At 37.1% G+C, this 72,089-nt stretch overlaps 1 protein-coding gene and 1 long non-coding RNA gene across 3 annotated transcripts; both read left to right on the top strand.

Moving 5' to 3' along the window:
• Positions 1 to 19,763: 19,763 nt before the first annotated feature.
• On the top strand, positions 19,764 to 40,934 carry LOC110604667. Of its 2 annotated transcripts, XR_002486283.2 has the most exons (3): positions 20,895 to 21,194; positions 29,044 to 29,272; positions 40,717 to 40,934. It is a non-coding gene; the product is annotated as an uncharacterized LOC110604667 (long non-coding RNA). The 2 variants fall into 2 exon arrangements; XR_002486282.2 differs by lacking the exon at positions 29,044 to 29,272 and having other exon boundaries at positions 19,764 to 21,194.
• Positions 40,935 to 42,795: 1,861 nt separating this feature from the next.
• On the top strand, positions 42,796 to 45,650 carry LOC110605534 (coiled-coil domain-containing protein 97). The gene is made up of 3 exons (XM_021744155.2): positions 42,796 to 43,152; positions 43,349 to 43,869; positions 45,211 to 45,650. Exons 1-3 carry the CDS (start codon positions 42,933 to 42,935, stop codon positions 45,463 to 45,465), a joined length of 996 nt encoding a protein of 331 aa, XP_021599847.1. The 5' UTR covers positions 42,796 to 42,932; the 3' UTR covers positions 45,466 to 45,650.
• Positions 45,651 to 72,089: the final 26,439 nt, after the last annotated feature.

Genomic DNA, 72,089 nt, shown 5'->3' with positions numbered 1-72,089 from the left:
CATCTAGCAGTGGTATGTTGATTTTCACTTTTCTGAAAGTCTCAAGGATCTCCTTTTCCTCTTTTTCTTTTTGTGTTCTTTCAAATCTTTTGGGAAAAGGAGGTGGAATGTGAAAACTTACCTTCGGATCAGGCTTGTGCGCAGGAGGTGGTTCAGATTGTGATGGAGAGGCTTCAGGTTGCATTGGTTCTTGCGCAGGAGGTGTCTTTGGTGCAACTTCCTTCTCTTGCTCATGACTAGCATCTTGAAGTTCTTTGCCACTTCTCAAAGTAATAGCACTGACATTCTGTCTAGGGTTAGTTTCAGTTTGAGAAGGGAGTTTGCCTTGGGTTTGCAGTTGGCTTATAGAGGTGGCCATTTGTCCTAGGTCTTGTCGCACGCCTTGCATGGTGCTTATCAGTGTCTCCATCATCTTTTCAAGGCTCGGATTGGAGCTTGAAGGTGCTGGTTGGGCTTGATTTCTTTGGTAGTTCTCGGTGTTGTTGGCCCTTCCATAGCTAAAATTGGGGTGGTCTCTCCAACCAGGATTGTAAGTGTTTGAGTACGGATCATGTCTGGGCTGGTTATGGTACCCTCCAATGGCATTTGCTTGCTGGTGGTCTTCTTGGAGTGTAGGACATTGATCAGTTGGGTGTCCTACATATGAGCAGATCCCACATGGCCTAGGTGGCTGGGGTGTTTGCATCTGTTGTACAACATCTACGACAATATTTTTCATAACAGATGTTAGTTCAGAAATAGTGGGAAAACTTACCTTATTGGCCCTTTGTAGTTGCCTCTCTTCTCCATACTGCCAGATGAGGCTGCAAAAGTAGATATCAACTCTTTCATCTCCCTTGGTGACTTGTCTAGGATGGATCCTCCATAAGCTACATTTATGAGTTTCCTTTCTGATGGAATCAATCCTCCATAGAAGAACTGTATGAGGGCCTTGTCTGACATATCATGCTGTGGACAACCTGTACATAGTCTTTCAAACCTTTCCCAATAATCATATAAGTCCTCATTTTGTTTTTGTCTTATGCTAGTGATTTCTCTTATTATGCCAATTGATTTAGATGGTGGGAAGTACTTGTCCAAGAAGGTTTGGACCATATCATCCCAAGAAGTTATAGATCCAGGTGGCAAATAAAATAACCAATCCTTAGCATAGTCATCTAATGAAAAGGGAAAAGCTCTTAATTTAACATGATCTTCAGAGATCCCTTGAGGTCTCATGGATGAACAAACAATACTAAATTCTTTTAAGTGCTTGTGTGGATTTTCGTTCTCTCTACCTCTAAATTTAGGGAGAAGATGTATCAAACCTGTCTTGAGTTCAAAGGGAACTGTAAGAGGTGGATAGGTGATGCAAAGAGGTGCTTAATCACCTATAGGTGTTGCTAACTCTCTCATGGTTCTTTCCCTTGGTACTTGAGGTCTTATTGCTGGATTTTCTTGAACTACTTGATTCTAGACAGCTTGTCCATTGGGGGCAGCAGCTGGTGCTTGAGGTTCTGCCATTGGTGCAAAGTTCGGTTGCTGGAGTGAAGGACTTTCGGCGGCCGAATGTTGGGATGGTTCAGCGGCCGAAGGTTGGGCAGAATGTTCTTCAGGCGCAGAGGCTTGTTTTCCTAGCCTTCTGAGGGTGCGTTTAATTTCTGGATCAAAGGGCAGAGTGTCCCTATGCTCAGACCTGGTCATGAAAGAAAAATAAACAAACAAGTGAAATCAATTCCCCGGCAACGGCGCCAATTTTTGACAGTGCGGTTGTCGAAGCCGGTCAAAAATAACCTTCTTGGTTATCAACAATTTACAACTGCAGATAGTGGTGAAAGATCGAATCCATAGAGAATTGATTACCTATTTATTTTTCTCAATCAAGACCAAGAGAACCAATTGAAAACACAATTGAAAGCAAGTTATAGAAAGTAGAACAAAGATAAAGTGCAAGAAAGTAAAAAGGGGGGTTTTGAGATTGATTTGATTAACAACTATTGAAAGCAATTAAAACAGCAAGTAATTAAAATAAAACAATAAATCAGTATGAGAAGAGTCTAGTTGAAGATATGGATCCACTTTGGTTGTTTTGGTTGATCATTAAAACATGGTTATCTTGATTGATTCAATAGGTTGGTTATGGGGGTGGAAGACGCTTCTCACTACCATGTCTTTCCTTATGAACAAACTGATTAGGGAACGTCCTCTAACCAATTATTAATCAACAAATTTCAAAGGAACGTCCTTGGGCCAAAGGCATCAAAACAATTGCCAATTGCATGAAGAACTAGAAAGATCCAAACCCTAACTACTCAAACGCATGAGATGTTGCTAGATCATACAATTTCTTGGGTTTTTACACCAAGTGTTCTAAGATCAGAATATTTCCAGCAATTACGGACTAACAAATATCCTAATCAACAATTAATTAACTTTGCAATCAAGAATCAAGTGGCCAATTTGATCAAAACAACAAAGCAATCTTAGAATTAAGCATAATTGCATGAATATTGAATAAATCAAAAGCAAACACTTTATGTTCAGATCTCATAACCCTTTAAACAACCTTAGTTTCAATCAAACTTCAACTAGAGAGAAGGGTTTCAGCCACTCATGGCTGAACCAAAACAGAAAAATAGAAGTAAAGAAGAAAGAAGATGAAGAACTAAAGTGTGGAGAGGCTTGGAGAGCCTTGCCGAATTCTTGAAGGAGAGGTGGAGATAAAATCTGCCTTTCTTGTCTTCTTGAAGCCTTTAAATAGATCTTGAGAGGCTCCTTAGGGTTTGGTGGCAGTCCATGAGTCTTTTAGAGGCTGTCCAAAGTGCCCTTGGTCCCATATGTGCCTTCTTTGTGCATGGGTGAAGGCAAAAACGAGATGCATGTGATGGGGGGCAAGTGGGGGCTCTTTGGTCTTTTTAATTGCTGCCCAAGGTCTTCAAGATGTTGTCTTAAGAGTTAAGAGGTTGCTCATGCACTAATAAGGAAGGTGGAGCCTCCTTTTGAATTTTGAATGTGCATGATACTAAGTGGGAAACATGTGATCTTTGGATTTGGCTTCCTTAAATAGCTTGATCTTGAAATTCAATATTTGAATGTGAATCTTGAACATTTGGATCTCAAAATACTTCCCTTGTTTGGCTCCTCAAATATGGCAACTTGAGATATGGCTTCTTGAATGAGGAAAGAGAGTGTTGAGAGGGATTTTCGGCTGCCTAAAATGAGTTTCGGAGGCTGGACTTTCGGCTCTGGACGCAAGGTTCGGCGGCCGAAGGTGCCGTTGAAGGTGGTAGAGTTTCGTCTCTAGAGTCCTCTTTCGGCCGCCGAAGGTGACTGGTTTTTGGCTTCCGAAAGTGCTTCCGAAGGTTGCTGAATTTTGGCTTCCTTTGGCATTTTTAAGAGCATTTTCTCCAATTTGTTCCTTCACACCTAATATTTACAAAACATGATTAAAACCACAAAATTAGGTAGAATAGGTGCAAATAAACATCAATAAGATCATGAAAATATGGACTAAAATATGCTCTATCAGTTAGCCAGATGTGAGTGGAACTAAACCTAATCTTTTAATATGAGAAACTAAAGGTTTTCAGCATGTTTCATGCACCATGATTATGCAATAGATTGATTGCATTAGAATTCACGAATATGTTGCATTGCATTTTATATTGTTGGTGCTGGTGAGAGTGGATGATCCGATAGTCCCTGAGAAAGACCAGGACCCCATTCTACGGCCTGGCACGGTAGATAAGGAAGTCCAGGACCCCATTCTACGGTCTGGCACGGTATATGGTAAGTTATTATGATGTGTACAGGAAGACCAGGACCCCATTCTACGGCCTGGAACGAGTTTAGGATGTTGGAACTATTTGGGGACATAATCACCTGAGATGATGTGTATTGTTTGTGTTGTGATGCATTTCATGAGAGCATGTATTATACCATATTTTTATATCTGTTCTACTCACTGGGCTACAGTAGCTCACCCCACTCCCTTAACCCCAGTCTTACAGGATCAGAGTTCAGGGAAAGTCAGAAGAGTACAACAAGAGTAAAGAGTTTTGTAATAGCATAGTGTGGACATGTAATATGTGTAAGAGATGTATTGGTATTGTATAGAGTTTAGATGGTGCTTGACCTAGATGTGTTGTGAATCCTTTTTGTATATATGATCTGTTTATTGTATGTAAATGTTTTTATGAGAATGTAAACCAGGCTTACCAAGAGTATGAGTTTAACCCGTCTAGAGCAAGCTCTAGCAAAGGGGTTCTGTAGTACAGAGATAGTGCATGCACAGGTAGAGCCATGGTTCAGATCAGAGGTTTATACGTTTACAGAAAATGTATGATCATATATGGGATTTTACAGGTACACAGACAGTATAGCAGGCTTGCTACGGGTCCCGGCGACCTTAAGTCGACCTGGATCCTAGCACCGGTAGCGGTCCGGATTCCGGGTCGTTACATGAGCCCACGTCAGAGAACCTAAAACCACTATTCTCTTCTCTTATCTGTTTTACTTACCTTAACTCTACTAAGTTTTCAGATCTGACTTGAGCATCAGAGGGTTTCCATCGAGAACTTTCCTAATGGACCCCTAACCGTATTCTTCATCTTACAAGTCCCCTTCCTCAAAGTCAAGTATGGAGGAATCCAACGAATCGATCACATATGGATGATCAACCTAGCGAATTAGACCTCTGCCTAGGTGTCCTCATCTGCACTCGTCACTGGATCTCATACCTCATCAAGTGGAGCCGTCTGTGGGAAAGAAGGAGACTATATTGTTGCCAGAATTTCCAAACAAACCCATTGATATCCACATGGCAAACTGAGAAAAAAAAAAGCCAAACAACAAGGAAAATCGAAAGAGAGAGAGAGAGAGAGAGAGATAGACCTGAGAATCACTAACAGCATCTTAAAACTATATGATAAAAGTCGAAAAAAGGCAAACGCCGATGTGAGAAGGGAATGCAATACAAGGGCAATCTGCCAAGCATGGAAGAGAGGTGACATACACGAGTTAACCAAACTATACAGTTATCTCTTTAGTTCAAAACTTCAAACATTAATCCTTTTGAATATATGCTTGAGTATGATAGTATTTTAGAAACAGCTCAAAAAATTTTTCATCGGTGATTAATATTTGTATGAATTCCTTAAAAAAAGGATTATTTGCTCAAGCATGCTGCTATGAGAATTAAAAGCTGTAGAATGATTTATGCATGAGAAATATTATTTATTAGATTCTTTAGAATTATATGAGATTATATAGTTGGACAAAACTAATATTTTGCATTCAGTTTAAGTATGAAGCTAAATATCTTACTGTTCAAATTAACAACGATCATTCTTATTATATATACTCTGTACAAGCTTTTATTTTGCAAATAAATTTTAAAAATAAGGACAAGGCTAAAAAGCCAGGAAGCCCTAGCCATAAAATTAGAAGATCTCAATAAGGTGGGTGATCGGTCTCAGAAATGGACCGTCGGCACCACAAAACCGGTTGAGGAAATGAAGACCTCAATGAGATGTGTAACTGATCTCGAAAATAAGACCGTCGGCACCACAAAACTAGTTGAGGAGATGAAGACCTCAATGAGATAGGTGACCGGTCTCGAAAATAAGACCGTCGGCACCACAAAACTAGTTGAAGAGATGAAGAACTCAATAAGTGTAACGACCCGAAAGACGGACCGCTACCGGCGCTAGAATCCAGGTCGGCTTAAGGCCGCCGGGACCCGTAGCAAGCCTGACATACAACCTGTAAACCTGTTTAATCCCATACATGATCAACAACATACATAAAATTTTGAACTTTTCTTTTACCAAGCTCAACCTGTACATGCCCATAAACATACACATAAACATAAACCCCACACTGGAGCTCTCATCAAATGCTCCAATGGGGCATCTCATTATACACAAGCTTGGTGGAACATAACATCATAAAATATAGATCATGTTTACAAGAGGGATTTCTATACAAACTCGGTCAAGCACAACTTCTAAACCTCAAAATCAACATTTACATGACATAACTATATATATCATTTTACAAATTATCATGTCCACATTCTATCTATTACAAACACATGACTTCATTCATCTCGACTTCTCTGCCTAGCCCGTACCTGCAAACCTGGGGGATTAGGGAGAGGGGTGAGCTACTAGAGCCCAGTGAGCAGAATAATAAAAACATTATATTAACATTTCATGCTTTCATGGAATGCATCACATCACAAACATATCACATCAAGGATGAACTTGTCACCAGTAGCCCTCTACATATCCAATGGCGCCAGAACGTAGAATGGGTCATGGTCTTTCTCTTACATAGCATAACATAACATTCCAATGTGCAGAACGTAGAATGGGTCATGGTCTTTCTCTTACATAGTACCAGCGAACGTAGAATGGGTCCCACTGGTCTTTCATTCCATACCGTACATATCATATCGTCACATCATAGGTCGAGGGCTATGGATCATCCAACGTTCATCCACATCAACAACAAAATATGCAATGCAACATATTCGTGAATTCTAATGCAAACAACCTAGTATATCTCATGGCATTAATGATGCGTGAATCATGCTAAAATGTCCATTATTTGCTTTAAAAGGTAATGAGTTATTCCACTCACCTCTGGATAGGTCTGACCAGACACTGGAGCAGCTGACTCACTGCTGGGGTCCTCGGTTCCTCGGGTCCGAACCTACACAGGTGGACTCAAATGAGGGACCAAACATACATGAATATAACTCTAAACTACTCCCCAAAAGCCCCCTAGAACATCATGAAACAATCATAGAAAAACATGCAAAGGAGGGCTGGACAGGCCACTTTCGGCGGCAGGTTCGGCTGTCGAAAGTCCCTCCAGAGCCGAAAGTCAGGCAGGTTCGGCGGCCGAAACTCCCAGACAGAGACGAAACTCATGCATGTTCGGCGGAACTCTCGGCGGCCGAAACTGCCCTCCAGAGATAAAAGTCCTCTTTCGGGGGCAGGCTTCGGTAGCCGAAGGCTGCCTCCACAAGCGGGTTCGGCGGCCGAAAGTTCCTTCGGCGGCCGAACCTGAGTTTCTCCAAAGTGGCAGAAACTCAGCTCCAACATGCACAAACGCCTCCCAAACCTTTCAAACATGCATAAACCTATTCTACAACACTCCCAATCATACAAAATCAAGCATACAAGTTCATAGGGGTCTCAAACTAGCCTAAACCCCAACTTCAACACATCAAACATACCCACATTGCTCATGAACACACATAAAACCTATAAACTCAAAACAACCTAAACATGCATTTCTACTCCATAAACTTGCATAAAACTTGTTTAAAACACATCAAAAGCTAGAGATCGACCCTTACCTCTTGAAGATCAAAAGTAGATGCGATCTAACTTGGAGTTGGGAGACATTTAGCTCCTTGGGTCTCCAAGCTCAAAAACTTGTTTTATACTCGAAAATCTTCAAAACAAAGTGAAAACTAGTGAAAATCGTGAAAGATCTGAAGGAAGAAACTCAAGATTGGTGAGGGGCGGCGGAGAGCTCACCTTGGCCGAAAATGGGGAAAAAGCTCGCCCGTTTTCGGCTAAGGGACCCCTTTATAGGTGGCTGGCCAGGCCACATTCAGGAGGCGAACGTGCCTCCGCATGCATGCCATGTTCGGCGGCCGAACATAAGGTTCGACGGCCGAACCTGGACTTCCCCCACTTATGCTTTCGGGGGTCTAATAGCGCTCCCGAAGGCATGCATGTTCGGCGGCCGAACCTGAGTTTTCCTCCAAGGCTATTTTCAAGCAAAAACTCATTTCTTTCTTGATTAAAAACATAAAAATCATTAAAACATTTTATAAAATCATGGTTTTACCCTTCTAGAGGACTCCGACACCCGAGATTCCACCGGACGGTAGGAATTCCGATATCGGAGTCTAGCCGGGTATTACATTCTCCCCCCCTTAAGAACATTCGTCCCCGAATGTTCCACAACTAGTACTAGCAAGGCATAACACACATCATACACATAAAACACACATAAAACTAACCTCAGAAGAGATAAGGGTACTGCTGGAGCATGGACTCCCGTGTCTCTCAAGTGCATTCTTCCAAATTGTGGTGGTTCCACAAGACTTTCACCATCGGGATTTCTTTGTTTCTCAGCTTCCTGATCTGGGTGTCTATGATCCGTACTGGCTGCTCAACATAAGTGAGATCTTCTTGGATCTCCACATCAGGCTCACTAAGAACCTTGCCCGGATCTGACACAAACTTCCTCAACATAGAAATGTGGAAAACCGGATGGATTCTTTCCATTGAAGCAGGTAAATCCAGCTTGTACGACACATTCCCAATCTTTTGCAAGATTTCAAAGGGTCTGATGTATCGTGGGGCTAGTTTACCTTTCTTCCCAAAGCGAACCACTCCTTTCATAGGAGACACCTTGAGCAATACCAGATCCCCCTCCTGAAACTCTACTCGCCTTCTGCGGATGTCTGCATAACTCTTCTGTCTGCTTGCAGCAGTCTTGATTCTTTCTCTGATTATGGGTACCACCCTACTGGTGATCTCTACTAGCTCAGGCCCTGCCAAGGCCCTTTCTCCAACCTCTTCCCAGCAAATAGGTGATCTGCACTTCCTTCCATACAAAGCTTCATATGGAGCCATCCCGATGCTAGCATGATGGCTGTTATTGTAGGCAAACTCCACCAAAGGTAGATGTTGCCTCCAAGAACCGCCAAAGTCCAGCACACACATTCTGAGCATATCCTCTATTGTCTGGATGGTCCTTTCTGATTGTCCGTCCGTCTGTGGATGGAAAGCAGTGCTAAAATCCAACCTGGTACCCATGGCATTCTGCAGACTCCGCCAAAACCTGGAGGTGAACTGGGGTCCTCTATCGGACACTATTGAAACAGGAACCCCATGCAGCCTGACGATCTCCTCAACATACACCTGCGCCAACTTGTCCACAGAATAGCCACTTCTGACAGGGATGAAGTGAGCAGATTTGGTGAGTCTGTCCACAATCACCCATATGGAGTCCAATCTGTTGGACGTCGCCGGTAACCCCACTACGAAGTCCATAGCTATATTCTCCCATTTCCACTCTGGAATAGGTAGCGGGTTAAGCATTCCAGCCGGCTTCTGATGTTCCAGCTTCACCCTCTGACACACTTTGCAGGCTGACACAAACTGTGCCACTTCTCTCTTCATAGCTGGCTACCAATAAACCTTCTTCAGATCTTGATACATCTTGGTGGCTCCGGGGTGAACGCTGTATCTTGCATTATGAGCCTCTCTCATAATGTCTCCTTTTAGTCCTATGTCGTCTGGTACACACAATCGGCTCCCATAGCGGAGGATCCCCTTGTTGTCGAATCTGAACTCACTATCTTTGCCTGACTGAACAGCCCTGGCAATCTTCACTAATTCTGGGTCCTCATGCTGTTTCTGAGCCACCTGCTCTAGAAACACGGGTGCCACTCTCATCTGAGCAATCAATGCACCTGTACCAGACAACTCCAACTGTAGACCTTCATCAATGAGCTTGTAAAACTCCTTCACCACTGGTCTCCTCTCCGCCGTGATGTGGGATAGACTGCCCAGTGATTTTCGGCTTAGGGCGTCTGCCACAACATTCGCCTTACCGGGATGGTACTGAATCTTGCAATCATAATCACTCAGCAGCTCTACCCATCTTCTCTGTCTCAAGTTCAAATCTCTTTGACTCAAGATGTACTGCAGGCTCTTATGATTTGTAAAGATCTCACATTTAACCCCATAGAGGTAGTGCCTCCACATCTTGAGTGCAAAGATTGCTGCTGCCATCTCCAGGTCATGTGTGGGGTAATTCAACTCATGCTTCTTCAGCTGTCTAGGAGCATAAGCAATCACCCTTTCATTCTACATTAACACACAACCCAAACCCACTCGGGATGCATCACAGAAAACTGTGAAATCCTCATTGCTAGCTGGCAAAGCTAACACTGGTGCTGACGTTAACCTCTTCTTAAGCTCTTCAAAACTCTCTTCGCATTGGTCAGTCCACACAAACTTCTGATTCTTCTTGGTCAATCTAGTTAGAGGAGCCGCGATCTTAGAGAAGTCCTGTACGAACCTCCTGTAGTAATCTGCCAAACCCAAGAAACTCCTGATTTCTGTCACTGAAGTAGGTCTAGGCCAGTTAGCCACAGCTTCTACCTTCTTGGGGTCCACCTCTATTCCATTCTCTGACACTACATGCCCCAAGAATGAAATGCTCCTCAGCCAGAACTCACACTTAGAGAACTTGGAATACAAGCCATGTTCCCTCAAGGTCTGCAGAACCAACCTCAGATGATGGGCATGCTCCTCTGCGTTCCTGGAATACACTAAGATATTATCTATGAAGACAATAATAAAGTGATCCAGGTATTGGCTAAACACTCTGTTCATGAGATCCATGAATGCTGCAGGGGCGTTGGTTAACCCGAACGGCATTACAAGGAACTCAAAATGCCCATATCTGGTTCTGAAAGCTGTCTTTGGCACATCCTCTTCTCTAATCCTCAGCTGATGGTACCCGGACCTCAGATCTATTTTGGAAAAACAACCCGCTCCTGCAAGCTGGTCGAATAGATCATCGATCCTTGGCAGAGGGTACCTATTCTTGGTAGTGACTTTGTTCAACTGCCTGTAGTCGATACAAAGTCTAAGGGATCCATCCTTCTTTCTTACAAACAAAACTGGAGCACCCCAAGGTGAGGTACTCTGTCGGATGAGGCCCTTTTCTACCAGCTCTTGCAACTCTTCTTTCAATTCCTTCAACTCAGCTGGAGCCATCCTGTAGGGAGGAGTAGAGATCGGTCTAGTTCCAGGCATCAATTCGATTTCAAACTCTATCTCCCTAGCTGGTGGTAGTCCTGGAAGCTCCTCTGGAAAAACATCCTGAAATTCTCTAACAACTGGCACTGAGGCTGGCTCCCTGACCTGACTATCTAGCTCTCTCACATGAGCCAAATACCCCTGACATCCCTTCCTAAGCAACCTACGAGCCTGAAGAGCTGATATCAGACCTCTAGGTGTACCCCTCTTGTCTCCTCTGAAGACGACCTCTGACCCGTTCTGATCTCTGAACCTGACTACCTTGTCTCTGTAGTCCAAGGTAGCACCATGGGTAGATAGCGAATCCATCCCTAGAATGACGTCAAAATCTGTCAAATCTAGAACTACAAGGTCGGCAGAAAGGCATCTTCCCTCAATAAAAACTGGACTGTACTGGCAGACTGACTCTGCCACTGACGGGTCACACTTGGGTCCACTGAACCATAGGGGACACTCTAACCCAGAGACCATCAGACCAAACCTCTCAACGGCTCTCGGAGTAATAAAAGAATGAGATGCACCCGGGTCCATTAATGCATACACATCAGAACACCCAATGATGAGATTACCTGACACCACGGTGTTGGATGTGTTAGCCTCCTACTGTGTCATGGTGAAGATCCTGGCTGGAGCTGATGGACCTACACCTCGGGAACCAGAAGAAGAGGCTGCCCCTCTCCCTCTACCTCTGCCACTGCCCTGAGTTGTGGCTGGAGCCGCTGGCTGTGCCACACTACCAGAAGCTGTCTGCTGGGGCTGGCCCATAAAAGGTGCTCTAAGACACTCCCGAGCCATGTGTCCCTCATGTCCACATCTGAAACATGCATTAGTCCTAGCCCGACACACTCCCTTGTGTGGCTTCCCACACCTTAGGCATTCTGTACCACTGAGCCTGAGCTCGAGCCACCGCCTAAACCTAGACCGGATTTCAACTTACTCCAGAACTTGTTCTTCTTCGGCTTCTTGGTGGTGTTACTCCACTTCTTGCTACCTGAGCTCTGAGAAGAGGGACCTGGCCCTCCTCTGCCTGGGGTCTTAACTCCTGAAGACTGGGTCACTGACTGCTTCACTGACCCCTCAATTATAGCACTAGCCTCCATCCTTCGAGCCATATCCACCACTGTGTGGAAACTTTCCCTCTCAACTGACTGAATCAAAGAGGAGTACCTAGAATGCAGTTTCATAACATATCTCTTGGCTTTCTTCGAATCTGTATCTAGAGCTTGCCCTGAAAAAGGCAATAGCTCCAAGAATTTATCCGTGTACTCCTCTACGCTCATGTGTTCTGTCTGCCTCAGCTGCTCAAACTCAATCATCTTCAGTTCTCTGGAACTATCTGGAAAAGCCCATCCAGCAAACTCGTTTGCAAATTCCTCCCATGTCATGCCGTCTAGTCTTGGGTCCACATAACACTTGAACCATTCCCGTGCCTTTTTGCACTTTAAAGTGAACCCTACCATCTGAATGGCCCTGCTGTCGTCTGCCCCTAGCTCGTCAGTTATTGTCTTCACTACCCTCAGGTACTCAAAGGGATCATCCCCTGACTTGTATTTGGGAGCATCCAGCTTAAGGTAATCTGTCATCTTCACCTTACTCCCACCGGCTGAGCTAGGTCTAGAAGGTTGAGTAACTGGGGCTGTTAGTTCTGTAAGTGGTGGAGGTGGGGGTGCAGCATTCCCCGAGGTGGGGTTTGCCGGGGTAGGATAGAAGGGTGAGGGTGGATAAGCTGGGTACTGTAGGTAAGGTGGATAGAAAGGTGGATAGGGCATGTAGGTAGGGTAGGGGTTAAAGCTGGAGTAATCCGATGTGCCTCCCATCGGATACCCTAAACCCTATGGGAAGGGTGGATAATGGGGTGGATAACCATACCCCGAGGCCTGAGCACCTCCCTGTGACTCCCCTGTCCCTTCTTCCGACATGCTGACATCCAGATTCCCATCCCTCCTCTGGTCCTCTTCCATAACCTCCCTCACATCTAAAGAACTTCCTCCTCTATCTGTCCCCCTTCTGCTAGCATCAAAAGACCTTCTAGGGTCCCTTGACACTCTTTCTCTGCTTGATCTACATGACATTGCCCTAGGCAGTGCAGGAGGACGGGCGTCAGTGCCTTCATCCTGAGGTGGTACTCCAGTCAATCGTGCAGATCGACGAGTCCCTCTCATCCTGTTTTCTGAAAAACAGTACACAACACTAAAAACATCAGCATCATATGGTTCATGTGGAAACACATGAACCTGCATCACATACATCACAGCACATGCATAAAATCATGGCATTTCACATCATCATGCAAGAAAGGACTCAACATCCTATCCTAGTGGACATGATCTTCCTATTGTGCTTGACCTTCTAGAACATCTATGAGCCCGACACTCTAGGTCCAATCATATGAACCTAGGGCTCTGATACCATTCTGTAACGACCCGAAAGTCGGACCGCTACCGGCGCTAGAATCCAAGTCGGCTTAAGGCCGCCGGGACCCGTAGCAAGCCTGACATACAACCTGTAAACCTGTTTAATCCCATACATGATCAACAGCATACATAAAATTTTGAACTTTTCTTTTACCAAGCTCAACCTGTACATGCCCATAAACATATATATAAACATAAACTCCACACTGGAGTTCTCATCAAATGCTCCAATGGGGCATCTCATCATACACAAGCTTGGTGGAACATAACATCATAAAACATAGATCATGTTTACAAGAGGGATTTCTATACAAACTCGGTCAAGCACAACTTCTAAACCTCAAAATCAACATTTACATGACATAACTATATATATCATTTTACAAATTATCATGTCCACATTCTATCTATTACAAACACATGACTTCATTCATCTCGACTTCTCTGCCTAGCCCGTACCTGCAAACCTGGAGGATTAGGGAGAGGGGTGAGCTACTAGAGCCCAGTGAGCAGAATAATAAAAACATTATATTAACATTTCATGCTTTCATGGAATGCATCACATCATAAACATATCACATCAAGGATGAACTTGTCACTAGTAGCCCTCTACATATCCAATAGCGTCAGAACGTAGAATGGGTCCTGGTCTTTCTCTTACATAGCATAACATAACATTCCAATGTGCCAGAACGTAGAATGGGTCTTGGTCTTTCTCTTACATAGTGCCAGCGAACGTAGAATGGATCCCACTGGTCTTTCATTCCATACCGTACATATCATATCGTCACATCATAGGTCGAGGGCTATGGATCATCCAACGTTCATCCACATCAACAACAAAATATGCAATGCAACATATTCGTGAATTCTAATGCAAACAACCTAGTATATCTCATGGCATTAATGATGCGTGAATCATGCTAAAATGTCCATTATTTGCTTTAAAACGTAATGAGTTATTCCACTCACCTCTGGATAGGTCTGACCAGACACTGGAGCAGCTGACTCACTGTTGGGGTCCTCCGTTCCTCGGGTTCGAACCTACACAGGTGGACTTAAATGAGGGACCAAACATAAATGAATATAACTCTAAACTACTCCCCAAAAACCCCCTAGAACATCATGAAACAATCATAAAAAAACATGCAAAGGAGGGCTGGACAGGCCACTTTCGGCGGCAGGTTCGGCGGCCGAAAGTCCCTCCAGAGCTGAAAGTCAGGCAGGTTCGGCGGCACCTTCGGCGGCCGAAACTCCCAGACAGAGACGAAACTCATGCATGTTCGGCGGCACTTTCGGAGGCCGAAACTGCCCTCCAGAGATGAAATCCTCTTTCGGGGGCAGGCTTCGATAGCCGAAGGCTGCCTCCACAAGCGGGTTCGGCGGCCGAAAGTTCCTTCGGCGGCTGAACCTGAGTTTCTCCAAAGTGGCAGAAACTCAGCTCCAACATGTACAAACGCCTCTCAAACCTTTCAAACATGCATAAACCTATTCTACAACACTCCCAATCATACAAAATCAAGCATACAAGTTCATAGGGGTCTCAAACTAGCCTAAACCCCAACTTCAACACATCAAACATACCCACATTGCTCATGAACACACATAAAACCCATAAACTCAAAACAACCTAAACATGCATTTCTACTCCATAAACTTGCATAAAACTTGTTTAAAACACATCAAAAGCTAGAGATCAACGCTTACCTCTTGAAGATCAAAAGTAGAGGCGATCTAACTTGGAGTTGGGAGAGATTTAGCTCCTTGGGTCTCCAAGCTCAAAAACTTGTTTTATACTCGAAAATCTTCAAAACAAAGTGAAAACTAGTGAAAATCGTGAAAGATCTGAAGGAAGAAACTCAAGATCGGTGAGGGGCGGCGGAGAGCTCACCTTGGTCGAAAATGGGGGAAAAGCTCGCCCGTTTTCGGCTAAGGCACCCCTTTATAGGTGGCTGGCCAGGCCACATTCGGGAGCCAAACGTGCCTCCGCATGCATGCCATGTTCGGCGGCCAAACATAAGGTTCGGCGGCCGAACCTGGACTTCCCTCACTTATGCTTTCGGGGGCCTAATAGCGCTCCCGAAGGCATGCATGTTCGGCGGCCGAACCTGAGTTTTCCTCCAAGGCTATTTTCAAGCAAAAACTCATTTCTTTCTTGATTAAAAACATAAAACTCATTAAAACATTTTATAAAAACATGGTTTTACCCTTCTAAAGGTCTCCGACACCCGAGATTCCACCGGACGGTAGGAATTCCGATATCGAAGTCTAGCCGGGTATTACAATAAGGTAGGTGACTGGTCTCAGAAATAAGACTGCCAACACCACAAAAACGGTTGAGGAGATGAAGACCTCAATGAGATAGGTAACTAAAAAGCCAAGTTGAGAAAAAAGAAGTCCAAAAGTATATCAACGAGCCAAAGAGCTCGGACGATAAAGAGCAAAAACGCTCAAATAAGATTCAGTGCCAAGTATCTTAAGGTCCCCTCCGAAAGGAGCATAGACTGGAAACACAAAATGACAAGGTGAAGTATACCACGATCCTGTCTATTACTCTTTTTGTTTATATAAATCTTAAAACATAGTTATTTCGCTAGGCCATCATGGCTAAAATAAGTCACAAATGGCCTATCGACCTAACAAAATATTAAGATTTCATATAAATGACAGGATTGAGCATGTCCCATAAGAAATACAAGAAAAATTTCAAAATGCTCGTACTAAGGTCTGGGGAAAAAAGCCTGGAATCTCCTTAAGAGCAAAAAGCTCAGTTAAAAATTAGGACTAAAGGGTCTAGAGTAATACAAAAAACTAAAATGCTCAGGAAAAAAATCAAGGCTAAAGAGATCGGAAAGCGCATAAGGGCAAATAGCCCAAAATGAAGAATCAGAGCTTTGAGCCCCAAAATACTTAAGAATAGATAGCCTAGACGAGCAAAAATGCTCGGAAGACGCTTGAGGGCAAATGGCCCGAAAAGTGAATAAGAGAAAAAATAGCCCGAAAAGCATTTGAGAGCAAAAATATCAAGAAGTTATGAAGAGCCAAAGAGCTCGAGAGAAAGAATTAGTGCTAAAAAGCTTGGAGTATCATATAGAGAGCCAAAAGAGATCAGGCAAAAAATTAAGGCTAAAGAGCCCAAAAAGGTGCTAAAATGCTTGTAAAAACAGTTAGGGCTAAAGAATCTGGAATGATATAAAAAACTAAAGAGATCGGACAAATGTTCAGGGCTAGAGAGCCCAGCAAAGAGCAAACTGGTCACGAAACCAATTAGCTAAAACACTTATTAAAAGACCCAGGTCTTAAAGCCTAAAAGACGCCTTAAAGTAAAATGCTCAGAAGAAGACCCAAAAGGGAAGACCATTAAGGTCAGATCGGAAAGGCAAGGATAGAAGGGCATAGTACCCAAGTCAGACTTTCTAAAAGAAAAAACTACTAAGATCAGACTTTTCATAAAAAAACCACTAAGATTAGATCTCCCAAAGGGATGATTATCGAGATATAAAATTTGCTCTGTTGGTTTAGTCTATGTTAAGTTGACTAATTCCATTAATCGCACTTCCCTTCAAAATTTATAAGCATCATTCAAACGAACAGGTGGCATCGAATTAGCAGAACAGGTTCCCTTCTCCAACGAAGATCATAAATAACCATCAGAAAAGAAAAAGGGTAACTGATAACATATAAAAAATAGGAGCTCCAAAGATCGTGACACATGTACATGTGAATCGAAAGCATTTCCATTTGGTCGGACCATACAGTAAGAAGCCCGGACTATTAAGTACAAAGAATCAGACCAGCATCACTCTTGAGTTTACCAAAGTCCGGAACAGACAGACCGACCTCCTAAAAGACCGAAGAGGACGGACAGACCGACCTTCTCAAAAGCTCATACTACAACAAGGCTTTGAACGCCGACGTGGCCAACCTCAGTAACCGGAAGGAGCTAATTTCTATGTAGGTTGGATGAGCTCGGCATGACCTGATGAAGCCAGTGTAAAGATGCCGACCTCCTATAAGCTGGTCGCCTCCTTAGTACAACATAGGGATCATAAGCGCACATGTAGAGGGTACGAACCGGCCAGCTCTGCATTTATTATCCTATAGTCCATCATTAATGTACTGCCTGACACACCTATACAAAATCATCCCTACCCCATTAGAAGTAGATACGATAACAGGGGCATCAACTTTATTCAAAGATATTTATATACCGAACTAATCCTAAAAAAATGATCTCTCCTTCTCGAGGAAAGAACTTATCTTTTTCTCTCTCTAGCCGTCACATAGAGAGAACCTGAAACTAATATTCTCTTATCTTCTCTGTTTTACTTTCCTTAACTCCACTAAGTTTCCAAATCTGACTTAAGCATCAGAGGGTTTCCTTCGGAAACTTCCCCAGTGGACCTCTGATCGTGTTCTTCATCTTACAGGTCCACTTCCTCAAAGTCAAGCATGGAGGGATCCAATGGACCAATCACAGATGGATGATCAACCCAGCGAATCAGACCTCTGCCCAGGTGTCCTCATTCGAATGCCTCACTGAATCTCATACCTCATCAAATAGTAAATTGTAATAGGCTTTGGCCTTTTGGGCTTGTTTCAATGGTTTTTTCATAGTTATGTTATAACTATATTTGAGAAGATTGTATTATACCTTGTATGGTTTTTGGTGATTAAGTTCTATAATTATAAAACCATGAAAACCCACAAATTCTTTAACTACTAAATTGATGGTTTTGCATTATTATACAAAATTTGCTTCCTCTTTTGCCCTTATATATTTTATACATTTCTAATTTACCCTTTTAATTATAAATTAAACAAATAAAACATGAATGACATCTTCAAATAGCTGGCTACCCTGCAGTTTAAGTATAAAACCCATCTAACCATAAAATCATTTATAACAATTATTTATTTAACTATCAAACCAACCCCTCTCACCTCATAAATACTCTAATTAATTTACCTCAATCTCAAGCTTTCTTATGTCTTCTCCTCTATCACAAACTCTTACAAACTAAGTCACTTTGTTTTCTTTGATTCGTTCAAAAGAGTTGCACTCTACATATTCTTATTTTTAATTTTTTCGATTTCGACTATACTTAATATTATTTTTGTTTTATAGTTGTTGTGAGACTCTACAAGTTTTTAATTTTAATTGTTTTTCACCTATAATTTATTATGTATAAGTATTATTTTTATTTTATAGTTGTTATGAGACTCTAAAGGTTCTTTTTTTTTAATTTTTTTCACTTTTTATGCTTTCTCATGCATGAGTATTATTTTTGTTTTAGAGTTGCTATGGTCCAATTATTCCATGCATAAGTGTTATTTTTATTTTTAGTTATTGTTGTTTCGTTATTTCATGCATAAATATTATATTTGTTTCATAGTTATGGTGGGACTCTACAGGTTGATATTTTTAATTTTTTTCACTTAGTTATGCTTCATGCATAAGTATTATTTTTGTTTTATAGCTATTGTGATTCCATTATTTTGTGTATAAGTATTATTTTATAGTTGTTGTAGCCCTATTATTTCATGCATACTTACTATTTTTAAATTGTAGTTGTTGTGGTCCCATTATTTTATACATGTTCATTATTTTTTAAAAAAAAATTAATATTTTGTCTTTATAGAGTGAAAAAAATAATTAGTTAGTCACTTAATTTTAAAAAATATATTAAAAAATCTACCAGTTAATCCCTCCATTAATTTTATCATTAAATATTTTACTTTTTAGTTTTTATAGTTTTAAAAAACTTATTAGTTGTTCTCTCAGATTTTTAAAAAGTTTACTAATTAGTCTCTCTGTATTAGAGGCATTTAAAATTTTCTTTTTGCAATATTTAGCAGTTAAAACTAATGAAAAGTCTTATAATATCCCAACAATTTAGGTCATGAATAGTACAATTTTCGAGGAGTGTATAGTATCACCCGAAAGGCATCTGATACTTTTACTATCCATAAATAGTATTATTCAAATAATAATTAAATTAATTAATTTAAAATTAAAATAAGTCCATCCGAATGATGAAAAATTTAAATACAAAATCAATTTATGAACTTATTTGATACCATTAAAAAAGATTTGATACCATTAAAAAAGATTGGAATTAAAGAAAAATTTGTTGTAGCTTATTTGAGGCCAAATTTGAAAAAGACATATTTGATTAAATAAATAAATAATTGAAAAAAAATGTGTAATAGGAAAAAAAAAGGTCAATGTGTAATTATAAACTTTTTGTGAATAAAATGATAAAATAAAGATATTTTTAATAGAACCAGTAGACTCTTGACATTTGGCTTCTTCCTAACCTTTTAAAAAAAGGAGATAATTACTGTCATATCTCCATAATTTGACCTAATTAATTAAAATATTTTTACATTACATAAATTATATTAAAATATCTCTATAATTTAATTTTATTAATGATTATGACAACCGTTCAAATTAAAGTATTTTAGCCGTTAATCAGTAAGAAAAGTCTAAGTTACCCTTCTATCTCTTTCACTCTCTCTCTTCTATAGGACTAAACCCTTTTCTTTCTCCCCCTTCTTTCCCTCATTCAACACTCATATTCATTCTATGCTAAAATTGGAACTGACCATTCTAAAGATCGGTTAAGCCAAGTAACATCAATAGGTGAAAGTAACGAGGAATAGCCATCAAGTCCTATAAATCTGCAGAACTGCAATAACCCACTGGAATTTCAAAATCAAAACCTACCATAGAGAAAGCAGCCATTTCTAATATTACCTAACACCACTCTACAAATCTGCTGCAATTGATTTTAACCAACCCCATATTACAATTTCCCAAATCAAACTTGGCCCATAGATTTTGGTAATGTAAGTTCTCTGTTATGTTACTCTTCACTTAACATCTCTGACCATTCTAGCAGTAAAATCCACAAAACTATGAATGAGAATAGGTCCATTGGATGCAAATGGCATAATGAAGGATCACTTCCTCAAGGTTCAATATGCTTTAAGATGAATTTTTGGTGCTGCCACGACAAACTATGACTGCAACTATATAACCATGCCTTATATCACTTCCAATTCACTTGCCTCCCTTCTCGAATTTGCTATGAAAACTCTCTCCTCCATCATTGGACAAGCCTCCCATGCCTAGACCATCAAGATCTTTCAATCTCCAATGCTTCTTTTTTTTAGCAACCACCTCATCTACATGTATTCCAAACTCGGCCCACCTCACCTCCAACTCACCACAACTTGCTCTATCGTCAATTGGACTGCCCTCATCTCGTCCGGACTGCCCTCATGCGATTGCAGTTAAGTTTGGGCAAATTTATGGTGTCTTTGTTGGGTGCAGTGTGTTAAACAGGGCTTACACATCAAGCACATGAACTATTTGATGAGCTGCAGGAGAGAAACGTCTTTAAGGGTAGATTTGTTATTTAGAACAATTCTCTCGACATTAACTATATTAAGTTGTATTGACTAATGGAAAATGGTCAAAATATGACGAAAGTTCTTATTAATTGACGGAAGTAGAGTGCAGGTTATTAATTGACGGAAGTAGAGTGCAGGGACTTTTTAATATAATTGTAAAAGTACAAGAATATTTTGATTAATTAGGTCATAATTTAGGGGCACGAGGGTAATTCGCCCTTAAAAAAAAGGAAAAGGAAAAGGAAAAGAAAAAAAAAACAGAAACAAAGAGAAGAAGAAAATGCTTCGGAAGAACCCATTTTCTTTCGCTTTTCTTCTTTCCTTTGCCGAAGGAAAGAGGAGAAAACTTCTCCACCAATTTCCACCTTTCCTTACACCAAATTTCTCTTTTTCTCCTCTCAAATAAAACTTCACTTCACCCAACCCCTTTTCCTAGGTAAACATTCAAGAAAGCAGTAGAAATTGAAGAAAAATTTCAAGATTAAAGAGGGAATAGTGAAGTGTACAAATTTTAAAGGTATGTTGGAGATTTTAATTTATAAGTATTTATTATGATATTTACAAGAATTATTAAGGGAGAAATTAGATTTATTTGATTTATTTTCTTGTGATTCATGAAAATAAAAATGAGGAAAAATTGAAAAATTTAAAAGAAAAAGAAAGGGGAGCTTAGGAAGGAAAAAGAAGAGAAGAAAGTATAAAGATTTTGAAGAAAAAAAGTTATTGCTCAATTTTTCTTAAATCACCATTAATTTTTCAATTATGTTTAATTAGAATTTTTGTTATATTAGAGAAATTGAATAAAGTAAATAGTACTTGAATTATAGTAAATATTCAAAATTAGAATAAATAAAGAAAATGATAAAAATGAAAATTTTAGTATCAATATGTAATTTGGCAAAAAAAATTCAAGACAGAGACTAAAATAAAATTTTATCATTTCTATATGTCAAATTTGAATTTTTAGATAAGATTTACTTATGGAAATTATGGAAATTACTTTGACTTAAAACTTTGCATGTTAAAATAGTTGTTTGGACTAAAATGCAATTTAGTTTTAATCTCGTATGTAAATGAAGGATATTATTCTAATAATAAAGTCAACAAAGTATTTTTATATGGTATGTTCTTAGGTCATAAGGTGGTTCCACTCGAATGATGGTCCTATGAATCAAGGCCATAAGGTAAATATTTGCCAAGGCGGTTCCTGCCAGACCATTTAAGCGTTGGTCCTATGAAGCAAAGCCACAAGGCAAATACTCGCCAAGCCAAGTCACAAAGCGATTTCCACCAAACCACTTGGGCATTGGTCCCATGAGTCAAGGCCACAAGACAAGTATTTGCCAGGCCAGATCACAAGACAATTCCCGCTAGACCATTCGAGCATTGGTCCTATGAATCAAGGCCACAAGGTAAATACCCACCAAGCCGAGTCACAAGGCGACTCCTGCCAGACCGCTTGGGCATTGGTCCTATGAATCAAGGATACAAGGTAAATATTCGCCATGCTAGGTCACAAGGCGGTCTTTGCCAGACCACTTAGGCGTCGGTCCCATGAATTATGGCCATAAGTCAATTTTTGCCAAGCCAGGTCACAAGGCGATTCTTACCAAACTATTCGGGCATTGGTCCCATGGATCTAGGCCACAAGGAAAATTTTTGCCAGGCCAAGTTATCAAGGGGGAAAGGAAACGGAGAAAGGAAAGGCTCTAAGTTTAACATGTTCTTTAGAAATACCTTGAGGTCTTATGGTTGAGCATATGATATGAAATTCTTTTAAGTGCTTATGTGGGTCCTTATTTTCCAAACCTCTGAATTTGGGAAGGAGATGTATCAAACCTATTTTTAATTTGAAAGGTGCTATCTAAGGTGGATAGGTGATGCACAAGGGTACTTGATCACCTACAAGTGTGGCTAGCTCACAAAGTGTACTTTCTTATTGCATTGGAGCTCTTATTGCTGTATTTTCAGCTTCAATTTCTGCGTAGACAGCAGCTAGTTCAACATGTACTTGATTTTTTAGTGCAACAGCTTGCATTTCGGCTTCTGGTGCTCGTTCAACAGCAGGTACAATAACAGGTACAGCTGCAGGTACAGTAGTTTCCTCAGTGACCTGTTTTGGGAAATCCCGAGATTATTGCAACTCAAATTGCGCAGCGGAAAAATAAAAATCTCGGATATTCTTTTCCCAGAGTCCGAGTGCTTCGTTTAATTCACAAGAAGGATATGAGACTAACCTATTAATCTCGTTGAGAAGATACAATGTTGGACTGATGGTGCTGCTTTTTCAAACGAACACCCTCTATGGTATCCACATGAACGTCTTCTATCCTTCTAGAGTGCTAGCTCTCTCAAAGATAGATAGATTATGTGCTCCACAATCTGCAGATTTTTAGATTGAGTTTTCTCAAAAATATATATATCTTCCACAATTCGTAGAAGGGGTATTTATATGTTTCAGTCTTTTATTTTTCCTACAACTCTTTTTCCTAAAAGGAGTTGTGTTTTTCCCACAACTACTTTTCCTAAAATGAGTTGTGTTCATAACCCACTATCATAATCTCACAGATACTCAAATATCTTATGTGATAGAGTCCTTTATCTGTAACAGTTACAGATAGACTGCAGATCTTTTAAATATTATTATCTCATAATAATAAATAATTAATAATAATACTTTATTATTATTAATTAATAATAATAATAATAGCACTTTATTATTATTAATTAATATTAATTATAATAGCACTTTATTATTATTAATTATATTAATGATTAATAATAATAACATTTTATTATTATTAATTATATTAATGGGCTTTGGGCTTTTAGCCCATTAATATGTCATAGCACATCAACAACGTTCTTTTGTGTGTGACCCAATAGGCTCACATTAATTGGCAATAGGCCCAGTCCCACAAGGCCCATAAGTCATAAATGGCCTCTAGCAAGACATTATGACTACCCAACTAACATGAGGATCAATAGTCCAATAAAGCCTAATAAATAAAACATGAATTAATCCATTTGTCACACGACATCTAGTTTGAACATAAATCATGGTCAATGTCAAACTTATAATGTTCAAACTTATGATTTCTCGATCTCTAAGTAGACTGATAAATTCAAATGATATTGATCACACTATCAATTCATTTGAGCACGGCCATGCATTTCTCAGTCTCACTTATCGAGGGGCCCAGAAGATATCTCTCTCGGAGAGAGGGACAAATCCTATCTTGATTGTTCATTATCCTCTACATAATTTCTATTTTGCTCAATCATAACCTTTATGATTATCCGATAAAAGACAATGTTTGGTTATGTCAAAACATAATAGTCCTCATGTTGGAAACTATGACAATCTCAAGTCAAAAGATTAAGACATAACTACTTTGAGATTTACTTATGACAATAACCCATATAGTGATCTCAGTGCGGGTCCATCCAATACTTTGTTCTCTAACAAGTATCTATGATTATTGAATTATATCAACATATACATAATCATCTCATGATTATCAATCAATAATCATACTAGCTATATATTATTATTATCAACATAATAATAAGTAACCAGGGATGATAATCATTATTATGTAACATGCAAACAAATAATAATGATAAAAACTTCTTTTATTAATAACCAAAACAACATACAAAAAGGTCCAAGATAATGGCCTAGGGCATATACACTAACAATCTCCCACTTGCACTAGACCTAATCATACAAGTATCTAATACCCATAGACCTAGTGTGCTGATCATGCTTGACCTGTGAAAGAGGCTTGGTCAGTGGATCTGCAATGTTGTCATTTGTGTCTACTTTGCATATTTTGATATCTCCTCTATCAATGATCTCTCGAATAAGGTGATATCGCCTGAGTATGTGTTTAGATCTCTGATGTGATCTGGGCTCCTTTGCCTGTGCTATGACACCATTGTTATCACAATAAAGGTCCATAGGATTTGCAATGCTGGAAACCACTCCCAACTCTAAGATGAATTTCTTCAACCAGACTGCCTCCTTAGCTGCATCTAATGCTGCTATATACTCAGCTTCTGTTGTAGAATCTGCTACAGTGCTTTGCTTGGAACTTTTCCAGCTAACAGCTCCACCATTTAAAGTGAATATGAATCCTGACTGCGATCTGAAGTCATCTATGTCGGTTTGGAAACTAGCATCTGTGTAACCACTTACAACTAGCTCGTCTTCCAAACCTCCATAAACTAGGAATGCATCCTTAGTCCTTCTAAGGCATTTTAGGATATTCTTAACAGCTGTCCAGTGACTTTCACCGGGATCTGCCTGATATCTGCTTATTGTGCTCAAGGCATATGAGACGTCTGGTCTAGTACATAACATGGCATACATGATAAATCCAATAGCAGAAGCATAAGGAATCTTATTCATCCGTTCTCACTCATCAGATGTCTTAGGACATTGATTCTTGCTGAGATGAATACCATGAGACATGGGCAAGAATCCTCTTTTGGAATCTTGCATGCTGAACCTTTTCAGCACCTTGTCAATATAAGTACTTTGACTCAGATCGATTATCCTCTTGGATCTATCCCTATAGATCTTAATACCAAGGATATATGCAGCCTCACCTAAGTCCTTCATTGAAAAAGAATTTTCTAACCAAGTCATAACCTTTTGCAAGGTAGGGATATCATTTCCAATGAGTAATATGTCATCCACATATAGGACTAGAAACACAATTGCACTCCCACTAACCATCTTGTAAACACAAGGTTCATCTTTATTTTTTATGAATCCAAAGTCCCTGACTGTCTCATCAAAACGAAGATTCCAGCTCTGAGAAGCTTGCTTCAATCCATAACTGGATCTTTGAAGCTTGCAAATCTTTCCAGAATTCTCAGGGATTACAAAACCCTCAGGTTGTGTCATGTACACATCTTCGAGCAAGTTTCCATTAAGGAAAGCTGTTTTGACATCCATTTGCCATATCTCGTAATCATAGTACACAGCAATGGCAATGAGAATTCTAACTGACTTAAGCATTGCTATTGGCGAAAAGGTCTCATCATAGTCTATACCATGAATCTGTTTAAAACTTTTTGCAACAAGCCTTGCTTTGTAGGTATGCACATTTCCATCCATGTCAGTTTTCTTCTTGAAAACCCATTTGCAACCAATGGTCTTAACACCCTCAGGGGAATCAATTAATGACCAAACTCGATTGTCATACATGGATTGCATTTCAAATTTCATGGCAGAAAGCCATTTCTTGGAATCTGGACTTGACATAGCCTCTTGATAGGTAGTAGGCTCATCTTGATCAATAAGCAAAAGTTCACGACTATCAGTCATGAGAAATCCGTATCTCTCAGGCTGATGACGTGTCCTATCATATCTGCGTGGGACTTGTGTCACCCTTTCAGTTTCCACAACTGTTTGTGGTTCTGGAAGTGGTTCTATTGGCGGTTCAATGCTCTCTTATGGTGCTTGAGTTTCCTCAAGTCGCACTGTACTCCCACTAAATCTCTGAGAGATAAATTCCTTTTCTAAAAAGGTACTATTTCGAGCAACAAACACTTTGTTCTCTGAGGGAATATAGAAATAGTATCCTTTGGTTTCCTTAGGATACCCCACAAAATTGTACTTGATAGATTTTAGAGCTAGCTTATCTGAAATTGGGTGTTTCACATAAGCCTCACAACCCAAAATCTTAAGAAAAGACAAACTGGGCATTTTGCCAGTCCATAACTCATATGGTGTCTTTTCAACTGCTTTCGATGGTACTCAGTTTAAAATGAATGCAGCTGTTTCCAAGGCATAACCCCAAAACGATAAAGGGAGATTTGTTTGACTCATCATAGATCGAACTATATCTAATAAGGTTCGATTTCTCCTTTCAGAAACACCATTCCATTGTGGAGTTCCTGGAGGAGTCAATTGTGAAACAATTCCACAATTTCTAAGATGTTCATCAAACTCTTGGCTCAAATATTCGCCACCTCGATCAGATCGAAGCACTTTAATAGTTCTACCAAGTTGATTTTGTACTTCATTTTGAAATGTTCTAAACATTTTAAAAGATTCATGCTTATGTTTCATTAGGTAGATATAGCTATACCTACTGAAATCATCAGTGAATGTAATGAAGTACTAATAACCTCCCCTGGCACTAATGCTTAGTGGGCCACATACATCTGTATGTATTAAACCCAATAAGTCTGAAGCCCTTTGACCTTGTCCAGTAAAAGGGTCCTTTGTCATCTTACCAAGAAAACAAGATTCACAATTTTCAAATGATTCAAAATCAAATGAATCTAATAAACCATCTTTATAGAGCTTAGATATGCGATTCTCATTTATATGGCTAAGATGATAGTGCCATAAATATGTTGGGTTTAACTCATTTGGCTTAGTTTTCTTAGAATTTATGTTATAGATATTATTGTCTCTAGAATCATCTAGATTAAGGACATAAAGGCCATCATATGAATTTGCAATACAATAAAGCAAATCGTCTTTATTAATGGAGCATTTCTTATTCTTAATAAGAAATGAAAAACCTTCATTGTCCAAAACAGAAACTGAAATAATATTCCTACTCAAAGTAGGAACATAAAAGCAATTGTTCAAAACTAACAAAAACCCATTGGGCAACACAAGTTCATATGTCCCTACAGCTAAGGCAGCAACTCTTACTCCATTGCCTACGCGTAGGTCCACATCGCCCTTTTTCAGTTTTTTACTCCTTTTGAGACCCTGCACATTTGTACAAATGTGAGAACCACATCCGGTATCCAATACCCATGAAGTAGAAATAGATAAATTAATATCTATAACATAAATGCCCGAAGTCGTAGTCTCACTACTCTTCTTCTTCTTACACTCATCCAAATAGAGTTTGCAATTTCTCTTCCAATGCCCTGGTTCCTTGCAATGGAAGCATATTCCTTCCTTAGGAACTATTTCCTTAGGAACTTTTGCCTTAGGTTGCCATTTAGGCTTGCCTCATTCCTTAGATCCATTACCACCTCATTTTTCATGGGCTTCCCCTTATTTTTCATGGGCTTACCCTTATTGACATTCAAAATTTGGGTAGGCCTTTTCTTGACATTTACCTCAGCTGTCTTTAGCATCCCATGCAGCTCAGGAATGGATTTCTCCATATTGTTCATGTTATAGTTCATGAAAAACTGAGAAAAACTGTTGGGTAAAGAATGTAGGATCAGATCCGTAGAGAGTTCTAAACTCAGAGGATAGCCAAGCCTAGCAATGTGATCAATGTAGCCTTTCATCTTCAAAACATGAGCACTAACTGATTCACCTTCAGCGATTTTGCAATCCTGCAATGCAAGGGTGGTTTCATACTTATCCTGTCGAGCTTGATGTTGGAAAGCCTGTTTGAGATGGACACTCATCTCATAGGCCTCAAGGTGCTCCAAATCCTTCTGAAGTTCTGGGCACATAGTTGCCAACATAAGACATCCAATGTCATTAGAATTATCCATATGCTTCTTATACTTGTTCTTAACAGCATTAGTAGCATCAGCAGGAGGTGGTTCTGGGATAGCTTCATCAAGCACATAGGATTTTTTCTCTTGCTTGAGAACAATTCTCAAGTTTCTAAACCAGTCAATAAAATTAGTCCTATTTTCTTTTAGTTTATCCTTCTCAAGGATGGATCGCAGTGATAAAGTGGAATTGTTATTAGCAACCATAATGATCTACAAAATATGCAAATATAATCAATTTAGTAAATTAATATTGAGGTGATAATAATCTCCAATTTAAATATAACCCTCAAAAATAATAATATTTTAGTGGGCTAAAATCCATATTTCACCTAATTCTAAGTCAGCTTTGGCATGATGCTTAGAATTAAGTTATTTAGGTAGGTAACTCCTTACCAATTACATCTAATGTAACTATTAAATTATGAGGTGTTGACATCATATGTCAAATGCATGTTATACCCCATCTAATGCCTTAGGCCCAAAACCGTTTTGATAGCCTAATTAAGCCCAACCAAAATTAAATAAATGAGTAACTATTACTCATCCTATCTTACTAGGATAACCTAAGCACTTTGCTTTGGCAAAACCTGCATTTTGGTGATCTTAGTCTTGATAGGTATTTAATATATGGGTGGCATTAAAACTTAAAATTTTAGAGTGAGGGTTCAACTTTTAATTTTAATTATTTTGTCTTGCATATATATATTATAGCATCCTATATGCATACATATATATATAGACAATAATGCATAGTATCTCATACTAATATATGACAAAATAATAAAATATAGTCATTTAAATCTTATTTAAAGACTAAAAGAAAATAATTTAAAATTTATTTTCTTATTAATATTTTTTTTTATTTCCAGGGGCAGATTTGTAATTAGGGCATTATCTTCTTTCTCGGGAAGAAACCCTAGTTGCCGCTTCTTCACTAAGCAGCAGCCCATGCAATCGCCACCATGTCTGACGATGAGCTCAGCAGCCACAGAAGTGGCTACTTTCCATCGTTGCTTCGGGCATGCATCAGCAGTGGCTCATGCCAACACACATGACCACCTCCCATCGCGTGCTCGCTTGTGGCCTTCATATGTGATGGTATGGTCCTTTCCAAATTCTGGGTTCACGATGACTGTTCATCGTGAATCTATTTTTTTTTATTTTTTAAATTTTTTTTATTAATTTAATTTTTCTAACAAAAATTAAAATTATCTAAATGATCCAATCATTCATCCACAATTATCATGCCATTCTAATAAACATATATCGCATATATAATATCAATCATGGCATAATTAATTTAAAGGAAAAGCACAGGTTGGCTCTGATACCACTGTTGGGAAATTCCGAGATTATTGCAACCAAAATTGCGTAGCGAAAAAATAAAAATCTCGGATTTCCTTTTCCCAGAATCTGAGTACTTCATTTAATTCACAAGAAGGATATGAGACTAACCTGTTAATCTCGTCGAGAAGATACAATGTTGGACTGATGGTGCTGCTTTTTCAAACGAACACCCTCTATGGTATCCACACGAACGTCTTCTATCCTTCTAGAGTGCTAGCTCTCTCAAAGATAGATAGATTATGTGTTCCACAATCTGCAGCTTTTTAGATTGAGTTTTCTCAAAAATATATATATCTTCCACAATTCGTAGAAGGGGTATTTATATGTTTCAGTCTTTTGTTTTTCCCACAACTCCTTTTCCTAAAAGGAGTTGTGTTTTTTCCCACAACTACTTTTCCTAAAAGGAGTTGTGTTTATAACCCACTATCATAATCTCACAGATACTCAAATATCTTATGTGATAGAGTCCTTTATCTGTAACAGTTACAGATAGACTGCAGATCTTTTAAATATTATTATCTCATAATAATAAATAATTAATAATAATAACACTTTATTATTATTAATTAATATTAATAATAATAACACTTTATTATTATTAATTAATATTAATAATAATAGCACTTTATTAATATTAATTATATTAATGATTAATAATAATAACACTTTATTATTATTAATTATATTAATGGGCTTTGGGCTTTTAGCCCATTAATATGTCATAGCACATCAACAACGTTCTTTTGTGTGTGACCCAATAGACTCACATTAATTGGCAATAGGCCCAGTCCCACAAGGCCCATAAGTCATAAGTGGCCTCTAGCAAGATATTATGACTACCCAACTAACATGAGGATCAATAGTCCGATAAATCCTAATAAATAGAACATGAATTAATCCATTTGTCACACGATATCTAGTTTGAACATAAATCATGGTCAATGTCAAACTTATAATGTTCAAACTTATGATTTCTCGGTCTCTAAGTAGACTGATAAATTCAAATGATATTGATCACACTATCAATTCATTTGAGCACGGCCATGCATTTCTCAGTCTCACTTATCGAGGGGCCTAGAAGATATCTCTCTTAGAGAGTGGGACAAATCCTATCTTGATTGTTCATTATCCTCTACATAATTTCTATTATGCTCAATCATAACCTTTATGATTATCCGATTAAAGACAATGTTTGGTTATATCAAAACATAATAGTCCTCATGTTGGAAACTATGACAATCTCAAGTCAAAGGATTAAGACATAACTACTTTGAGATTCACTTATGACAATAACCCATGTAGTGATCTCAGTGCGGATCCATCCAATACTTTGTTCTCTAACAAGTATCTATGATTATTGAATTATATCAACATATACATAATCATCTCATGATTATCAATCAATAATCATACTAGCTATATTTTATTATTATCAATATAATAACAAGTAATCAGGGATGATAATCATTATTATGTAATATGCAAACAAATAATAATGATAAAAACCTCTTTTATTAATAACTGTTATAGATTATAGGAAGTAAATATATTAATATAGGAAGTAAATATTGATAGATTGGTTAGTCCCTTAATCTTAGGGATTGTATAATCATAAACTTGATTTTCCTTCATGTTTAGATACCGTCTTTTATATATAAATAGGTTGTAATCTTTATCATGAAATACAACAACAAAATATTATCTTTCTACATGGTATCAGAGCCAGGTTCGTATAGATTTATTTTTCTCTCTCATCAAGTCTTAAAATTTTTGGAGACTCAGGACTCCTGTTCATTTGTGTTATCCATCTAGGATAATATTTGTCTCTCACTGTTCACCTAAAGATAATGCCAAAGTCACCTTGCAGCTCCCTTGTCAGATTTGCGGTTCGTTTGGGTGTTGGGTGGAGACTTTTTTTTTATACTATTCATTTGGATTACTCATAAAGAGTAACTTTTGGAGACTTAGGGCTCTGTTCATTTGGGTTACCCATAAAAGGGTAACACTTGGAGACTTAGGGCTCTGTTCATTTGGGTTACTCATAAAGAGTAACATTTGGAGACCTAGGGCTCTGTTCATTTGGGTTACTCATAAAAGGTAACATTTGGAGACCTAGGGCTCTGTTCATTTGGGTTACTCATAAAGGGTAACATTTGGAGACTTAGGGCTCTGTTCATCAGCTATTGTTCACGGGAATTATTCATTGGGTACTGTTCACGAGTCATCGAGTATTGTTCACGGATTCAAAATTTTATTCATAGTAAGGTGATTAGTCTTATTAATCATTCTGAATTTGTTAAAGAATTAATGGAGTATTTAGAATTTCTATATTCTGGCAAAGGGAATATTTCTCGTATTTATGATGTGTATAAGGTGTTTTACCAAGCTGAGAAAATGTGGTCTCCCGTTCTAGTGCTGAACTTGAATGTCGAGTCATGGCAAAAACCGTTTGTGAAGTTTTGTGGGTACATCAATTATTGGAAGAAGTTGGGTTCACAAATTCGGTGTCTACTAAGTTGTATGGGACAAGTTGATTATATATGTAACAAGTTGGACATGATTAACATTTATGCTCCAACTTGAAGGGGAGTGTTATAGATTATAGGAAGTAAATATATTAATATAGGAAGTAAATATTGATAGATTGGTTAGTCCCTTAATCTTAGGGATTGTATAATCATAAACTTGATTTTTCTTCATATTTAGATACCGTCTTTTATATATAAATAGGTTGTAATCTTTATCATAAAATACAACAACAAAATATTATCTTTCTACAAACCAAAACGACATACAAAAAGGTCCAAGATAATGGCCTAGGGCATATACACTAACAATCTGTGCAATAGATTGTATGAGCAGCAGATTGTATGGCACATGAAGTTGGTTTCGAGGCTTGGTTCCTCCTGGTTGCTTGTTTTCTCAAGCTCTTGACGGTACATTCAATTTCTGGGTCAGAAAGAAGAGCCTCTCTACGGCCAGCTCTAGTCATAAAAGGAAAATACGTTAGTTAAATCAATTCCCCAGCAACGGCGCCAATTTTTTATAGTGGTTGTCGAAGTCGTCAAAAATAACTTATTAATAATCAACAATTAAGAACTGTAGATAGTGGTAATAAGTTCGAATCCACAAAAAATTGACACTATGATTTTCCAAATGCTAACTTGGGCAAATCAACAATAAAATTAAAGTAAGGGGGAATTTTGATGATAAAATTAAAACTAAAGCAATATAAGAAAGCAATGATTAAAAGAAGAATAAATCGATGATAAAAAGACTCTAGTTGAAGTGTAGGATCCATTTTCAGTTTGGGAATTGATCATCAATACTTTGATTCTTTTATTTGTTTCAATAAATTAGTTTTGGTTGTGTAAGACGCTCCTCACAACCAAATATCTCCTTAGGTTTATATTAATTAGGAAATAGTCGCTAATCAACCACTAGCTAACAAGTTGCCAAGGAACATCCTTGGGATTTTTTACTTTTCAACTGTTAACTGCTTTAAGAAATAGAGGGACCTAATTCTAACTAACCAACCGTGTGGTGAACTTGAGTTAGATTATGCAACTTTTTAGTTTTTACACTAATGGTTACTTATGTTTGAACAATCTAAGCAATTACTGGCCTAAAATATTCAAACTAACAATATATTACTTTGCAATTAAGAGCAATGGACCCTATTGATCATAACAGCAAGGCAATAATGACATGAGGAATGAAGTTGCATAAATACTGAAAAATAAAAGATTGACAATAGAGTTTCAGATCTCTCAATTCATAAATAAACTGAAATTTCTCCTAACTTCAACTAGAATTAATGTTTTCAACCACTTATGGCTTTTTACAAACAAGAAACAAAAGAGAAGAGAGAACAAGAAAGAAAGCTAGCTAGGCCGAATTGATGTGGGCGATCAATCTGCTGGTGTTGGGCGACTTCCCTTCTTCGGCTGGTTCATGTTGTCCTTAAATAGGCGAATGAAAACCCTAGAAAACAACCCCTTCTTGGATGGAATTCCTTTTTGACTTGGTCTTTGATTCCTTCCTTGATTATGTTTCTTCCTAAATAGACTTTCTTGAGTGAAGGAATTCTTGTGCAGAGTGTTTGAGATGGGTTAGAACTCTTAAAATTCAAATTTTAGTGTTTCCTGTCATTCTGCACATTTTTTCCTGCAATGATTGATTTGTCCAGTGATTTGGGCAAATCGCTTGCCCTTGTCGCGAGTCTGTGCTGTTCTTCCCTTCTCTGTTCTGTGATAATCGATTTGTCCAGTGATTTGGGTAAATTGATTTTGGCACATCAAAATCTTGAGTTTTAGCTTCTAGCTTCCATCAACTTGTGAAGCCTCCTTGGTCATTCTTGAGGGTGATTTGCCCAAATTGCTCCGGTCAAATCAACTTTTCATACTTTTTATGCCATTTTTCACCAATATTCATTTTTCATATTCCTCTGCAAAATATTATCAAAAGCACAAAATTAGCTGGAAAATGTATAATTTGGCATCAATAATAGTACTAAAAATGTGCCTAAATTATGCTTGATCAGTTGGCCTCACCCAAGTTTGCTTGGAGTTTGTCTACCGACTATAGGGTCTCTTTCATTATGCTTTCTACTTTGTCCACTCGAGTCTTCAGCCTCGAGCATTCCTCTACTAAGTGTCTTATGTCCATTTCTCCCGCACTAAACTCCTACCTCAGGACCTTATTACGTTCTTTGGCTATATAGGCACAAAGGGCACTCTCTAGGGCAGAATGCATAACATTGTTAAATAGCTTGTTCCTTTCAACCTCGTTCAGGTGATGACGATGCTCAAGCCTTAGAGCATTCTTAGTTAACAGGACGGAAAAGTTGGGATCTTCAATGAGAGTGGGAGTTTGGGTTAGCGCTAGTGCCAAGCATTGGATGCTAGGGGGCCACGAGAAATCAACCCGCACGTTCACAGGAAGGGCTCAATAGAAGTGGGGACTACAGTAAAAGGCTCGAAAACTAGGATAAATGTAGAGGCACCCATTATAGAAGACTCAGGCTGTGAATGAGTCGATACTTCTATTGTAGGTGGGGGGGAGAGGAGGAAGCATAATTACTTGTTTCGTTCAGCGATCATGTTTGGGAGGGGCTGGTTGCCCCAGTAATAACTTTGCCCTTACGGGCAGCACGAGCCGCCTTAGCAAACTGGCTCTTATTTCTAGCCATATCTGCACAAAACAAAAAGTGAGTAAGGAAGGTAGTTTGAAGTACAAGAGAAGACAAAAGAAAAATACCCTCCTCGCTTTCTGGAGAGGTGCTTTCCCCAAGACGGGAAAGGCTGGAAAGGTGAGAAACCTGTGCCTAGTTCACTTGAAAAAGGCTCTACAAGGATGAGACAACATTCCTCACCACCTTAGTGATGTCCATTTTCTGTGGAGACTTAGTCATCGCCAAGAGAAAATCTAAAGCCTCATCCTCATCCCTTTACGATTGAACTCCATCCTTCCTCAATTCCTCCAACATGTTCTAACTCGTTCGGAGGCATCTAAAACCCTCGAACGTCTAGTGATGGAGGATAAAAACTTGTTCTTCCATCGATTTCGTGAAGAAGGCATCCGGTCAAACATCATCTGCATTTCCTCCCACTAAAAAACTAGAACTCCTCGTTTCTTTGAGTGCTCAACCAATACAGCTGAGAGAAGAGGGCCACGCTCGGCTCGGTGTTGTTATTAGAACAAAAAAACTGAAAGGCCACCAGAATTCTCCAACTGTTGGAATATAGCTAGGCGACTGAAAGTTTGTGAAATCAGAGGACCTCAATGAAAAATGGGTTTATGGGGAACTGAAGACCTACCTTCAGCTCCTCTTCATAAACTATAATGGTATCCTCCGTAGAGATTTAGTCATCTACGCGAAAACTCGAGGAGGGAGCAAAGACATGTAAGGTTTCCCGAGAAATCTGATACTTTTCGTGAAGGCGACCTGCATCTTGCTCTGTTAAGATGAAAGGAATGTCATTGAAATATTTTTTATGAAAAATATTTTCAATAAAAAATATTTTTCTAATGAGATAACTTATTTTTTATTAGTTAATTTTAATTTAAAAAATAAAATTTATTAGCAAATTTATATATAGAACTCTTAATAAGAATTTCGAGATATGAAAAATGACTTTCACTTTTCAAAAGAATAAGTCATTTTCCTTAAAATGGTGTACTTTTTTCTTTGTCTAGTAAAATATTTTTCGTTAACTAAATTTTTTGAATGTTTCAAATGCTAGAAAATATAGAAAATATTTGTATAAAAAATATTTTTTGTGAAACAAACTAATACTAAGTAAGATAAAATTAAATAGGGTTATAATAGTCGATTTATATGTTAACTATGGTTTCATTTGTTTGCAGAAAATAACTTGTATTTGTAAAATATTTTTCATTCCTTGAAAAATATTTTCCGTAGAAAATATTACCTAATTTTAATTTAAAAAATAAAAATTATTAATAAATTTATATATAGATGTCTTAACAAGGGGTGAAAAATGACTTACTCTTTTTAAAAGATGAAGTTATTTTCCTTAAAATGGCTCATTTTTTATTTTGACTAGGAAAATATTTTTTATTGACTAAATTTTTTGAGTGTCCCAAACATCATAAAACATGAAAAAAGAGCTTAAGTGTAAAAAAAAAAAGTGGACAATAATTTTAAAATAATCGAAAAAAGAAAGAGGAACAAAGGTTATGAGATGGAGAGAGTATTAGAATTCACTTATTTGTTTTATATGTACTAAAAAAAAAATAAAACATTGAGTTGATTTTTATTTTTTTTCTCCCCTCTTTTTAATTTATTTTTTTATTTCATACGTTATGGAATTATTAGATTGCTATAAACAATTATTATAATCTAAAGTTAATCTATAGATAATAGAGGTTATATCGACTCTCTTTCAACTATTCTTGCATATTAAACTGAATGAATAAAAAAATTAACTAATAAATAATATTTAATAGAAGTTTAAAAAAAAGACAAACAAAATAGAACAATTAAAGAAACATAATAAATAATATCAATGGTTTAAAAATATTCTCCATTAATAAACAAAGAATGTGGCTCTTTAAAGTTATTATCTTTGAGAAGAAATAAACCATCATCTTGAATGGTCCAATTGCACTTATTGCAACCCAATCTAACTTGATAAATCCAAAATACTCCATGGTTTGTGTCGTTTAGATGAAGATAGCACCAAGACAGTGGAAACATAATGTCAGTAATAGACCATGAAATTTGTTGTCCAGACTTCAATATGTGAAGACTTTGATCATAATTTTTAGTTTCACACATAAATGGTATGTCATAACTTGCATTATTCGTCAGTCTCACCTCTATTAATGGCATCAAGAAATCTATGATTTTGTTTATTATAGACTTCTCTGCTGATGATGGAGCTGACATTGTTGATAATACAAGTATCGTGCAGAATATAAATTTCTGTTTGGAGATGATGATCATTCTGTAATGAGTAATGATATTCTCTCTGATATTATTTAGAAAAAAAAATTAAGTGTTGGGGATGATGATGATAATTGTAATTGTGTTTTTCATTTCTAGAATTCTTAATAAATAATGAATTAATTAATATACAAATTAAGACGAAACAATATTTTGTTTCAGTGGTTATTTTCCTTGTCATTACTTATGAATTTAAATTACTTGGTTAGAATAATTGATTAATTAGGTTTTGGAACTGAATTAATTAGTTGAGAAGAACTAGGATTTATGAGTAATTATTCTATACACAAAGGTCAAAAATAGAAAAGATGTTATAGGTGAACTAATGTAATTACTACGTATATTATCAATAAATAATTAAGGGTGTGAGATCAACGCCATTGTCATATGGCAATTTGTTAGATGTTTTCTAAACTATCATCTCAGTTATGCTAAGCAACTCATATTACAAAAATATTATATAACTGATAAATTTTTTTAACAAATTTCAATTTCAACTAATATGAACATTTTTAATAATAGTACAGATTTAGTAGGTAGTTTTAAATTATTTAACAATTTAAAATTTTATATTTTCAAGTCCTTACAGAGAAGCTCAAATAACAATAGTATGGAATCCCTGTGGAATCTGCCCACAATTTCTTTTCTTTTTTTTTTTTCCTTTCTTTTTTCTGTTAAACATCAATGCTTTTTCAGTTTATTATAGATATAATTTTTATTGAATCAAATATATATAAACAAGATAAAATTAAATTTTATTAATCTATATTCAGAAAGAATTTAACATGAACATATAGGTAATATAGATAAATTACTAGTTACTTAAAACTTTGCATGTTAAAATAGTTGTTTGGACTAAAATAAACATATTGTAATTCTTTAGGATTAAGATGAAATTTTGAATGAAAGAAGAGGAGTTGGCTGAAATTGTCAAGGATTAGAATGAAATTTAATACATGTATGTTAAATTGAAATTTTGAGATTTACAAGAGATTTGTACAATGAAAAAAGTAGAGGGATCAAATTGAAATTTTAAGGGCTAAAATGAAAGTTATTAAGATAAAAATGAAGTATATTTAATTGGATATATTTTATTTAATGTTAAATGTTATAGAAAAATATTAAAGTGAAACTTTAGGATAAAAAAAGAAAATAAATTGGAAGGGTAAAAGAGAAGTAGAGCATAAATTTTAAGGAGAAATTAAAAATTACGAGACTAGGTTAAAGTATTGAAAATAAATAGTAGCTTTATAAATAAAAATAATAGAAAAAGAAACTTTTGAGTTAAATAAAAATTTTGTATAAAGTTATAAATCATTAAATTGTAAATTATGATGTTAGGTTAAAGTAATTAAGTGATAAATTGAATGAGATGTTGAGTGGGGATTAGATGAAAAATTTTAATAAGATTGTAAGGATTGAATTCAAATTTAAAAGTAGAATGAAATTCAACTCATTGTATTAAATATGGTATGAGAATTTAATAAATTTATACGGTGAAAAATGATGTTTAATGTAAATATTAGGAGTTAAATAGAAATTAATTAAAATTATAAAAGTGTAAATGTAAATTTATAAAATTAAAATAATTTATAAATTTAAGTGTAAATACTTTATTATTAAATGATAAAAATGATTAATTTTATTGTTACTAAACAAGTATAAAAATAATAATAATAGTTTTTTTGGGTGAAAAGAAATATAAATTAAAAAAAAAGTAAATAATAAGTAACAAAAATTTTAAAGAGACAAATGGTAGAGTTAAAATTTAATAGGTTTAATGAGATTAAGGTAAACAATATATAAACAATTATATTTATAAGATTATAAACAAAGTTATAATGGTTGAAGTAATAAAAAAATTGCGTAAAATTTATATTAATGTATATCTTATACTTTAAAGATTTTTAATAAAGTTAAAAGAAAGAAAAATTACATTTATATATGTAGAATGAAATATATATAACCGAAATATTTAAAGTCAATTGTATTTAAATAATTTAAATATTTCAAAAATATATGCAAATGATGGATACAATAGAAATTTGCATATACATAAAATGATATAATTTACATAATACATTTCATACTTAATATAAAATAAATAAACATATTTAAAAAAATAAAATACATGAGCTACAGTATTATCATTTAATTGAAAATAAAATATATGTTATTGAAAATCGTAAGCATGCTTACATCTCTGGCGATGAATCAACAATTCGAAGTGCTTTTCTTATGTATTCTTGATAAATCAGCGTTTATATATAGATGTAGGAGGATCTGTTTGGGAAGTAAGAAGCCCCTACGCGAGTTGCTCAAACAATCCCAATCCGCTCCTCTCACGGTGGAGGAAAAGATAATGACTATTTATACCGGAACGAATGGTTATCTTGATTCATTAGAAATTGGACAAATAAGGAAATTTTTATATATACATATTTCTTTTTTCTATACATCCAAGGGATTCTCTTCCTATATTTTCTATTTTAGTAAAAATTTTTCAGTAAGGGAAGAATAGTAAATGGTAATTCTTGATTCTAGTAAATCTAGTGGAAGTCGTAGTTAGTATAAGAGTATGACATGTCATATACAGATTTAACAGTACTGCACTACGGGTTATATGGATTTCAGTACTTGATGTAAGGGTACCCTACAGTATAAGCTCTCAAGACCTACCATCTTGGCTTTTGAGCCCTATAGTTTTCGACACTTGGTACCTTATAGCTACAGTTTCTCTTATCTAATTTTACAATCTTGCTAAAATTTATCGGGGACAAAACTAAAAGATTTATAATGAGTGAAAAATAATAGAATTATTATTAAAAAAATTATTAAAGAGTAACATGTCTAAAGAAATTGGTACATTGTACAAGGAATTTCTTGATAATGGATATAATACAATTTATATATTGAATTAAAAGAAATATTTTTGATATTATTGATTTTTCTAAATAGATTACTCACATTTATAAACTTAAAATAAATATTTCATATAGTTTAGTATTTTAAAAGAATATGAGGAATGTTAAAACTTACAAAAATTTTTTAAAAAAAAAGAGAAAGGAAATATTGTTCAAATATGAATAATGTTTCTCTTAAATATGCAAAATAAATTGGAATGCAAAGTACATGTTTTTTTTTTCCATAGCAAGGAGGGTATTAAGCCCTTAAGTAAAGCCACGAGACCATATAACTCCAACAGTATCAGCTTGTAAGTAGTAATGAGACTCCATAGAAGGCGTTTCCAGAATTTGCATCCCAAGAGGGCCTCCAACTGATGATTTTGCTAAACAATCTGCCACAAAGTTAGCCTCGTGAAAGATGTGCTGGAAATTAATTATGAATGTCTGTTAAATTTGTGGATAGTAAAACATGTATTATTAATTTAACTTTTAAAAAAATTAAGATAATTTTCAATAAATTTTAGGTTTAAAAATTCTATTACAGACAAATGATTTAAAAAGATATTTAAAATATTCTTAAATAATACAGTATGCTATATGCTATAGTTTTCAAGTTATATTTTTATTATTAATTAAACTATCGATTTAAGAAAAATTATCACATAATGTGCCAATTAGTATAAAGAATATGGTAAAGCATTTGACTCTAAATTATATGTTAAAAGTTCCATATTATATGATGCTAATTGAATAAGATTTAGTAATTGATTTAAATAATTTACTCGATTGTGCATAGGAATTTATTTTTTCCCATGCAGGTTATATTTCCAAGGAGTAATAGATCAAGATCTGCATTGACCCAACCAGAGTTACAATATTATTAGTCATCTTTGGATATATTTTATAAATTTTGTTTAAGGTTGATTTTGAAAATATGATATGTATATAAAGTTTTAGAAATGAAGTTGTATATGATTGTAAATTAGATGTATTTGGAGATTTTAATTTTGATGTAAATACATGGTTGTTAGTATAAGTTTTATGTTGAGATTAATGAGAGAGTATATGAAGTATTTGATTTCAATTGAAATTGTGTTGGTATTGAAAGAAGTTAGGGGGTTAAGGTTGGAATTTATAGAAGTGTGATTTTACTATTCACATAGGGAATTAGATTCATTTATAGAGAAAATTCTGTCGAATTTTTAATAAAAAAAAAGCAATGAATTATATATATTAATTAAAGGAAAAATAAGAAACTATCATAGAATATGATGTCTTCAGCTCGGCTAATTAAATATCCTGGTAGAAAGTATTACAAGACTAATTAGTATATTTTTTTAATATATTTTTTAAAATTAATGGATTAACTAGTGAGTTTTTCTATATTACAAGACTAATTAGTATTTTTTTTAAATATATTTTTCAAAATTAATGGATTAACTAGTGATTTTTTGCTATACCGTAAGGACTAAATAGTCATTTTTCACTTTTTTTATTTATTGTAAATGGATGATTCTAATAATCAAATAAATTAGGTGATATTAGAAGCAAGTGCATTAGTTGTATATGGTGTTTATTTGGTATTTGTCAGATTTTGCATTTATTTTCAGGAGCTTGAGAAGGATAAAAATACAATAGCATATAACTTAAGACTCTTAATACCCGAGTTATTATCAAAAAACTCGCCTTTTCCTTAAATAAAGGTGAGACTCAATACAAAATTACCGTTATCAAACATAGCCCGTCATGTCTTTCTTATGCTTGTGATCGTGGGATTTTCATCTAATAGCTAGCAATATTCTTTATCAAGCAAACGACCACATTATTGCCGAATTATCATAAAATTATCAAATTCATCCTTATTTCTTTCAGTATAAATGGAGAAGAATTACAAAAACAAAGGTACGCTACAAAAACAAATGTATGCTATTCTCTAATGCGAAAGCTCTAAGCAATTCTTCACACTTTCTTTACTCGTCAAAATATTAACTTGAGTGTCGGAGTAATTGTCGTAAACATTCACCACCACCTTACATTTTCTTCGCTGTAATCAATCACGGTATAGTCTCATTCCGATCACTTCATCAATCCAATCTCAACAATATCATTATCTATTATCTATGACTCTTATGAGGATGACACTCTTTTTATAGACTCTATATTTATTATGTTATGTAAAACGATTATGGACTTAACTATTTATGTATTGATAGGATGATGATGAAATATATAATATAAATATAAGGCCAAATACATATTTTTACTTCTCAAAAAACCCTTAGGATATTCTAAAATTTTAAAATATCCTATGACACATTTAAACTATTCAAAAATGTAATTAAGATGATATTAGAATCTTAGTAATGCCAAAAAAATTTCAAATTACCATTTAATTTCACTGTTAACAGTCAATAATTTAATAATAATAATAATAATAATAATAATAATACAGTTTATAAAATTTAAAATTAAACTTTACATTATATTCTTTATCTTAAAAAAATATATCAATTTAAATTGATCTAAAAATATTATAAAAGATTCATGTTATCTACTGATTGCAATTATAAATTCGTATTAATTTCACTTTTAGATATTTCAGATGTTTTTAAAATTTATGGTGCCATTAAATTTTTTTTTTTAAAATTTAGGTCTTATAAATTAAAATAAATATAAAAAATATATTAAATTATTAAAAGTAAAGAATTAATGATGAAATTACATAAAAAAAATAAAGATATTTGAGTAATTTAATTACCATTTAGAACAATCTCATACAATCAAATCAAATAAAAAATAATTACAGAATCATGTTAAACATACAATTTTTTCAAATATTGTACAGTACAGTATAAAACCATACCATAAGTAAAGTACGAAATCATGGAAAACATCAGTCCAAATGAGGGCTTGCTCAATGTACCTTTATCCTTCAAAAAAAGAAAATTAACTGACCCATGGACCGACTGAAACCTGACCTCAGCGGCCGGCTTGGCGTCGCCGACTCAAACGAGACTGGCAAAGCATAAAAGTTATGGAACGGAGAGAAAGCCCAACGGTGATAGGACAAACGGAAAAAAGAGAAAAAATGCAGAAAACAGTGAGGAAAGAAGCGATGGAGAGCATTACAGAGAGGCTATCGGCGATGGAAAATCTCTACTTCCCTCGCGCTCTTCAATCCAACGCCACTCATCCCTCCAACCGCAAGTCTCTTCTCCTCGACCTCCTCTCCAAAGACGTCGCTGTTTTCCTAGGTCGGTCTCTCTCTCTCTGATTTTTATTTTGTTCAAATAGCAGCTCTGTGAAATCCTCTCCTTAAAACCCTAAATGTCCATTTGGATGCCTAGAAAATGAAGGAAAATTGAATTAAGAAATTCGCAAATTTTGTTACCTTTTTCTTTTATAACAAAGAGGTGAATTGAGCTAACTAGATTGATGTTGCTACTTCAGAGAGATATGGAGCAAAACTGACATGGGAAGAGCTTGGGGAATTCGATATGCTAAACAATGACTACGAGATAAATTGGCACCTCAAGAATCTTCGAAGCAAAGTGAGTCCAACTTCCGATGAGTTGAAATCCAGGTCTGTGAAGGTTAAGAACAGGAGGCTCGCTTACTTGAATAGATTGATACATGACGGCACCTACTTCTCTGAGGAGGCTATGAGAGAGAGAGAGCCATATTTGCATCACGAGTTTGTGGGTAAGTTTCAGGATCCGAGTGCCAGAGGCATGGCGAGGCGAGGGGAGCGGTGGTCTGAGACGTTGATGAGGAGGTCTGAGGAGGCTATTTTGGTTTCTAAGATCAGGGCGGAGCAGCAGAGATTGGGTGTGGCTGAGAGGGATTGGGTTGGTAATGAAATGAACCAACAAGAGGAGGAAGAGGATGTAGAAGAAGAAGAAGAAGAGGAAGAGGAAGAAGACGAGGAGGAAGAAGCAAAGACCGTACCTGGTGGCGTGCACTCCACTGAGGTAGATTTCCCCCTTTTATGTGCTTTTGTGAATTAATTAATCCTTACTTTTGCTATATACTTCTACCATATCATGGTATCTGTTGCATAATCAAAGCTCTGTCAGGAAAATCAATTTGACCCTTTTTGGCAATTGAGACTGATATTTCTTAATCTTCAGATCTTGATTAATCACATTCAATTGCCTCAGAAAGGCTCTTAGTGCTAAGTTTCGTTATGGAATGACTAGAAACCATCTATAAGGTTGCTGCTTTTATCATTTTGCTTTCATCTCAGTTCAGCTAGGCCAATTTCATTCTTTTTTTTTTTATTATCATTTTTTATTTTTTTAATGTAAGGATAAATCCTCTAGCACTTCCTCCCGCTGTATGAAAATTGCATTTTTCTAAAATGGCTTTGCAGATAACCTTTGAGGTGATGCTTTTCTGTTTGTGTTTTTCTTTCTGGTCATGAGAGCCGGATTTCAATTGTTTACTCAGATGTGTATGTATGCGTTCCATTAATCTAAAGTATAAATCATGTCAATCCCAGATGAGTTGATGTTGAGATAATTTGACTGCCATTAATGAGAATTTGAAGCATACACTATTAAGTCATTATGAACAATACTGATAAAGGAAATTTACCTCTTCTCCAGGAAGGAAACAAAAGTTGAAATTAGTTGTATCTAATACGGACAAAATGAAGAGGATTCTTCTCATCATGGAAAAGTAAAGGCCGATTGGACAAGAAGGGCCAATGTTTACTTGTTCTTTTCATTTTAATCCAAACATTTCAATTTTGGATTTGTTATCCTAACCTTTTCAATTGGGTAAATTTTATCAAAATTTTGAAATCACATATGGAATTCAATTTTTGTATACATAAAATTCAAATATTGAATTTCATATATTGCGTTTAAAATTTGGCTAAAATTACACTCAACTTGAAAAGGTTGGGACAGTAATCATTTGGTTTAAAATGCAAAAACATGTAAAAGTTGGGCTTTTCTTGTCCAATTAGTGAAGTTGTGTAACTGGTCTTGGTGTTAGTTTGCTACAGTACTTTTTCAGTATGTAATGCCTAATATTTTAATGCGTACTTTCAATGGTTTAATCTGTAAATTTCATCTATAAGATCATGTTGTGCAGATAGTTAACTAGAAAGATAGTATAATTTCACTTATCATCTATGATTGCATTATTAATAAATGTCATATATAAGATCATGTTGTGCAGATTGTTAACTAGAAATATAATGAAATTTCACTCATCATCTATAATTGCATTATTACAGTGCAATTTACTTTACAATCAAGTAGTTTTTATTAAACTGCAATGTAATTTGCATTTATCGCATTCAGATGATTGACAATACACGGGGTGCCCAGCCAACCAGAGGTCAGCATAATGAGGAGGCAGCTTTATCCCAAGAAGAAAAGGAAGATATGATGAATCAATTTACCTACATCATGCACCAAAAATTCCTTTCTGGGGAAGACCATCAACACATGGATTACTCAAAAATAGATGATGATGAGACCTTGGATGATCACTGGCTTAGGGAAGTCAGCCTCGATGCAGAAGATAAGTATTTTGCTGAAGATGAGGATGATTAAGATGATTAGGTGCAGCTGCATTGACTCTGTTTCAAACCCTTTTACTATTCAGATTTTGTTTCTGGAGATTTGCTTTTGTAGATATGCACCTGGTGCTTCCCTTTTGAGTAAATGATAGATTATGTATTTTGTTATCACTGACCTTGGTTCCTAATGGTTTATCAGAGCATTTAGTTGGAACGTGATTTTGAAATCCCTAGCATTGTAACGGGGGACAGTGTGAGCCCTCCAGGCTCGAAATCTGGGGGTTTGTGTCTAAAGGGTGTTGGAAAAAGAAAAGAAAAAAAAAGGTGTGTAAGTTAACCATTTGTCAAAAGTGGGCGTCTTTTGCCAAGTTTTGCAAAAAATTACCCAACAAGGGGAAGATTTCTGTTTGTTATATGTATATGTTAAATAACGATTATTCCTCTACTAGCTATCAATCATGGGTTTCACTGGTGTAACTTTGACTAGCGATGGGAGACCCGCTCTATTGCTACCGTTTGAGTCTTCTGGCAAGTATTGCCATACTTCAAAGAAGGTGAAGTTGAAAGAGGGTTCAGGTGAGCAAGCTGTGACAGATGGTGATCTTCCTGTGGAGGATGGTGAAGATGGAATGGTGGTCGGCGCAAGACTTCGTTTCGGGATACCTTGCGTAGATGGCGCCGTTGGAGTATTGTATGGGTGAGGTAGATGTGGCTGAAAATGACCCTTCTGAGGATGAATCTGTGGGCGATGATGATGATGAATGGAATAACCCTAAATGTGTAGAGAGTTTCGCATGAGGAGAAGAAACAGATGCGTGAACAATGGAAATGTACCCTGTTCGTTAAGGTCCTGGGATGGTCTATTAGCTTTGGGTATTTGCAAAAGAAGTTGATGGGGGTCTTAGATCCTCAATTGATTTTATCGATCTAGTTAATGGCATCATGTAAATTTAACATATATATTGTACTGTTTAGTTCCTTCTCTTTTATTACACCATTTTTATTATTAAAGTGTTAATTTTTTTTATCTTATTTAATTGTTAATCAATTAATATTATACTGTTTAAACTTAAAGAAAATAAATTTTAATTTTTTTAAAAGTTTTTTTGTGACTAGTGTTATATTAGTAAATGAGTTTTATTGAATATTTAAATTTAAAAAAATAAAATTTAAATCTAGAAAATATGAATTTATAAGTGATAAGTTAAATTATTTAAATTTAAAAAAAATTTAATAGTAAAGAAGTAGTACTTTTGTAGATAATAAATTAGACTAATTCAAATTTAGAAAAAATAAAAATAAAATATTAATCAATATGATTTTACAGGTAATTGATTAGAATATTTAAATTTAGAAAAAAATTTAAATTTTAATCGGCATTATTATTATTATTATTATTATTATTATTATTATTATTATTATTATTATTATTGCCTTTACGTAGTTGCGCCTTTACATACTGCAACTATAGTAAAAAATAATTTTCTGTAATAAATATCATTAAAAAAATTGACTTTATAATATAAATAAGATCAATCATTTATGTGATTTATATTAAATATAAATAAGATCAACTATTAATGTGATTTATATTAAATATAAATAAGATCAACCATTTATGTGATTTATATTAAAAAATATATTTATAAATATATTTTTTATGAAATCATTACAAATATATTCCAGTCAATTAAAAGATAGATAAGAATTACTGTCATTTAATTGTAACACCTTTTTATTTTTTTTTTATAATAATTTTTTTATTTAATGTTTTATTTTCAATATTCTGAGTTAACTTTTTACATTCGCTATTGCAGTTTGGGACTATATTACTTTGATATTTCTCAAATTATTTAGGGGTATTGAGGAAATTTTTTAAAAATCTCAAATAAATAATAAAAATTATAATTAAGTTCAAAATTTACTAATTTATTTCTATTTTAATTTAATTTAAATAAAATATCTTTTTATTTTATAAAATTAAACTTTTTAGTCCTTTCATTTAAAAAATATTATTAATTGACTTTAATATTTATAATATTTAATTTATATAATTTTAATTATATATATTCTACTATTTAATTGCTCTCCCTCTCTATTTCTTTCGATCCAAAAATTTACGTTTTATTTCGAAGATTTCAACTTTAAATCTTCACTTAACTTTTTTTAAATTATTCACTTATTTTTTAATTAATTTTATACATTATTTTTATCATTAATTTTTTTTTTATTTATCTAACTTAGTAATTATCTATTTATATAATTAATATCGTATGTTAGATTATCTTAATTTAGAGAAAGTAAATTTTAATTTTTTTAAAAAATTATTTATGAGTAATCGATAATACATAACAACCGTCAAAGCAAAGTCATGAGCTGTTATTATGAGATAAGGTTATGTGACAAGGACCAGTTATGTAGGAAAGGTGGTCCATCTCGAAGAAGAACGATTTAGACACCATAATATCCGGACCATTACTCAAACTCGCCTGTCTCCAGTAGGAAGAGTCTTAGCGCTAAAGTTACCGTTAATAAGTACAGCCTAGAGTATCTCCATTACGTCTGTAATCAGCGGATCACCAATGTGTTAGCCAGCAACATCTCTTATCAAGCAACCGGCCATATCGTCGCCAGATTATCGGGAGATGCCATATTTACCTCCACCTTCTTACAATATAAAAGGAAAAGAATTATAGAGGAAAAGATACGCTATTCTCTAACACTAAAAAAAGAATTATAGAGGAAAAGATACGCTATTCTCTAACACTAAAAACTCTAAACAATTCCTTGCATTCTTTACAATCGTCGATACTGATTTGAGCGTTGGAGTGGCTGTCGTGGGAACCCACCACCACCTCACGTTTTCCCCCTTGTAGGTTGTAACCAATCACAATATAGCTCCGCTCCGACCACGTTATCAATCTAATTTCTGCAACATCATTTGGTTCCTTACTAAGAATCTATTAAACTCTATCCGTTCAATTGGATTAAAGTCAGTCTCTTGTTTCTTTTCCTTCTAAAAAAAAAAAATCTTTTCTATTTGATCTCTCAAAATGGCTGAAATCGTACATATCATTATGGGAGAACCTGATAAGGTCAAAGAGAAAAATAAGAGCATGGCACAGGATGTTCTGTTTGTCAATTATGAACCATGGACCAAGCAAGAGGTAAATGCGACTCGATAAAGGTTATTCCCAGATATGTTGATAGCTTACAATCAGAAGCCAACTCTTCTTCAAATCGGCTGGAGTAGAGGGAAAAAGACCGACTCTTAACTTTAGCATCCCGAAGAGTACCATTTCTAGGTCTTGGCCCTTCGAAGGCGCTGCTCTGTCGAAATCGAGGTCAGATAGACTTCCATCTTCTACTTATTATACATTATACAGAATTGTATCTATCTCTATCTTACCGCATCAAAGACAGATTCAACAAGGCAAGATTCAGCATTAACTTCAGGAAGCCAAGAAGTCAGTCAGCATTCAGCTGTAGAATTGAACTTGAACTCTAAGCCGAATCGACTTTTGGGGATAAGAAGCGCTTTGCGAATAAAAGAAGTTGTTAAATAAGATCAGGTATTCCAGATCCACAGCTAGATAGAATGAATCCACGGGCCTTATATAATCAAACTGTGCTTTGAAGTTGGCGAATAAGTGGTAGTTCACATAGATATTCAGAAAAGTCTTTCTAGCCGGAATGAGACTAATCTAGTAAAGGGAGCCTTTCTTTAGGGAAAGAACTGTTAGTCAAGGCACGATGAGGAACTACTGACAATGGTGGGAAAGAAGAAAGCTGGCAATGCACATCTGAAACAGGGCTTGTAAGCATGAAATTCAGTTGCTAGCTGGACTGACTTTCTTCGCCTTCCCTCTCTTTCGGTTTCTTTGCTTCAGAAAGTCATTTAGAAAGATCCGCTGTTCCAGATCCGTTCTTTGCATCGCTTGAAGGCATAAGTGGAAAATCCAATATCCAATAGAATAGTTAGAGTAGATCCTATTCTAGATGGATTAGAAACCTTACCTTATTGGCTTAAGCATCTTCTTTTTTCCATGAAGAGGAAGAAGACCGGGTTCTCGAATCCCCTGCTAAGAAAAGGGGCTCTTGTACTTTATTAAAGGGAAGGAATTTACAAAGAGAAGAAGGGCAACTAGGCTTCTTTGCGCAATTCAATCAATGGTTACCCCACATACAGAATGAATAAGCTGCTAGGAAGGAGGACGCTGAGACAAAGAACTTCACTTCGACGCTGGGTAAGACTTCCTACATCTTTGGAATTGAATCAAAATATATAGTCTATATATAGAGAGATAGAAAGGATCAAAGGCTTGTAAGCATATCAGCTAGTCTCTTCTTTTTACTTCATACTCAATCAGTCTTTCCCGTTGAAATGGATTCTATCCTCCAACTACTAAGCTTTATGCTCTGTGAATAAGAATCTTATTCTCAAGCCCTATCCCTTAGGCTTAATGGAACGACCAGGAAACTGGACCGCTACCGGCGCTAGGATTCAGATCGACTTAAGGTCGCTGGAACCCGTAGCAAGCCTGCTATACATCCTGTGTACCTGATAAAATCCCATACATGAACATACATTTTCATAAAAATCTAAACTTTTCATATACCAAGCTCGACCTATGCATTCCTCATAAACTGTAAACATAAAACCCACACTAGAGCCCTCATCAAATGCTCTAGTATGGTCAACATCATATACATCAAGCTTGGATCAACATAACCCATTATAAAACTTTTACATAAAAACATGTTCACTGGGATTTACAAAATATAAACTAAGGCAAAGCACAAATCTAATCCATTACATAGTACATGTCCACTACTACTCTATTACAGAAGCTTATACCAGCCTCTAGCCGACTTCCCGCTCTATCTCTGATCCTGCAAACCTGGGGTTAGGGGAAAGGGATAAGTTACAAGAGCCTAGTGAGCAAAACCATAAAAACAATTTAATAAACATATGCTCTCATGAAATGCATCACAACACAAACAATACACACCAAGGATGGACTTGTCACCAGTAACCCTCTACATATCCAATATGCCCGGCCCTCGACGGAGCTCCTCAGGACTTTCGCTTAAACATAACATAACATATCCAACTGTGCCAGGGGCGTAGAATGGGTAGCTCTGGTCTTTCCCTTACATAGTGCCAGGGCGCGTAGAATGGGCATCCCTGATCTTCCGTATCCGTATCATATCATAACCTGCTCGAGGGCTAGTGGGTCATCCAATATCCATCCACACCAACAGTAAATTATGTAATGCATCATATTCGTGAATTCTAATGCAACCATCCTATAAACATGGCAATCGTGATGCATGAACATGCTCAAAAGTTTGATTACTTAAAAACAGTAGATTAGTTTAGTTCTACTCACCTCTGGCTGACGCTTTACTAACACTGGAGCAGTTACCTCACTGTTGGTCTCTACGGTCTCTCAGGTCCGATCCTACATAGGTGGACTCAAATGAGGGACCAAACATACTCTGACAAGACTCTAAACATCTCCCCAAAAACCCCTTAAAACATCATAAATCATGCATAAGAAACAAGTAAAGGAAGGGTGAGCAGGGGACTTTCGGTGACACCTTCGGCGGCCGAAGGTCCCTACAGATTCGAAAGTCAGGCACTTTCGGGGGCGGGTTCGGCGGCTAAAACTCCCTTCCAGATCCGAAAGTCCATTCTTTCAGGGGCAGGTTAGGCGGCCAAAGACTGCCTCTACAGGTAGGTTCGGCGGCCGAACCTTGCTTCGGCTGCCGAACCTGGGTTCCCCAAAATGGCAGAACCTGATTCCGCCCCAAGCATTTTAGCCCCAAAACTCTCAAATCCTCACACCCAACCGCCTACAACATGCATACTCACTCCAACAAGCATAAGGGGTAGAAAAACTAGCCTAAACCCCAACAAACAACTATAAAACAATACATAAGCATACATTCATCAACATTCTAACTCAAAGCCTATAACCTTAGATCTAGCCATATCATGCATTATAAACCCTTAACCCTTTTTAAAACTTACTTAAAACATAATAAAGAGCATGGATCTACACTTACCTCTTGAAGATCGAAGGTAGATGTGATCCCAAGCTTGGAGTTCAGGAGAAACGGTCTCCCAAACTTTAAAACCTTTGATTAAGCTTCAAATCTTCAGAAACAAGATAAAAACTCATGAAAATCTTGAGAGATTTGAAGGAAAAACACAAGATCATCAAGGGGTGGCAGAGACTCACCTTGCCCAGAAATGGAGAGAGAAAACTCTCTCATTTTCGGGCTGAGGAACTCTTATAGGTGGCTGGCTAGACCACCTTCGAGGGTCGAAAGGAGAGCTTTCGCGGCAGCACCACTTTCAGCAGCCGAACTTGAAGTTCGGCGGCCGAACCTGGTGTTTTCCCTCAAACTCCTTTTCTTCATTTAAAAACTTTAATTCAAAAAACCAAACAATAAAATCATGAAAATTATTTTGTAAAAATATATTTTACCCTTCTAGAGATTCCGGTACCCAAGATTCCATATTCCAATGGAGATTCCATCGGAAAGTTGGAATTCCGACGCCGGAGTCTAGCCGGGTATTACACTTAATGAATTAGTAATTAGCATACATTTATCCTATTTCATTCAATTTAGTTCTTTTCCTCATCTAGTGAGTGATAGATTCAGCTCTCACCCTCGGTGCAATAGGAAGAGGTAGCCTTGAGAAGTGAACTTCCGCCCCGGTTGATTCGGGTAACCTTGTGGTTTCATCCCAGGTTACTGATGAGTGTAGAAATGTCTTTTGATTTCTGCCATATTCAGGGGAAGGGATATCCTCGCCCACCTTCTCGACGCCGCCTTCTTCAGTAGGCATTGTAATTGAACCTTTGGCTACCTTACCCGGTACCACTACCTACCTTCCAACTCCTGTGCGAACATTCCATGCTCAATATGGCGAGTCCAATATCCAACCGATTCCTAGTTCACATCCTCTAGAGCAAGGATCCCCTTCAGTAAGTAGGCCGCAAGCCGCACCTTCTTTCATCGGTGTGCAAGGTATAGCACAAGCGCTTCACACATTACCTCAAGGGGCTAGACCCCGATCTTTCCCAGTCCAGGCGCCTTTCCAAATGGGATACGTTACACTCGTAGTCTCGGGCCCCTCTTGCAAATCGGCCAGGTTTCGCCTCCCAACCCACATCGGGTTATGCTTCTCAACCCACGCCGGGTTATGTTCCTCAACCCCAACCAGGGTATTATCCGCCGCCTGTTTCATCGAGTTACCCAGCTCAACCCATGACGAGCCACCTTCACCAAAGCAGCTACAACCTCCCTATGCCAAGTCAACCCCTATACCATACCCATTTAGGATTTTCTAGAATTGCCTATTTCGGCTAGACCAATTCAAGAAGCTCCATTCATGCCCACCTTCAAGTCTAAAGAAGAGTTTGATCGCTACATTAAGGACCTAGTTCAAGGCGCCGCATCTCAGCCCTTCTTAATAGAATCCATGTGCCATTGACTGAATGTCAATCTTCCCCATTGGTATAAGATCCCCAAATTCCAAAAGTTTAATGGGAAGGGAGACCCTCAGCATCACTTGAGGCTCTTCGTCAATGAGACTCTCCCGGTTCGAGATAATAAGGACAACAAACCAGAAGAGTCTATAAGGAGATGTCGCAATATGGGTTGGGAGCCTACCCGTTGGAAGCTTCACCATATTGGAAGAGTTGGCAGCCAAGTTCAAGTTCATGAGCCAATACTCCTACCTTACCAGCAAAAAACCTACCATATCGGACCTCCAAGACACCACTCAAGGGCTTAATGAATATGTCCAAACCTTTAGATTATAGGCCGGTTTAGAGAACTCCTAGTGAAATCCGAGATCGTGATACCTGAATCCCGAGCTGTCCAGATGATCATCCAAAACCTCAGAGACCCTCTCCGTGCCCTTATGCTACTAGGACCTATCCGCACTTATGTCGAGCTCTATGAGAGAGCATCCCAACTCGAGAGGAACTTGAAAAAGGGAATGCTTGGTTACATGTTTTCGACCAATGCTGCTAATTCCCCTCCTCTTCCATCTGTAAGCAGTTACAAGAAGAAGAATGGCCAAGCCTGGGTCCAACCAAATCAACATTGTTTCCCAGCAAAGCCAAGGTAACAGAAGGAGAGGTAATAAGAAGCAGGGCCAAAACAGAAAACCCCTTTCAAATTCAAGCCCTTTCAAACTTGTCAAGTCCATCTCCACCTAATTTCACTGCTATCCCTCCAACAACCCTCCAGTGCCCTTGCCCCCACCTGCCCTAAATCAAGAACCCTAATCCGAGGCAAGGACAAGGGAGGAATTTCAATGCCCAAGTTCCCTACAACTATAACCAAAGTAATGCCTGCAGGCCACCAAGGGAAAAAAAGTCTTCCCAGTAGCATGCGACATTATCATGGAAAAATTGCTAGCTGCAGGGAAACTTACCTTACCTGTGCCTAAACCTCAAGGCTTGACAAAAGTAAATATGTCCAAGTTTTGTGCATTCCATCGAAATACAGGCATGAAACCAACTCATGTTGGCCACTCCAGGACATCATTGAAATTTAGATCAAGTCTGGAGAGATTAACTTCGATCAAACTCAACAAACTCCATCACCCCCGTAGAACCCAAACCTAGGGATTTTCACAAATCCGCTCCCTAATCATGGAGCCCAAGGTCTTGCAGGAGCAAATAACCAAGTTAATACTATTCCGGGCATTGAGGAGACCCCGGTTGATTGTACAAAGACAATAAGATTCGATCCTACTGTCTTGGGCAAATCCCTCCCTCAAACTGGTGTAACCATTGAGAGAAAGTTAAAGATCGCTTTCATTCTGGGGGTAATAAAAAAGACTATTTGCTCTCAGATGGACTTCACCGGGGAAAGAGGAAGCCCTGGAGGAATTAGCGGCATGGAGAGCTGGTAGATAGGAAAAAGTGGGTTCAATAGAGAGAATTGACATTTCAGGTGAGGTTAAGGGAGATGAGAAGTTTAGTTTTTTTTTTTTGAAAGATTTACTATTTATTCATTGGTTATTTCTATTATTAATAAGTCACTCTCCGTATTTTCAAAAATCTACTAAAACGTCCTTATATTTCTTTCTATCAACGAAATAGTCCTTCCATCCTTTTTTTTCGTTACAAATAGATGAAAAATGAAAGAGAAAATTTTTAAAACTTAATTTTGCCCTCAATAACCCCGCTTTTCTTCTTTTTCCTCAATAAACCAATTTCTTTGTCATCTTTGTCTTTGTCTTCCTCCTCAGTAATTCAATTTTTAAAAAGAGATTTACTATTTAGTTCTTAGGTATTGCCATTATTAACAAGTCAGTCCCTCAACTTTGAGAAACTTATTAAAATGTCATTTTTTTCTCCGTCAATAAAATAGTCCTTTTATCAATTTCTGCCATTAAAAATATAGTAAAAAACTAAATTACCCCCTTATTCTTCTTCTTCTTCTTCTTTTTTAAAGAGGAGAAAGAGGAGGATGACAGACTATTTCGTTAATAAAGAAAAAAGATAAAAACATTTTAATAGATCTGAAAAAAGATAAGAACGTTTTAATAAATTGAAAAAATGCATGAACTACTTATTAATAATGACAATATACAGGGACTAAATAAAAGAGTTTATTTGAGAATAAAATTAGATTTTTAAAATTTTCTCATATTTTTTATCTATTTTTAACAAAAAAAAGAACAGAATGACTTTTTTTATTGATGGAGAAAAAAAATAAAGAAATTTTAATAAGTTTCTAAAAATATAGGGACTAATTTATTAATAATCGCAATATTCAGAAATTAAATAATAAATTTTTTTTAACTCAATTTTTTTACTTTTTCTTTTTCTTTAATGACTCAATTTACTTTTTCTTCTTCTTCAATAATTCAATTTTTAAAATCTAATTGTTTATTGTTAATTTGTAAGATAAATAATAAACCAATTTACTATATTAATAAAAAAAATAATTTATAATAAGAATAGTTCAAAATATATTTTTTTAATGTACATGCATAATATTTATCATATAATAAAGAATATTATAATTAATTTAATTATTATTTATATTACTCTTAATTTATGTATTATTTATTACAACTTTAATTTTAAAAAATATAACTATATTAATTATAATATTTATTTATTTTTATATAATAAAAATACATATATATATTAAAAAATAAATTATATTTTATTAACAATTATATTTTTAAATCTTATATAATTTAATAAATTATTAATTATTCTCTTTAGAATCAATTTAGAAAAATGTTACAAATCAATTATCAATAGGAAAGTTTTAGTGGTATCTTTGTTAATTAAGATTTTATAGACGAAATAATAATTCCGTTATAACTCTCGGTGCCAGCAGGGAGGAAATTTTAATTATTTTTAGAGATGTTTTAAATGAATGTTGCAAATAAGTTATTATTTTAAAGATATTTTATTTTTTATAGGTAAATATTTTTGTTTTAAAAGAAATATAACAAATAAAGTAACATTTTGATACTATTTCCAAATTTTTCAAAGGAAGTTTTGAAAGAAAGTCATAAATAAATAGCTACTCAAAGAAGGAAAATTCATTATTTTTTAAAGATGTTTTAGTGAAATGTCACAAATAAAGAATCATTTAGGGATATTCTAATATTGTCTCTAAATTTTTTTTAGAGATGTTTTAAAAGAATATCGCCAACAAATTACTATTTATGTACATTTTTACAATGTCATTATTGGTAAATATTTTATAGACAAAATCAATCATCTTTCATAGACGTGTTAGAGAAATATCATAAATAAGATATCATTCAAGAATATTTTGATGCCATCTCTCAATTTTTCAAGAACGTATCTTAATAACCTCACTAATAAATTACTATTTAGAGACGTTTTCATGACATCGCTATTATTAAATGTTTTACATATTGAATAAGAATGTTGCTATAACATTTAGTGCAATATAATATTATTAGAGAAAAATTCAATTATCTTTTTTGGAGACGTATTTGAGAAATATCACAAATAAAATAATATTTAGGGACGTTTTGGAATTGTCTTTAAATGCTTCTGAGATGTTTTGGAGAAATGTCACAAATAAATTATAATTGAGACGTTTTCATAGCGTCGTTATAGATATATGTTTTACAGACGAAACCAAAACATCACTATAACACTTGACGCCAATATCAAATTGGAGAGAAAATTAATTATTTTTAATCCGTCTTTGCTTTTTTACTTTAGATACAACAACATAGAATTATCCATGATGACTAGTATCGGCAGATACAAAACAATATCAGAAAAAGATTATCCTTGATGTTTTTTTTATTGTCATGCAAAAGCAAACAACCAATTGATACTATCTTCATTCAAATTTAAAAGGTAATATTAAATCACTAGATATCATAGCAGGCAAGGAATGAACACCTTCTAATTATTACTATTGCGTGAGATTACTCATACTTCAATGAAGATCTAGTAGTGTTTAAAAATTCAAGGGCATGTACATCATCACTTTTGTCTGAACTCTAATCTATTTTACAATACAGTCTGAGCTTAAGAAGATTTTTTTTAGGGAAAATTATAAAAAAAATACCTTGTAGTTTAGTGCATTTTCACTTCAGTGTCTAAATTTAAATTCATGTCAAAGTAGTACCATATATTATTTCGCCGTTAACAAAAGACGACAAAATAGCGGATGCAATCTGAATTTGGTGACGTGGTAATTTAAAAATAATTTAATCATTTAAATTAATATTTAACGTATAAATTAGTATTAAAATTAAAAAAAAAAGTAAATTCTTCATTCTCCATTTTTTTGTTCACATCTTTCACTTTATTTGTCCCATATACCAATTCTACCTCCCTTGCATGAAATTCATCAATTTCAACTTCATAATCTTTTATTCTAGATATCATTCTCGGAATAGCTACAACAAAACTTTTACAATTTTCACCATAAATCCATCAAAAAAAAGTGTATCTATTAGAATACCAATATCCACCACAATCATAGAATCTTCGACTTTGATTGTCATCAATCATTGTTGTTCTCATAGGTGCTGGAAGCATGCATCGACACCTAAAAATATTCCTCCCTCCTCTAATCATCTCGTTTGCTTCAAATTGCCCTTCTGATTGTGAACTCATTTCTCTCTGATTTGGAAATTAGAGATTTCAAAAAAATGAAATGGAGGAGAAGAGAGTAACTATGGGAGTAAAAATGAAGGATTTACTTTTCTTTTACTTTTAATACTAATTTATACATTAAATATTAATTTAAATGATTTTAAATTATTTTTAAATTGCTACGTCATCAAATTCAAATAACGTTTGTAATTTTGTCTTCTTTTGCTAATGGTGAAATAATACAAGGTACTACTTTGACACGAACTTAAATTTAGACCCTGAAGTGAAAAACATGCTAAACTATATAGTATTTTTCTTATAATTTTCCTTTTTCTTCATCTCTTAGTACTAGGGGCAACATGTGCTCATTGATTTTGTCGACAAATTAAGTGTGGGAGTTAAATGGATCTTTCTTTAAAATAATTAATATATTTGAAATTCTCAATGAAATCATAATATATATTGTTGACTATGGCAACATGTGATTTGTAACATCACAAAATATGACTTGGTAAAAGAAAGGAACTTGCTTGAAAGTGGTCAATTTAATGATTAGTCGCTTGGATTATTTACCATTATTATCTGTCACTTAAGCTGAAGAAATTTGGAGAGAAGAAAAGAATTTATTGCTCACTTTTCATACATCATTTAAATGAATAAGCTAATGTACATATACAGGTGCTCTAACTAACTTACAACTGTTAACTGACTTACAACTAATTTACAGTAACTAATATTTAACCATAGTGAAGATAACTAACGTACAACCAGTTCATTCTACCTGTATGATTTCAACATTGAAACGTGAGATAAAACTCCTTAAAAATTCACCTTCTTCCTAGAAAATCTTCAGCAAGTTAGAGAAAATCTTTTTAGGAGGTATACAAGTAATAAATCTGGATTTAAATTACGCGGCGAACTGTGTAAAGTTTTGAATTAAACTTGAGATCAGATGTTGGTACCATTTATGAGCTAAACCTATGAGTGCTGATGGAAACATTTGACACAACCCAAAATCGTTTACATCCTAAAGCTGCATGGTTGTCCTGAAGATTACCAAGTGGCTTCTGGGGTTTGCTGTTCCGTCATATTTGTCCAAGCTAGGCAGCTTGAACTTGGTGGAAAAAATTTCTACTAATATTTCTTCCGAAAAAGGAGCATCTTAGTTGAAATCCTCCTCTCATTTCTTTTGGTACATTTGCACGACCCGTACTAGCTTCCAATCTATGCATTTCGAGGCTTCATTTGATTCATCTTCAAACTCGGCCTTTCCCTTAGGCCGCATTTTGATCACTTCTGTTCAAGCCCTTGGAGTGTCTACAGAAACTTTCTCCCTTCTTTCAGAATACATTTTTTATGCCTGTTTTCGAGCCTTATACTTTCCGAGGGTAGCCTGCAGCCTTTGGATGTATTGGAATATCTATTTTTTGTTTAAATTATTAAAATCTGCATCATTGACTACTGAAGGCGTGTTTTCTCTATTATCGGGGGCGAAAAAAGCAATGACACCCTCCTTGATAGAAATATTAGCAGCTTGTGAACTACCAACCATTTGGAGAGCGAAAGTAGAGGGAGATATTTCTCTTTGAGAGAATAAGTAAAAGACTGGATATAATATAAATGAATAGAGATGATTCAATGGATTTCCCGGCTGCTGGACTTAAGTGTTCTAATCCTTGTTTTGATGACTAATAAACAATTGGTGTGCTACTAATTATCTTTAAAAGTGTTTGTGTTGAGCTTATATGTCCCTTATTAAAATAAATGAAATCGCTTCAATTTCAAGAATGAAAAGTGCCAAATTTGAAAGAATGTCACAAGAAATGAATTAGAATGTAATTTTTTCTTTATGCATTGTCAATTTATACATTGTCAATTTCAATTAATTAATTGAGATGGCTCAAGTTTTCTTTTAATCCTAAAATTTTATAAATATGGCCAAGTTTTAAGTAATTGACTTTGAGGGATCAAAATAAAATTTTTCAAAAGGAGTGATTTTGAAAATATTTTTTATCAAAATAAAAGATTCTAAAATATAGGTTGCAAAAATTCAAACGGATTGAAAAATAGAGTTTCATAGCCTAAGTTATGATTTTTCAAAGATTTAAAGAATTATTTTTATGCCCCCTAAAGTCATTCGGCTTCCGAACATGAAGGACAGAGGCAAAAGTCTCATATGTTCGACCGCCGAACATGGACTTTAGGTCACCGAAAGTCTGTTTTCAACGTGCCCCCTAAAGTGAAACTTTCGACTTTCGAAAGAGAAGGGATAGAGGCAAAAGTCCTATATGTTCGGCCGCCGAACATGAACTTTAGGTCACCGAAAGTCTGTTTTCAATATGCCCCCTAAAGTGAAACTTTTGGCTTCCGAAGGAGAAGGGACAGAGGCAAAAGTCCAAAATGTTCGGCCGCTGAACATGGACTTTAGGCCGCCAAAAGTCTATTTTCAAGAAAGATGTTCATCACCTTAAATGGTTCGACTGCCGAACTTTAACCTTAGGCTGCCGAACTTTAACCTTAGACTGCCGAACCTGAGTTTTTCTGAGCACGATATAACAGTTATTTCTGTACACAAATGACTCTATTTGCATTTAATGCATCCCCAATGACCATATTTATGACAAAACTATAAATATAATGTTTTTTTTATATGAAAAAGTTACAACAACTATATAAGCATACAATTATTGAGATTAAAGCCTTTTTCACTCTCTCTCTCTCTCTAAAAACCTTGAGCCATAGCATTAATTTCTTGAAAACTTATCTTGAGTTGTAATTGGTTTGAGTTTTAAGATTGAGTGAAGGTTGTTGAGTGAATTTATTGTAGTGGATGTGATTTTGAGCAAAGGATTGCTCTTGTGAGAAAAAGAGAATTGTAAAGAGCAAGAGTTTTGCTCTAGAATTACAAGGGGTTTTAATCTTCACCCAAAAAAGATTTGATAGTGGAGTTGAATTCTCAAGGAGGGCCTTGAGGAGAGGACGTAGGCTTGAGATAGCTGAACCTCTATAAACCATTGTATTGATTTTTCTCTACCTTCTTTATTTTCTTTTAATTTGTGTCTCTTTACCTTTAAATTTTTTATAAACCCAATTCACCCCCCCTTCTTGGGTTGCTTCAAGGGATAACAAGTGGTATCAGAGCCAAGTCTCCCTATCTTGAAGATTTAATCATCTTGGAGTAAAGATCGGATGGTAACCCTCAATTCTCAAAAAGGTCAATCGGTTGTGAGACCACCCTTCTTTGATGGAAATGACTTTCTATATTGGAAAAATAGAATGTATTATTCCTCAAATCGAAAGGAGTTGATTTGCGGGACATTGTAGAGAATGGCCCTTTCTTTTCAACAAAAGTGATAGATGGAAAACAAGAGCAAAAACTCAAGAGCAAATGGAGTGAACTAGAGAAGAGAATGGTAGCCCTTAATGACAAAGCCATTCACATTTTATTTTGTGCTCTTAGTAGAAGTGAGTACAATAAAGTATGCATGAAGTCTACCGCCAAGGAGATTTGGGATGCTTTGGTTGTCACTCATGAAGGTACTAATCAAGTAAAAGAAAACAAGATGGAATCCCTCATCTACCAATATGAGTTGTTCAAAATGAAATCCGATAAAACTATTAGTCAAATGTATGATAGGTTCATTGAGATCATTGGAGGGATGAAATCTCTTGGGAAGACATTTATAAATGAAGAATTAGTGAAGAGAATTCTTAGATGTCTGCCTAAGGAATGGCTACCAAAGGTAACCTTCCTAAAGGATGCTAAAGATTTGAGTAAAGTACAATTGGATGAACTTTTGGGGAACCTCATTGATTATGAGATGACTCTAAAGAGAGAGCAAGTGGAGGAACCTAGCAAAGTGAAAAAGAACATTGCTCTAAGGGTATCCTCCGAAGACACTAGTGAGGAAGAAGAAGAGATAAGTGAAGAAGAATTAGCCTTGGTAACTAGGAGGATAAGAAAGTTGCTCCTTCAAAATAAAAAGTTCATCCCAAGGAAGAATTTTAGAAAGGAAAAAGGTGAATCAAGAAAAAAGGAAGTGGTCATTTGTTATGGGTGTAATAAACCGGGTCACTACAAAGTGGATTTTTCCAAGTTGAAAAAGCCCATCAAAAAGTTCAAGAAAAAGGCTTTCAAAGCAACATGGGATGAGTCAAGTGATACCAAAGAGGAGGACGTTGGTGATGAAGTTGTCAACATGTGCTTCATGACTTTAGACGAAAGCTCCGATGAGGTAACTACACTTGATGACACTATTTTATGTGATGATGTTGTTGAATTTTCATATGATGAACTTGTTGGTGCTTTAAAATTAATAAATGATGAACTTGAAAAGAGTCATAAGAAAAACAAAATTTTGAAATGTGAGTTAGCTAGCTTAAAAAGGGAAAGTGAGAACTCACTTAAGGAATCTTTACCCTCAAATGATCTTTTACAAAAATCCTTAAATGAGCTATCATTAGAAAATAAAAATTTTTAAAATGAAATTCTTAGGTTGAAAAATTCTCTTTCAAAATTTTTAAAAGGTAAGGACAAACTTGATGAAATATTAGACTCTCAAAGGTCTCCTAGTATCAAGTATGGCCTTGGCTATGATAAATCAATTCAAGCAAATTCTTCTAAAACTGTTTTTATTAAAACTACTAACTTAAATGAACCTAAGGTATCTGACTCTAATGGAAATATACCTAAAGCTTCTAGTAGTAATGTACCTATAAGGAATGCACCTATAAGGAATATACATGTACACCAATCCACTAGTTACAATACTCGTATAAGATACACACCTAGGCAATTTGTATATAAAAGAAATGATCATTATAGAGCACACATTTCTAGTTCACGCAATCACCACTCTCATCATATCTCTTGCTCACATGCTTATAATAGACAAGGGAAAAATAGCTACATGAGAACTCAAACACACTCACTCACCTATGGACCTAGAACAAGAAAGTTCAATGGTCATTGTCACTATTGTGGTAAGTTTGGTCATACCAACTATAGGTGTACTATTAGAAAAGTATATCTCGAATATGGAAGCATATGGAAATTAAAAAATGAAATGACTAAACCCCAAGGACCCAAGTACATTTGGGTACCTAAAAGTGTTTGAATCTCTTTTTTTTATATGTGCTTGAAATCCTCAAAGATTTAAAGTAAATGGTATCTAGATAGTGGATGTTCAAGACACATTACCGGAAATTCATGTCACTTCATCTCTCTTGAAAAGAAGGATGGTAGTGGATAAGTAACTTTTGGAGATAATGGAAAAGGTAAAATTATTGAAATAGATAAAGTCGGTAAGGAAAACTCTCCTATTCTTGATAAGGTTCTCTTAGTTGATGGCTTGAAGCATAATTTATTAAGTGTAAGTTAATTATGTGATAAAGGTTGTAGAGTTATCTTTGAACCAAAGTCATATTTTATCTCTAGAATGTCAGATAACAAAATATTGTTTGTTGGTGAAAGAGTTAAAAATTTATCTTATTGATTTACAAGCTATGACTAACCTAGATATGAAGTGCTTTGTTTCTATTAGTGATTGATAGAGCATAATTTAGACCATATTTGTAATACCCGGCTAGACTCCGGTATCGAAATTCCTACCGTCCGGTGGAATCTTGGATGTCAGAAACCTCTAGAAGGGGAAAATCCTGTTTTCATAAATGTTTTAATGTATTTCACGGTTTTAAGTAAAAGGGAAATTGAGTTTTAAATGGAAAAGACCAAGGAGACATTTCCAGGTTCGGCCGCCGAACATTGGATGGTTTAGGAGGGCAAGTTAGGCTTTCGAAAATCTCAAAGGTTCGGCCGCCGAGCCTCATGTTCGGTCGCCGAACTTGCATGAGATGTGGGGGCACGTTCGGCTGCCGAAAGGTGGTCTGCCAGCCCTATATAAGAGCTTCATGGCCGAAACGGGCGAGTTTTCTCCCCATTTTTGGCCACGGTGAGTTCTTACCCTCCTATGGTTGTTTTCAACGTTTTTCCTTCCGATCTTTCATGTTTTAACAAGCTTTATGTTGATTTGAAGAGATTTGAGCAAAAAGAGCAAGTTTTGAAAACTTGGAGACCAAAGAGCGAATTTCTCCCCATCTCCAAGTTGGATCGTCTCTCCTCTCGTTCTTCAAGAGGTAAGAGTAGATCCATAGTTCCTTTAATGTTTTAAGTAAATTTTATGAAGTTTCATGGGGTAGAAATGCATGTTAGGTTATTTTTGAGTTCATGGGTTTATGTTGAGTTAATGTGCAATGTGGATTGTTTAATGTATGTTTGATGTGTTGTAGATGGGGTTTAGGATAGTTTGAAGCCCCTAGGAGCTTGTATGCTTGAGTATGCATGTTGTAGAATAGAAAAATGCATGATTGAATGAGTTGGGAGGCGTTTATGCATGAGGAAGGCTGAGTTTCTGCCCTTGGGAAGAACTCAGGTTCGGCAGCCGAAGGTTCTTTCGACCGCCGAACCTGCCTGTGGTAGCATGAATCGGCTGCCGAACCCTGCCCCCGAAAGATGAATTTCAGCTCTGGAAGGGACTTTCGGCCGCCGAAGGTGCCGCCGAACATGCATGAGTTTCGTCTCTGGAGGGAACCTTCGGCCGCCGAAAGTGCCGCCGAAGGTGTATGAGTTTCGGCTCTGGAGGGCCTTTCGGCCGCCGAACCTGCCGCTGAAAGTGCCCTGTTCAGCCCTCCTTTGCATGATTTCTATGATTGTTTTAAGGTGTTTTAGGGGGTTTTTGGGGAGTATTTTAGAGTCATGTGTATGTATGTTTGGTCCCTCATTTGAGTCCACCTGTGTAGGTTCGGACCCGAGGAACCAAGGACCCTAGCAGTGAGTTCAGCTGCTACAGAGTCAGTAGATCTTCAGCCAGAGGTGAGTGGAATAAACTCTTTATGTTTTAAAGTAAACAAATTAATTCTTAGCATGATTCACGCATCATGAATGCCATGAGATATATTAGGTTGTTTGTATTAGAATTCACGAATATGTTGCATTGCATAATATGTTGATGATGTGGATGAATGTTGAATGATCCTTTAGCCCTCCCATGATATGATATGGTATGATATGATACGGTATGGAAGACCAGTGATGTAATACCCGGCTAGACTCCGGTATCAGAATTCCTACCGTCTGGTGGAATTTCGGATGTCGGAAGCCTCTAGTAAGGTAGAATCATGTTTTTATAAAATGTTTTAAGGTATTTCATGGTTTTAAGTAAAATGGAAATGAGTTTTTACATAAAAGCAACCTTGAAGGAAAACTCAGGTTCGGCCGCCGAACATGCATGCCTTCAGGAGCGCCTTTAGGCCCCCGAAAGCATAAGTGAGGAAAGTCCAGGTTCGGCCGCCGAACCTCAAGTTCGGCCGCCGAACATGGCATGCATGCGGAGGCACGTTCGGCCCCCGAACGTGGCCTGGCCAGCCACTATAAAAGGGGTCCCTTAGTCGAAAACGGGCGAGTTTTTCTCCCCGTTGTTGGCCAAGGTGAGTCCTCCGCCACCCCTCACCGATCTTGAGTCTTTTCCTTCAGATCTTTCAAGTTTTTCACTAGTTTTCATCTTGTTTTGAAGATTTCCGAGTTTTGAGCAAGTTTTGGAGCTTTGAGGTTCAAGAACTCAAATCTCTTCCAACTCCAAGTTAGATCGCCTCCACCCTCGATCTTCAAGAGGTAAGAGTCGATCTCTAACTTACTTTATGTTTTAAGCAAGTTTTATGCAAGTTCATGGGGTAGAAAATGCATGTGTAGCTTATGTTGAGCTTATGGGTTTTTAGCGTGATTTTGAACAATGTGGCTTGTAAATGTATGTTTGATGTGTTTTAGTTGGGGTTTTAGTTAGTTGATGCCCCTAGGAACTTGTATGCTTGTGTATGAATGTTGTAGAATAGGTTTATGCATGTTTGGATGAGATAGGAGGCATGAATGCATAGGGGAGCTGAGTTTCTGCCATTCTGGGAGAAACCAGGTTCGGCAGCCGAAGGAACTTTCGGCCGCCGAACATGCTTGTGGAGGCAGCCTTCGGCTGCCGAAGCTTGCCCCCGAAAGGAGACTTTCGTCTCTGTCTGGGAGTTTCAGCCGCCGAAAGTGCCGCCGAACATGCATGAGTTTCGCCTCTGTCTGGGAGTTTCGGCCGCCGAAGGTGCCGCTGAACCTGCCTGACTTTCAGCTCTGGAGGGACTTTCGGCCGCCGAACCTGCCGCTGAAAGTGCCCTGTCCAGTCCTTTCTTGCATGTTTTTCTATGTTTATTCCAGGATGTTTTAGGGGGGTTTTTGGGGAATAGTTTAGAGTTATGTTCACGTATGATTGGTCCCTCATTTGAGTCCACCTGTGTAGGTTCGGACCCGAGGAACTGAGGACCCCCACAGTGAGTCTGTTGCCCCAGTGTCTGGTCAGAGCTATCCAGAGGTGAGTGGAATAAACCTTTACGTTTAAAGTAAATAAATTTCAAAGTTTTGAGCATTGTTCATGCATCATGAATGCCATGTGATGAATTAGGTTGCTTGCATTAGAATTCACAAATATGTTGCATTGCACATTTTGATGTTGATGTGGATGAATGTTGAATGATCCATAGCCCTCGATCTATGATATGACGATATGATATGTACGGTACGGAAAGTAAGACCAGTGGGACCCATTCTACGTTCGCTGGCACTATGTAAGGGAAAGACCAGGACCCATTCTACGTTCTGGCACAGTTGGACACTGTTATGTTATGATATGTAAGGGAAAGACCAGGACCCATTCTACGTTCTGGCACAGTTGGACCATGTAGAGGGCTATTGGTGACAAGTTCATCCTTGATGTGATTAGCTGTGATGTGATGCATTTCATGTTATCATATGTTTTAAGTATTTTATTATTCTGCTCACTGGGCTCTAGTAGCTCACCCCTGTCCCAATTTCCCCAGGATTGCAGGTACAGGGTAGACCAGGAGGTTTACAAGAGTAATGAAGTCACATGTATGTAATAGTCAGTGTGGACATGATTGTAACAGCCCGGACGTGATCCCCGACACTGTTACCGTTCACACCCAGGGCTATCCCTCGCCTGGCCTCTTGCCACCTCGGGCTTTCCACTGGCGTATGAACAGCTCTTAACATCCCTTCACCCTCACGGGTTCCAGGCAGGATTTGTCCCCTTGGGTTCTCGTCAAACGCATCCTTCCCCAAGTGGATTTGGCCCAAATTTCCATTAGGAAATTAGGTCGCCTCCCCCACTGCTCGAACCCTTGACCTCCCACTTTAAGGGAATAGTCTGGTGGGAGGTCAAGGGTTCGAGCAGTGGGGGAGGCGACCTAATTTCCTAATGGAAATTTGGGCCAAATCCACTTGGGGAAGGATGCGTTTGACGAGAACCCAAGGGGACAAATCTTGCCTGGAACCCGTGAGGGTGAAGGGATGTTAAGAGCTGTTCATACGCCAGTGGAAAGCCCGAGGTGGCAAGAGGCCAGGCGAGGGATAGCCCTGGGTGTGAACGGTAACAGTGCCGGGGATCACGTCCGGGCTGTTACAATCATGTCCACACTGACTATTACATACATGTGACTTCATTACTCTTGTAAACCTCCTGGTCTACCCTGTACCTGCAATCCTGGGGAAATTGGGACAGGGGTGAGCTACTAGAGCCCAGTGAGCAGAATAATAAAATACTTAAAACATATGATAACATGAAATGCATCACATCACAGCTAATCACATCAAGGATGAACTTATCACCAATAGCCCTCTACATGGTCCAACTGTGCCAGAACATAGAATGGGTCCTGATCTTTCCCTTACATATCATAACATAACAGTGTCCAACTGTGCCAGAACGTAGAATGGGTCCTGGTCTTTCCCTTACATAGTGCCAGCGAACGTAGAATGGGTCCCACTGGTCTTACTTTCCGTACCGTACATATCATATCGTCATATCATAGATCGAGGGCTATGGATCATTCAACATTCATCCACATCAACATCAAAATGTGCAATTTAACATATTCGTGAATTCTAATGCAAGCAACCTAATTCATCACATGGCATTCATGATGCATGAACAATGCTCAAAACTTTGAAATTTATTTACTTTAAACGTAAAGGTTTATTCCACTCACCTCTGGATAGCTCTGACCAAACACTGGGGCAACAGACTCACTGTGGGGGTCCTCGGTTCTTGGTGGGAGGTCAAGGGTTCGAGCAGTGGGGGAGGCGACCTAATTTCCTAATGGAAATTTGGGCCAAATCCACTTGGGGAAGGATGCGTTTGACGAGAACCCAAGGGGACAAATCCTGCCTGGAACCCGTGAGGGTGAAGGGATGTTAAGAGCTGTTCATACGCCAGTGGAAAGCCCGAGGTGGCAAGAGGCCAGGCGAGGGATAGCCCTGGGTGTGAACGGTAACAGTGCCGGGGATCACGTCCGGGCTGTTACAATCATGTCCACACTGAATATTACATGCATGTGACTTCATTACTCTTGTAAACCTCCTGGTCTACCCTGTACCTGCAATCCTGGGGAAATTGGGACAGGGGTGAGCTACTAGAGCCCAGTGAGCAGAATAATAAAATACTTAAAACATATGATAACATGAAATGCATCACATCACAGCTAATCACATCAAGGATGAACTTGTCACCAATAGCCCTCTACATGGTCCAACTGTGCCAGAACGTAGAATGGGTCCTGGTCTTTCCCTTACATATCATAACATAACAGTGTCCAACTGTGCCAGAACGTAGAATGGGTCCTGGTCTTTCCCTTACATAGTGCCAGCGAACGTAGAATGGGTCCCACTGGTCTTACTTTCCGTACCGTACATATCATATCGTCATATCATAGATCGAGGGCTATGGATCATTCAACATTCATCCACATCAACATCAAAATGTGCAATGCAACATATTCGTGAATTCTAATGCAAGCAACCTAATTCATCACATGGCATTCATGATGCATGGGTCCCAGTGATGAATTAGGTTGCTTGCATTAGAATTCACGAATATGTTGCATTGCACATTTTGATGTTGATGTGGATGAATGTTGAATGATCCATAGCCCTCGATCTATGATATGACGATATGATATGTACGGTACGGAAAGTAAGACCAGTGGGACCCATTCTACGTTTGCTGGCACTATGTAAGGGAAAGACCAGGACCCATTCTACGTTCTGGCACAGTTGGACACTGTTATGTTATGATATGTAAGGGAAAGACCAGGACCCATTCTACGTTCTGGCACAGTTGGACCATGTAGAGGGCTATTGGTGACAAGTTCATCCTTGATGTGATTAGCTGTGATGTGATGCATTTCATGTTATTATATGTTTTAAGTATTTTATTATTCTGCTCACTGGGCTCTAGTAGCTCACCCCTCTCCCAATTTCCCCAGGATTGTAGGTACAGGGTAGACCAGGAGGTTTACAAGAGTAATGAAGTCACGTGTATGTAATAGTCAGTGTGGACATGATAGATGTATTAATGTTATGTAAAAGTACAGTTTCAGTCATGTAATGATATTGAGGATTAGATATTGTGCTTGATATTGTGTATGAGGTATCCCTTTTATTACATGATCAAAAATGTTTTATTATGTTCATGAAAGCCAACTCATCTTATGATGTATCGCCTATTGGGGCATTGATGAGATCCTACAGAGGGATCATGATTATGATTATGGCTATGTGTAGTGTATGTTCAGGTTGAGTTGGATGTATGAAAGAAAAGTTTTAAATTTTTATGTATGTTGTGATCATGTATGGGATTAAACAGGTTTTCAGGTTGCAAGTCAGGCTTGCTACGGGTCTTGGCGGCCTTAAGCCGACCCGGATCCTAGCGCCGGTAGCGGTCCGATTTTCGGGTCGTTACAAGTGAGGCCCATTCTACGCCCCTGGCACTATGTGAGAGAAAGACCAACGAGACCCATTCTACGCCCCTGGCACAGTTGGAATGTTATGTTACGATATGTTATGTAAGAGAAAGACCAGTGAGGCCCATTCTACGCCCCTGGCACAGTTGGACCACTTAGAGGGCTATGGGTGACAAATTCATCCTTGATGTGATTAGTTGTGATGTGATGCATTCCATGATATCAAATGTTTAAATAAAATGTTTTATCATTCTGCTCACTGGGCTCTAGTAGCTCACCCCTCTCCCTTAACCCCCAGGATTGCAGGTATAGGGTAGACCAGGAGGTTAGTAAGAGTAATGAAGTTATGGTCACGTAATAGCTAGCTGTGGACATGAATATATTGTAATGTAAAAGTATAGTATAGAAATGATATGTAATGATGTCTATTGAGGTTATAGTTGTGCTTGACCCTAGTTGTGTTAATCCCCTTTGTTTACATGATCTTTTAAGTGTAATGATTTTAATAAATGACTATGGTTAACCAAACTCAATGTATGTTATGTCGCCCCATTGGAGCATTGATGATGACTCCAAGGAGGGGTTAATGTTTATGACTATGTTATGTATAGTGCATGCACAGGTTGAGTTTGGTGAATGAATGAAAGAATGAATGAATGTAAGGAAAAGTTCAAAAAAATTTATGTATGTTGTTGATCATGTATGGGATTAAACAGGTTCACAGGATGAATGTTTGGCTTGCTACGGGTCCCGGCGGCCTTAAGCCGATCTGGATCCTAGCGCCGGTAGCGGTCTGATTTTCGGGTCGTTACAGATTGGTATCAGAGCCCTAGGTTCATATGGTCGGACCTAGAGTGTCGGGCTCATAGATGTTATAGGAGGTCAAGCACAATAGGAAGATCATGTCCACTAGGATAGGATGTGGAGTCCTGTCTTGAATGATGGTGTGAAATGCCATGATTATATGCATGTGCATTAATGATATGCTATGTATGCGATGTATGTGATGTGGGTTCATGTGTTTGCACATGAACCATTTGATGCTAATGTTCTATGTGTTGTGTGCTGTTTTTCAGTAAACAGGATGAGAGGAACTCGTCGATCTACACGATTGACTGGAGTACTACCCCAGGATGAGGGCACTGATGCCCGTCCTCCTGCATTGCCTAGGGCAATGTCAAGTAGGTCTAGCAGAAAAAGAGCAGCAAGGGACCCTAGAAGGTCTTTGGATCTGGGTAGAAGCAGATCAGTGAGGGGGACAGTGCAAGGGGATATGTCAGAGGATGTAGGGGATCAGATGGATGTGGATCAGAGGAGGGATGGCAGTCTCGGAGTAAGTATGTCGGAAGAGGGAATGAGAGAGTCCCAAGGAGGCACTCAGGCCTCGGGATTTGTCCAGCCACCTTACTACCCACCCTTTTCACATAATCCCGGGTATTCGATGGGAGGTACATCGGATTACCCCAGTTTTAACCCTTATCACTCTCAGATGCCATACCCACCTTTCTACCCACCGTACCCACAGTACCCTATGTACCCACCCCCATCTTTTTATCCAGGTACAACAAACCCTACCCCAGGGGATGCTACACCTCCTCCACCACCAGCAGCACCTACTGTCCCAGAAACCCAAATGCCTAAGCCTAGCTCATCTGGTGGGAGCAAGGTCAAGATGACCAACTACATGAAGTTGGGTGCTCCCCAGTTTGAAACCGGTGATGACCCGTGCGTGTACGTGGAGAAGGTCAAGACCATTACAGATGAGATAGGAGCTGATGACAGTAGAGCCAATCAGATGGCTGGGTTCACACTTAAATGCAAGAAGGCCCGAGAGTGGTTTAAGAACTATGTGAACCCGAGGTTGGACAGACTATCGTGGGAGGAGTTTGCAAATGAGTTTGCAGGATGGGCTTTCCCTGACAGTTCCAGGGAGCTGAAAATGATTGAATTTGAGCAGTTGAGGCAGACAGATGAGATGAGCGTGGATGAGTATACAGACAGATTCTTGGAGCTGTTGCCATTCGCTGGGCAGAATCTGGACACAGATAAGAGGAAGTCAAGGAGGTATATCATGAGGCTCCATTCCAGGTATTCCTCCTTGATTCAGTCAGCAGAGAGGGAGAGTTTCCATGCCATAGTGGATATGGCTCGGAGGATGGAGGCTAGTGCTATCATAGAAGGGAAAGTCAAACAATCAGTGGCACAGCCTTCTGGTTCCAAGACCCCAGGTGGGGGAAGGATAGACCCTTCTTCTCTGAGTTCAGGTAGTAAGAGGTGGAGCAGTACCACCAAGAAGCCAAAGAAGAACAAGTTCTGGAATAAGATCAAGTCAGGTCTGGGATTAGGGAGTGGCTCAAGCTCTGGTGCAGATAATGCAGTATGCAAAAAGTGTGGGAGGCCGCACAAAGGAGTATGTCTGGTTGGGACGACAGCCTGCTTCAGATGTGGGCAGGAGGGACACATGGCACGGGAGTGTCCTAGGGCAGCTTTTGGGGCACAGTCTCAGCAGACAGCTTCTGGTAGTGTGGCTCAGCCAGCAGCTCCAGCCGCAACTCAGGCTAGTGGCAGAGGCAGAGGGAGAGGGGCAGCCTCTTCTTCAGCGGGTTTCAGGGGTGAGGGCCCGTCAGCTCCAGCACGGATCTTCACCATGACTCAGCAGGAGGCA

This window comes from Manihot esculenta, chromosome 17, assembly GCF_001659605.2.
Source record: "Manihot esculenta cultivar AM560-2 chromosome 17, M.esculenta_v8, whole genome shotgun sequence".
Taxonomy (NCBI): Eukaryota; Viridiplantae; Streptophyta; class Magnoliopsida; order Malpighiales; family Euphorbiaceae; genus Manihot; species Manihot esculenta.
This window is presented reverse-complemented; position numbering and strand designations above follow the sequence as displayed.

Excerpts from the sequence above, each read along its gene's own strand:
- LOC110605534 (XM_021744155.2), top strand. The coding sequence starts at position 42,933 with ATGGAACGGAGAGAAAGCCCAACGGTGATAGGACAAACGGAAAAAAGA. Across the intron at positions 43,153-43,348 it reads AGACGTCGCTGTTTTCCTAG|AGAGATATGGAGCAAAACTG; the intron begins GTCGGTCTCTCT and ends TTGCTACTTCAG. Across the intron at positions 43,870-45,210 it reads GTGGCGTGCACTCCACTGAG|ATGATTGACAATACACGGGG; the intron begins GTAGATTTCCCC and ends TATCGCATTCAG.